The sequence below is a fragment of the Chamaea fasciata genome, unplaced genomic scaffold (genome assembly GCF_029207755.1).
Source record: "Chamaea fasciata isolate MVZ Bird 193981 ecotype frontalis unplaced genomic scaffold, bChaFas1.0.hap1 SCAF_116, whole genome shotgun sequence".
NCBI lineage: Eukaryota > Metazoa > Chordata > Aves > Passeriformes > Sylviidae > Chamaea > Chamaea fasciata.
In genome coordinates this window covers 4,318-70,024 of record NW_027094201.1, presented here as the reverse complement: position 1 = coordinate 70,024, position 65,707 = coordinate 4,318, and the positions used below count along the sequence as shown (strand labels likewise).

Here is a 65,707-nt window from a genome sequence, read left to right as displayed (position 1 = left end):
CCCTGGGGGTCCCTGGCTGTGCCCTAGGTGTCCCTGGGGTGCCCTGGCTGTCCCCTAGGTGTCCCTGGGGGTGCCCTGGCTATCCCTGGGGGTCCCTGGCTGTCCCATAGGTGTCCCTAGGGGTGCCTTGTCTGTCCCTGGGGGGGCCCTGGGTGTACCCTGGTGTCCCTGGGAGGGCCCTGGCTGTCCCCTAAGTGTCCCTGGGGGTGCCCTGGCTGTCCCTGGTGTGCCCTAGCTGTCCCCTACGTGTCCCTGGGGGTGCCCTGGGTGTCCCTGAGGTGCTCTAGGGGTGCCCCGGCTGTCCCTGGGGGGTACCCTGGCTGTCCCCTAGGGGTCCCTGGGGGTACCCTGGCTGTCCCTGGGGTGCCCTGGCTGTCCCCTAGGTGTCCCTGGGGGTGACCTGCCTGTCCCCTAGGTGTCCCTGGAGGTGCCCTGGCTGTCCCCTTGGTGTCCCTGGGGGTGCCCTGGCTGTCCCATAGGTGTTTCTGGAGGTGCCCTGGCTGTCCCCTTGGTGTCCCTGGGGGTGCCCTGGGTGTCCCTGGGGTGCCCTGGCTGTCCCCTAGGTGTCCCCGGGGATGCCCTGGCTATCCCTGGGGGGGCCCTGGCTGTCCCTGGGGTGCCCTGCCTGTCCCCTAGGTGTCCCTGGGGGTGCCCTGCCTGTCCCCTTGGTGTCCCTGGGGTACCCTGGCTGTCCCTTATGTGTCCCTGGGGGTGCCCAGGGTGTCCCTGGGGTGCCTTGCTGTCCCCTAGGTGTCCCTGGGGGTGCCCTGCCTTTCCCCGAGGTGTCCCTGGGGATGCCCTGGAGTCCCTGGGGGTGCCCTGGCTGTCCCTGGGGGTCCCTGGCTGTCCCCTAGGTGTCCCTGGGGTGCCCTGGCTTTCCCTGGGGTGCCCTGGCTGTCCCCTAGGTGTCCTTGGGGTGCCTTGCTGTCCCCAAGGCGTCCCTGGGGTGCCCTGGCTGTCCCCTAGGTGTCCCTGGGGGTGCCCTGGCTGTCCCATAGGTGTCCCTAGGGGTGCCTTGTCTGTCCCTGGGGGGGCCCTGGGTGTACCCTGGTGTCCCTGGGAGGGCCCTGGCTGTCCCCTAAGTGTCCCTGGGGGTGCTCTGGTGTCCCTGGGGATGCCCTAGCTGTCCCCTACGTGTCCCTGGGGGTGCCCTGGGTGTCCCTGGGGTGCCCTGGCTGTCCCCTAGGTGTCCCTGGGGGTGCCCTGGCTGTCCCTGGTGTGCCCTAGCTGTCCCTTACGTGTCCCTGGGGGTGCCCTGGGTGTCCCTGGTGTGCCCTAGCTGTCCCCTACGTGTCCCTGGGGGTGCCCTGGGTGTCCCTGGGGTGCCCTGGCTGTCCCCTAGGTGTCCCTGGGGGTGCCCTGGCTGTCCCTGGTGTGCCCTAGCTGTCCCCTACGTGTCCCTGGGGGTACCCTGGCTGTCCCCTAGGGGTCCCTGGGGGTACCCTGGCTGTCCCTGGGGTGCCCTGGCTGTCCCCTAGGTGTCCCTGGGGGTGACCTGCCTGTCCCCTAGGTGTCCCTGGGGGTGCCCTGGCTGTCCCTGGTGTGCCCTAGCTGTCCCCTACGTGTCCCTGGGGGTACCCTGGCTGTCCCCTAGTTGTCCCTGGGGGAGCCCTGGCTGACCCTAGGGTGCCCTGCCTGTCCCCTAGGTGTCCCTGGGAGTGCCCTGGCTGTCACCTAGGTGTCCCTGGGGGTCCCTGGCTGTCCCCTAGTTGTCCCTGGGGGAGCCCTGGCTGTCCCAAGGGTGCCCTGCCTGTCCCCTAGGTGTCCCTGGGAGTGCCCTGGCTGTCCCCTAGGTGTCCCTGGGGGTGCCCTGGGTGTCCCTCTGGGTGCCCTGGCTGTCGCCTAGGTGTCCCTGGGGTCCCCTGGGTGTCCCCGGGGGTGCCCTGGCTGTTCCTGTGGTGCCCTGGCTGTCTTCTAGGTGTCCCTGGGGCTGCCCTGGCTGTCCCTGGGGTGCCCAGGCTTTCCTATAGGTGTCCCAGGGCTGCCCTGGCTGTTCCTTAGGTGTCCCTGGGGGTGCCCTGGCTATCTGTGGGGTGCCGTGGCTGCCTCTGGGGTGCCCTTGATGTCCCCTAGGTGTCCCTGGGGTGCCCTGAGTGTCCCTGGGGTGCCCTGGCTGTCCCCAAGGCGTCCCTGGGGTGCCCTGGCTGTCCCCTAGGTGTCCCTGGGGGTGCCCTGGCTGTCCCTGGGGGTCCCTGGCTGTCCCATAGGTGTCCCTAGGGGTGCCTTGTCTGTCCCTGGGGGGGCCCTGGGTGTACCCTGGTGTCCCTGGGAGGGCCCTGGCTGTCCCCTAAGTGTCCCTGGGGGTGCTCTGGTGTCCCTGGGGATGCCCTGGCTGTCCCCTAGCTGTCCCTGGGGGTGCCCTGGGTGTCCCTGGGGTGCCCTGGCTGTCCCCTAGGTGTCCCTGGGGGTGCCCTGGCTGTCCCTGGTGTGCCCTAGCTGTCCCCTACGTGTCCCTGGGGGTGCCCTGGGTGTCCCTGAGGTGCTCTAGGGGTGCCCCGGCTGTCCCTGGGGGTGCCCAGGCTGTCCCCTAGGGGTCCCTGGGGGTACCCTGGCTGTCCCTGGGGTGCCCTGGCTGTCCCCTAGGTGTCCCTGGGGTGCCGTGGCTGTCCCCTTGGTGTCCCTGGGGGTGACCTCCCTGTCCCCTAGGTGTCCCTGGAAGTGCCCTGGCTGTCCCCTTGGTGTCCCTGGGGGTGCCCTGGCTGTCCCATAGGTGTCCCTGGAGGTGCCCTGGCTGTCCCCTTGGTGTCCCTGGGGGTGCCCTGGGTGTCCCTCGGGTGCCCTGGCTGTCCCCTAGGTGTCCCCGGGGATACCCTGGCTATCCCTGGGGGGGCCCTGGCTGTCCCTGGGGTGCCCTAGCTGTCCCCTAGGTGTCCCTGGGGGTGCCCTGGCTGTCCCCTTGGTGTCCCTGGGGTACCCTGGCTGTCCCTTATGTGTCCCTGGGGGTGCCCAGGGTGTCCCTGGGGTGCCTTGCTGTCCCCTAGATGTCCCTGGGGGTGCCCTGCCTGTCCCCGAGGTGTCCCTGGGGGTGCCCTGGCTGTCCTTGGGGTGCTCTGGCTGTCCCCTAGGTGTCCCTGGAGTGCCCTGACTGTCCCCTAGGTGTCCCTGGGGGTTCCCTGGCTGTCCACTAGTTGTCCCTGGGGGAGCCCTGGCTGACCCTAGGGTGCCCTGCCTGTCCCCTAGGTGTCCCTGGTAGTGCCCTGGCTGTCCCCTAGGTGTCCCTGGGGGTGCCCTGGGTGTCCCTCTGGGTGCCCTGGCTGTCCCCTAGGTGTCCCTGGGGTCCCCTGGGTGTCCCCGGGGGTGCCCTGGCTGTTCCTGTGGTGCCCTGGCTGTCTTCTAGGTGTCCCTGGGGGGCCCTGGCTGTCTCCTCGGTGTCCCTGGGGGTGCCCTGGGTGTCCCTGGGGGTGCCCTGGGTGTCCCTGGGGTGCCCTGGGGGTGCCCTGGCTGTCCCGTAGGTGTCCCAGGGCTGCCCTGGCTGTCCTATAGGTGTCCCTGGGGGTGCCCTGGCTGTTCCTTAGGTGTCCCTGGGGGTGCCCTGGCTGTCCCTTAGGTGTCCCTGGGGGTTCCCTGGCTATCTGTGGGGTGCCGTGGCTGCCTCTGGGGTGCCCTTGATGTCCCCTAGGTGTCCCTGGGGTGCCCTGGCTGTCCCCTAGGTGTCCCTGGGGTGCCCTGGCTGTCCTTTAGGTGTCCCTGGGGGTGCCCTGGCTGTCCCCTAGGTGTCCCTGCCTCGCTCGTATCCTCGACTCCGCCTCCGGCGCCATGGTGACACCCCTCCCAGTCTGGACCGGTGTGGCCACACCCCCTCCCCTGGGGCCATTAGACCCATCCCAGTACAGACCAGTAAGGCACCGTGTGCCCACCATGGACCCCCACACGCCTGCCAGTTCGTCCCAGTCCACTCCCCGTCCATCCCAGTTCTCTCTGATCACCCTCCCAGTGCTCCCAGTCCATCCCAGTCCCGCAGGTGCTGGTGCTTGTGGCTTGATCAGCTGGTGCCTGTCCGCAACGTGGAGCGGGTCAAATGAGGCCTCAGGGGGAGGGGGGGGGCGGATTTTGGGGGGTCCTGGGGGTCCCGAGTTGTCCTGGAGGGGTTTGGGGGGTCTGCGGGGAGTCTCAAGGGGCTGCTGTGGGTGTTTTTCGGGGATCTTCGGGAGGTTTGGGCGGCCCATTTGAGGCATCAAAGGAACCTGAGGAGGGTTTTGCGGGCTCCTGGAGGTCGGGGGGGCCCTGGGGGTGGTTTGGGGGGCACTGGGGGGTTCCAGCCCGTGACCCCCCCCCCGTTTTTGACCCCCCCCCCCCCCCGAGCTGTTTCGGTCTCATCGACGCCCTCCTGAAGCCCAAGGGGGGGTGGGCGCTGGGCCCCCCCCGCTGCCCCCTCCCCCTGCCACCCCCGCGACGCCCTGCAGGTGAGGGACCCCCAAAAACCCCTCCCCAGACCCCAAATTCACCCCTGGGACCCCAAAAAACCCCCAAAACCTCTCCCCGGACCCCAAATTCACCCCTGAGGCCCCAAAAAACCCCCAAACCCCTCCCCATGAACCCCAAATCCACCCCTGGGACCCCCCAAAACCTCCCCAGGACCCCAGATCCACCCCGGGACCCCCAAATCCATCCCTTGGACCCCCAAAAACCCCCAAATCCATCCCTGGGACCCCCCAAAACCTCCCTTCAAACCCCAAATTCACCCCTCGGACCTCCAGAATCCTTCCACAGGACCCCTCAGGGGTCGTTCCCCACGAAAAAGTGCGGGAAACGTGAGGGGAGAAAAAGGGCGGGATCAAGTGGAGGGGATCAATGGAATTTTGGGGGGGGTCAGCGACGCTGAGGAAGGATCAATGGAATATTGGGGGGGCATCAATGACATTGGGGGGGTCAGTGACACTCGGGTGGGGATCAATGATGCTGTGGGGGGGTCGATATCAGCTCGAGGGGCGGCCATGGGTTTTTGGGGGGCCGCAACGCAGGCATCCGTGCTGGGTTTGGAGCGGGGGGGGCCCCTTCAACCTCTGGGGGGGCCCTGGCTGTCCCCTGGCTGTACCTGGGGGTGCCCTGGCTGTCCCCTAGGTGTCCCTGGGGATGCCCTGGAGTCCCTGGGGGTGCCCTGGCTGTCCCTGCGGGTCCCTGGCTGTCCCCTAGGTGTCCCTGGGGTGCCCTGGCTTTCCCTGGGGTGCCCTGGCTGTCCCCTAGGTGTCCCTGGGGGTGCCCTGGCTGTCCCTGGGGGTCCCTGGCTGTCCCATAGGTGTCCCTAGGGGTGCCTTGTCTGTCCCTGGGGGGGCCCTGGGTGTACCCTGGTGTCCCTGGGAGGGCCCTGGCTGTCCCCTAAGTGTCCCTGGGGGTGCCCTGGCTGTCGCTGGTGTGCCCTAGCTGTCCCCTACGTGTCCCTGGGGGTGCCCTGGGTGTCCCTGGGGTGCCCTGGCTGTCCCCTAGGTGTCCCTGGGGGTGACCTGCCTGTCCCCTAGGTGTCCCTGGAGGTGCCCTGGCTGTCCCCTTGGTGTCCCTGGGGGTGCCCTGGCTGTCCCATAGGTGTCCCTGGAGGTGCCCTGGCTGTCCCCTTGGTGTCCCTGGGGGTGCCCTGGGTGTCCCCGGGGATGCCCTGGCTATCCCTGGGGGGGCCCTGGCTGTCCCTGGGGTGCCCTGCCTGTCCCCTAGGTGTCCCTGGGGGTGCCCTGGCTGTCCCCTTGGTGTCCCTGGGGGTGCCCTGGCTGTCCCTTAGGTGTCCCTGGGGGTTCCCTGGCTATCTGTGGGGTGCCGTGGCTGCCTCTGGGGTGCCCTTGATGTCCCCTAGGTGTCCCTGGGGTGCCCTGAGTGTCCCTGGGGTGCCCTGGCTGTCCCCTAGGTGTCCTTGGGGTGCCTTGCTGTCCCCAAGGCGTCCCTGGGGTGCCCTGGCTGTCCCCTAGGTGTCCCTGGGGGTGCCCTGGCTGTCCCTGGTGTGCCCTAGCTGTCCCCTACGTGTCCCTGGGGGTACCCTGGCTGTCCCCTAGGGGTCCCTGGGGGTACCCTGGCTGTCCCTGGGGTGCCCTGGCTGTCCCCTAGGTGTCCCTGGGGGTGACCTGCCTGTCCCCTAGGTGTCCCTGGGGGTGCCCTGGCTGTCCCTGGTGTGCCCTAGCTGTCCCCTACGTGTCCCTGGGGGTACCCTGGCTGTCCCCTAGTTGTCCCTGGGGGAGCCCTGGCTGACCCTAGGGTGCCCTGCCTGTCCCCTAGGTGTCCCTGGGAGTGCCCTGGCTGTCACCTAGGTGTCCCTGGGGGTCCCTGGCTGTCCCCTAGTTGTCCCTGGGGGAGCCCTGGCTGTCCCCAGGGTGCCCTGCCTGTCCCCTAGGTGTCCCTGGGAGTGCCCTGGCTGTCCCCTAGGTGTCCCTGGGGGTGCCCTGGGTGTCCCTCTGGGTGCCCTGGCTGTCGCCTAGGTGTCCCTGGGGTCCCCTGGGTGTCCCCGGGGGTGCCCTGGCTGTTCCTGTGGTGCCCTGGCTGTCTTCTAGGTGTCCCTGGGGCTGCCCTGGCTGTCCCTGGGGTGCCCAGGCTTTCCTATAGGTGTCCCTGGGGGTGCCCTGGCTGTTCCTTAGGTGTCCCTGGGGGTGCCCTGGCTATCTGTGGGGTGCCGTGGCTGCCTCTGGGGTGCCCTTGATGTCCCCTAGGTGTCCCTGGGGTGCCCTGAGTGTCCCTGGGGTGCCCTGGCTGTCCCCAAGGCGTCCCTGGGGTGCCCTGGCTGTCCCCTAGGTGTCCCTGGGGGTGCCCTGGCTGTCCCTGGGGGTCCCTGGCTGTCCCATAGGTGTCCCTAGGGGTGCCTTGTCTGTCCCTGGGGGGGCCCTGGGTGTACCCTGGTGTCCCTGGGAGGGCCCTGGCTGTCCCCTAAGTGTCCCTGGGGGTGCTCTGGTGTCCCTGGGGATGCCCTGGCTGTCCCCTAGCTGTCCCTGGGGGTGCCCTGGGTGTCCCTGGGGTGCCCTGGCTGTCCCCTAGGTGTCCCTGGGGGTGCCCTGGCTGTCCCTGGTGTGCCCTAGCTGTCCCCTACGTGTCCCTGGGGGTGCCCTGGGTGTCCCTGAGGTGCTCTAGGGGTGCCCCGGCTGTCCCTGGGGGTGCCCAGGCTGTCCCCTAGGGGTCCCTGGGGGTACCCTGGCTGTCCCTGGGGTGCCCTGGCTGTCCCCTAGGTGTCCCTGGGGTGCCGTGGCTGTCCCCTTGGTGTCCCTGGGGGTGACCTCCCTGTCCCCTAGGTGTCCCTGGAAGTGCCCTGGCTGTCCCCTTGGTGTCCCTGGGGGTGCCCTGGCTGTCCCATAGGTGTCCCTGGAGGTGCCCTGGCTGTCCCCTTGGTGTCCCTGGGGGTGCCCTGGGTGTCCCTGGGGTGCCCTGGCTGTCCCCTAGGTGTCCCTGGGGGTGCCCTGGCTGTCCCCTTGGTGTCCCTGGGGTACCCTGGCTGTCCCTTATGTGTCCCTGGGGGTGCCCAGGGTGTCCCTGGGGTGCCTTGCTGTCCCCTAGATGTCCCTGGGGGTGCCCTGCCTGTCCCCGAGGTGTCCCTGGGGGTGCCCTGGCTGTCCTTGGGGTGCTCTGGCTGTCCCCTAGGTGTCCCTGGAGTGCCCTGGCTGTCCCCTAGGTGTCCCTGGGGGTGCCCTGGGTGTCCCTCTGGGTGCCCTGGCTGTCCCCTAGGTGTCCCTGGGGTCCCCTGGGTGTCGCCGGGGGTGCCCTGGCTGTTCCTGTGGTGCCCTGGCTGTCTTCTAGGTGTCCCTGGGGGGCCCTGGCTGTCTCCTCGGTGTCCCTGGGGGTGCCCTGGGTGTCCCTGGGGGTGCCCTGGGTGTCCCTGGGGTGCCCTGGGGGTGACCTGGCTGTCCCGTAGGTGTCCCAGGGCTGCCCTGGCTGTCCTATAGGTGTCCCTGGGGGTGCCCTGGCTGTTCCTTAGGTGTCCCTGGGGGTGCCCTGGCTGTCCCTTAGGTGTCCCTGGGGGTTCCCTGGCTATCTGTGGGGTGCCGTGGCTGCCTCTGGGGTGCCCTTGATGTCCCCTAGGTGTCCCTGGGGTGCCCTGGCTGTCCCCTAGGTGTCCCTGGGGTGCCCTGGCTGTCCTTTAGGTGTCCCTGGGGGTGCCCTGGCTGTCCCCTAGGTGTCCCTGCCTCGCTCGTATCCTCGACTCCGCCTCCGGCGCCATGGTGACACCCCTCCCAGTCTGGACCGGTGTGGCCACACCCCCTCCCCTGGGGCCATTAGACCCATCCCAGTACAGACCAGTAAGGCACCGTGTGCCCACCATGGACCCCCACACGCCTGCCAGTTCGTCCCAGTCCACTCCCCGTCCATCCCAGTTCTCTCTGATCACCCTCCCAGTGCTCCCAGTCCATCCCAGTCCCGCAGGTGCTGGTGCTTGTGGCTTGATCAGCTGGTGCCTGTCCGCAACGTGGAGCGGGTCAAATGAGGCCTCAGGGGGAGGGGGGGGCGGATTTTGGGGGGTCCTGGGGGTCCCGAGTTGTCCTGGAGGGGTTTGGGGGGTCTGCGGGGAGTCTCAAGGGGCTGCTGTGGGTGTTTTTCGGGGATCTTCGGGAGGTTTGGGCGGCCCATTTGAGGCATCAAAGGAACCTGAGGAGGGTTTTGCGGGCTCCTGGAGGTCGGGGGGGCCCTGGGGGTGGTTTGGGGGGCACTGGGGGGTTCCAGCCCGTGACCCCCCCCCGTTTTTGACCCCCCCCCCCCCCCCCCGAGCTGTTTCGGTCTCATCGACGCCCTCCTGAAGCCCAAGGGGGGGTGGGCGCTGGGCCCCCCCCGCTGCCCCCTCCCCCTGCCACCCCCGCGACGCCCTGCAGGTGAGGGACCCCCAAAAACCCCTCCCCAGACCCCAAATTCACCCCTGGGACCCCAAAAAACCCCCCAAACCTCTCCCCGGACCCCAAATTCACCCCTGAGGCCCCAAAAAACCCCCAAACCCCTCCCCATGAACCCCAAATCCACCCCTGGGACCCCCCAAAACCTCCCCAGGACCCCAGATCCACCCCGGGACCCCCAAATCCATCCCTTGGACCCCCAAAAACCCCCAAATCCATCCCTGGGACCCCCCAAAACCTCCCTTCAAACCCCAAATTCACCCCTCGGACCTCCAGAATCCTTCCACAGGACCCCTCAGGGGTCGTTCCCCACGAAAAAGTGCGGGAAACGTGAGGGGAGAAAAAGGGCGGGAAACGTGAGGGGAGAAAAAGGGCGGGATCAAGTGGAGGGGATCAATGGAATTTTGGGGGGGGTCAGCGACGCTGAGGAAGGATCAATGGAATATTGGGGGGGCATCAATGACATTGGGGGGGTCAGTGACACTCGGGTGGGGATCAATGATGCTGTGGGGGGGTCGATATCAGCTCGAGGGGCGGCCATGGGTTTTTGGGGGGCCGCAACGCAGGCATCCGTGCTGGGTTTGGAGCGGGGGGGCCCCTTCAACCTCTGGGGGGGCCCTGGCTGTCCCCTGGCTGTACCTGGGGGTGCCCTGGCTGTCCCCTAGGTGTCCCTGGGGATGCCCTGGAGTCCCTGGGGGTGCCCTGGCTGTCCCTGGGGGTCCCTGGCTGTGCCCTAGGTGTCCCTGGGGTGCCCTGGCTGTCCCCTAGGTGTCCCTGGGGGTGCCCTGGCTATCCCTGGGGGTCCCTGGCTGTCCCATAGGTGTCCCTAGGGGTGCCTTGTCTGTCCCTGGGGGGGCCCTGGGTGTACCCTGGTGTCCCTGGGAGGGCCCTGGCTGTCCCCTAAGTGTCCCTGGGGGTGCCCTGGCTGTCCCTGGTGTGCCCTAGCTGTCCCCTACGTGTCCCTGGGGGTGCCCTGGGTGTCCCTGAGGTGCTCTAGGGGTGCCCCGGCTGTCCCTGGGGGGTACCCTGGCTGTCCCCTAGGGGTCCCTGGGGGTACCCTGGCTGTCCCTGGGGTGCCCTGGCTGTCCCCTAGGTGTCCCTGGGGGTGACCTGCCTGTCCCCTAGGTGTCCCTGGAGGTGCCCTGGCTGTCCCCTTGGTGTCCCTGGGGGTGCCCTGGCTGTCCCATAGGTGTTTCTGGAGGTGCCCTGGCTGTCCCCTTGGTGTCCCTGGGGGTGCCCTGGGTGTCCCTGGGGTGCCCTGGCTGTCCCCTAGGTGTCCCCGGGGATGCCCTGGCTATCCCTGGGGGGGCCCTGGCTGTCCCTGGGGTGCCCTGCCTGTCCCCTAGGTGTCCCTGGGGGTGCCCTGCCTGTCCCCTTGGTGTCCCTGGGGTACCCTGGCTGTCCCTTATGTGTCCCTGGGGGTGCCCAGGGTGTCCCTGGGGTGCCTTGCTGTCCCCTAGGTGTCCCTGGGGGTGCCCTGCCTTTCCCCGAGGTGTCCCTGGGGATGCCCTGGAGTCCCTGGGGGTGCCCTGGCTGTCCCTGGGGGTCCCTGGCTGTCCCCTAGGTGTCCCTGGGGTGCCCTGGCTTTCCCTGGGGTGCCCTGGCTGTCCCCTAGGTGTCCTTGGGGTGCCTTGCTGTCCCCAAGGCGTCCCTGGGGTGCCCTGGCTGTCCCCTAGGTGTCCCTGGGGGTGCCCTGGCTGTCCCATAGGTGTCCCTAGGGGTGCCTTGTCTGTCCCTGGGGGGGCCCTGGGTGTACCCTGGTGTCCCTGGGAGGGCCCTGGCTGTCCCCTAAGTGTCCCTGGGGGTGCTCTGGTGTCCCTGGGGATGCCCTAGCTGTCCCCTACGTGTCCCTGGGGGTGCCCTGGGTGTCCCTGGGGTGCCCTGGCTGTCCCCTAGGTGTCCCTGGGGGTGCCCTGGCTGTCCCTGGTGTGCCCTAGCTGTCCCTTACGTGTCCCTGGGGGTGCCCTGGGTGTCCCTGGTGTGCCCTAGCTGTCCCCTACGTGTCCCTGGGGGTGCCCTGGGTGTCCCTGGGGTGCCCTGGCTGTCCCCTAGGTGTCCCTGGGGGTGCCCTGGCTGTCCCTGGTGTGCCCTAGCTGTCCCCTACGTGTCCCTGGGGGTACCCTGGCTGTCCCCTAGGGGTCCCTGGGGGTACCCTGGCTGTCCCTGGGGTGCCCTGGCTGTCCCCTAGGTGTCCCTGGGGGTGACCTGCCTGTCCCCTAGGTGTCCCTGGGGGTGCCCTGGCTGTCCCTGGTGTGCCCTAGCTGTCCCCTACGTGTCCCTGGGGGTACCCTGGCTGTCCCCTAGTTGTCCCTGGGGGAGCCCTGGCTGACCCTAGGGTGCCCTGCCTGTCCCCTAGGTGTCCCTGGGAGTGCCCTGGCTGTCACCTAGGTGTCCCTGGGGGTCCCTGGCTGTCCCCTAGTTGTCCCTGGGGGAGCCCTGGCTGTCCCAAGGGTGCCCTGCCTGTCCCCTAGGTGTCCCTGGGAGTGCCCTGGCTGTCCCCTAGGTGTCCCTGGGGGTGCCCTGGGTGTCCCTCTGGGTGCCCTGGCTGTCGCCTAGGTGTCCCTGGGGTCCCCTGGGTGTCCCCGGGGGTGCCCTGGCTGTTCCTGTGGTGCCCTGGCTGTCTTCTAGGTGTCCCTGGGGCTGCCCTGGCTGTCCCTGGGGTGCCCAGGCTTTCCTATAGGTGTCCCAGGGCTGCCCTGGCTGTTCCTTAGGTGTCCCTGGGGGTGCCCTGGCTATCTGTGGGGTGCCGTGGCTGCCTCTGGGGTGCCCTTGATGTCCCCTAGGTGTCCCTGGGGTGCCCTGAGTGTCCCTGGGGTGCCCTGGCTGTCCCCAAGGCGTCCCTGGGGTGCCCTGGCTGTCCCCTAGGTGTCCCTGGGGGTGCCCTGGCTGTCCCTGGGGGTCCCTGGCTGTCCCATAGGTGTCCCTAGGGGTGCCTTGTCTGTCCCTGGGGGGGCCCTGGGTGTACCCTGGTGTCCCTGGGAGGGCCCTGGCTGTCCCCTAAGTGTCCCTGGGGGTGCTCTGGTGTCCCTGGGGATGCCCTGGCTGTCCCCTAGCTGTCCCTGGGGGTGCCCTGGGTGTCCCTGGGGTGCCCTGGCTGTCCCCTAGGTGTCCCTGGGGGTGCCCTGGCTGTCCCTGGTGTGCCCTAGCTGTCCCCTACGTGTCCCTGGGGGTGCCCTGGGTGTCCCTGAGGTGCTCTAGGGGTGCCCCGGCTGTCCCTGGGGGTGCCCAGGCTGTCCCCTAGGGGTCCCTGGGGGTACCCTGGCTGTCCCTGGGGTGCCCTGGCTGTCCCCTAGGTGTCCCTGGGGTGCCGTGGCTGTCCCCTTGGTGTCCCTGGGGGTGACCTCCCTGTCCCCTAGGTGTCCCTGGAAGTGCCCTGGCTGTCCCCTTGGTGTCCCTGGGGGTGCCCTGGCTGTCCCATAGGTGTCCCTGGAGGTGCCCTGGCTGTCCCCTTGGTGTCCCTGGGGGTGCCCTGGGTGTCCCTCGGGTGCCCTGGCTGTCCCCTAGGTGTCCCCGGGGATACCCTGGCTATCCCTGGGGGGGCCCTGGCTGTCCCTGGGGTGCCCTAGCTGTCCCCTAGGTGTCCCTGGGGGTGCCCTGGCTGTCCCCTTGGTGTCCCTGGGGTACCCTGGCTGTCCCTTATGTGTCCCTGGGGGTGCCCAGGGTGTCCCTGGGGTGCCTTGCTGTCCCCTAGATGTCCCTGGGGGTGCCCTGCCTGTCCCCGAGGTGTCCCTGGGGGTGCCCTGGCTGTCCTTGGGGTGCTCTGGCTGTCCCCTAGGTGTCCCTGGAGTGCCCTGACTGTCCCCTAGGTGTCCCTGGGGGTTCCCTGGCTGTCCACTAGTTGTCCCTGGGGGAGCCCTGGCTGACCCTAGGGTGCCCTGCCTGTCCCCTAGGTGTCCCTGGTAGTGCCCTGGCTGTCCCCTAGGTGTCCCTGGGGGTGCCCTGGGTGTCCCTCTGGGTGCCCTGGCTGTCCCCTAGGTGTCCCTGGGGTCCCCTGGGTGTCCCCGGGGGTGCCCTGGCTGTTCCTGTGGTGCCCTGGCTGTCTTCTAGGTGTCCCTGGGGGGCCCTGGCTGTCTCCTCGGTGTCCCTGGGGGTGCCCTGGGTGTCCCTGGGGGTGCCCTGGGTGTCCCTGGGGTGCCCTGGGGGTGCCCTGGCTGTCCCGTAGGTGTCCCAGGGCTGCCCTGGCTGTCCTATAGGTGTCCCTGGGGGTGCCCTGGCTGTTCCTTAGGTGTCCCTGGGGGTGCCCTGGCTGTCCCTTAGGTGTCCCTGGGGGTTCCCTGGCTATCTGTGGGGTGCCGTGGCTGCCTCTGGGGTGCCCTTGATGTCCCCTAGGTGTCCCTGGGGTGCCCTGGCTGTCCCCTAGGTGTCCCTGGGGTGCCCTGGCTGTCCTTTAGGTGTCCCTGGGGGTGCCCTGGCTGTCCCCTAGGTGTCCCTGCCTCGCTCGTATCCTCGACTCCGCCTCCGGCGCCATGGTGACACCCCTCCCAGTCTGGACCGGTGTGGCCACACCCCCTCCCCTGGGGCCATTAGACCCATCCCAGTACAGACCAGTAAGGCACCGTGTGCCCACCATGGACCCCCACACGCCTGCCAGTTCGTCCCAGTCCACTCCCCGTCCATCCCAGTTCTCTCTGATCACCCTCCCAGTGCTCCCAGTCCATCCCAGTCCCGCAGGTGCTGGTGCTTGTGGCTTGATCAGCTGGTGCCTGTCCGCAACGTGGAGCGGGTCAAATGAGGCCTCAGGGGGAGGGGGGGGCGGATTTTGGGGGGTCCTGGGGGTCCCGAGTTGTCCTGGAGGGGTTTGGGGGGTCTGCGGGGAGTCTCAAGGGGCTGCTGTGGGTGTTTTTCGGGGATCTTCGGGAGGTTTGGGCGGCCCATTTGAGGCATCAAAGGAACCTGAGGAGGGTTTTGCGGGCTCCTGGAGGTCGGGGGGGCCCTGGGGGTGGTTTGGGGGGCACTGGGGGGTTCCAGCCCGTGACCCCCCCCCGTTTTTGACCCCCCCCCCCCCCCCCGAGCTGTTTCGGTCTCATCGACGCCCTCCTGAAGCCCAAGGGGGGGTGGGCGCTGGGCCCCCCCCGCTGCCCCCTCCCCCTGCCACCCCCGCGACGCCCTGCAGGTGAGGGACCCCCAAAAACCCCTCCCCAGACCCCAAATTCACCCCTGGGACCCCAAAAAACCCCCAAAACCTCTCCCCGGACCCCAAATTCACCCCTGAGGCCCCAAAAAACCCCCAAACCCCTCCCCATGAACCCCAAATCCACCCCTGGGACCCCCCAAAACCTCCCCAGGACCCCAGATCCACCCCGGGACCCCCAAATCCATCCCTTGGACCCCCAAAAACCCCCAAATCCATCCCTGGGACCCCCCAAAACCTCCCTTCAAACCCCAAATTCACCCCTCGGACCTCCAGAATCCTTCCACAGGACCCCTCAGGGGTCGTTCCCCACGAAAAAGTGCGGGAAACGTGAGGGGAGAAAAAGGGCGGGATCAAGTGGAGGGGATCAATGGAATTTTGGGGGGGGTCAGCGACGCTGAGGAAGGATCAATGGAATATTGGGGGGGCATCAATGACATTGGGGGGGTCAGTGACACTCGGGTGGGGATCAATGATGCTGTGGGGGGGTCGATATCAGCTCGAGGGGCGGCCATGGGTTTTTGGGGGGCCGCAACGCAGGCATCCGTGCTGGGTTTGGAGCGGGGGGGCCCCTTCAACCTCTGGGGGGGCCCTGGCTGTCCCCTGGCTGTACCTGGGGGTGCCCTGGCTGTCCCCTAGGTGTCCCTGGGGATGCCCTGGAGTCCCTGGGGGTGCCCTGGCTGTCCCTGCGGGTCCCTGGCTGTCCCCTAGGTGTCCCTGGGGTGCCCTGGCTTTCCCTGGGGTGCCCTGGCTGTCCCCTAGGTGTCCCTGGGGGTGCCCTGGCTGTCCCTGGGGGTCCCTGGCTGTCCCATAGGTGTCCCTAGGGGTGCCTTGTCTGTCCCTGGGGGGGCCCTGGGTGTACCCTGGTGTCCCTGGGAGGGCCCTGGCTGTCCCCTAAGTGTCCCTGGGGGTGCCCTGGCTGTCGCTGGTGTGCCCTAGCTGTCCCCTACGTGTCCCTGGGGGTGCCCTGGGTGTCCCTGGGGTGCCCTGGCTGTCCCCTAGGTGTCCCTGGGGGTGACCTGCCTGTCCCCTAGGTGTCCCTGGAGGTGCCCTGGCTGTCCCCTTGGTGTCCCTGGGGGTGCCCTGGCTGTCCCATAGGTGTCCCTGGAGGTGCCCTGGCTGTCCCCTTGGTGTCCCTGGGGGTGCCCTGGGTGTCCCCGGGGATGCCCTGGCTATCCCTGGGGGGGCCCTGGCTGTCCCTGGGGTGCCCTGCCTGTCCCCTAGGTGTCCCTGGGGGTGCCCTGGCTGTCCCCTTGGTGTCCCTGGGGGTGCCCTGGCTGTCCCTTAGGTGTCCCTGGGGGTTCCCTGGCTATCTGTGGGGTGCCGTGGCTGCCTCTGGGGTGCCCTTGATGTCCCCTAGGTGTCCCTGGGGTGCCCTGAGTGTCCCTGGGGTGCCCTGGCTGTCCCCTAGGTGTCCTTGGGGTGCCTTGCTGTCCCCAAGGCGTCCCTGGGGTGCCCTGGCTGTCCCCTAGGTGTCCCTGGGGGTGCCCTGGCTGTCCCTGGGGGTCCCTGGCTGTCCCATAGGTGTCCCTAGGGGTGCCCAGGGTGTCCCTGGGGTGCCTTGCTGTCCCCTAGGTGTCCCTGGGGGTGCCCTGCCTTTCCCCGAGGTGTCCCTGGGGATGCCCTGGAGTCCCTGGGGGTGCCCTGGCTGTCCCTGGGGGTCCCTGGCTGTCCCCTAGGTGTCCCTGGGGTGCCCTGGCTTTCCCTGGGGTGCCCTGGCTGTCCCCTAGGTGTCCTTGGGGTGCCTTGCTGTCCCCAAGGCTTCCCTGGGGTGCCCTGGTTGTCCCCTAGGTGTCCCTGGGGGTGCCCTGGCTGTCCCTGGGGGTCCCTGGCTGTCCCATAGGTGTCCCTAGGGGTGCCTTGTCTGTCCCTGGGGGGGCCCTGGGTGTACCCTGGTGTCCCTGGGAGGGCCCTGGCTGTCCCTTAAGTGTCCCTGGGGGTGCTCTGGTGTCCCTAGGGATGCCCTAGCTGTCCCCTACGTGTCCCTGGGGGTGCCCTGGGTGTCCCTGGGGTGCCCTGGCTGTCCCCTAGGTGTCCCTGGGGGTGCCCTGGCTGTCCCTGGTGTGCCCTAGCTGTCCCCTACGTGTCCCTGGGGGTGCCCTGGGTGTCCCTGGGGTGCCCTGGCTGTCCCCTAGGTGTCCCTGGGGGTGCCCTGGCTGTCCCTGGTGTGCCCTAGCTGTCCCCTACGTGTCCCTGGGGGTACCCTGGCTGTCCCCTAGGGTCCCTGGGGGTACCCTGGCTGTCCCTGGGGTGCCCTGGCTGTCCCCTAGGTGTCCCTGGGGGTGACCTGCCTGTCCCCTAGGTGTCCCTGGGGGTGCCCTGGCTGTCCCTGGGGGTCCCTGGCTGTCCCATAGGTGTCCCTAGGGGTGCCTTGTCTGTCCCTGGGGGGGCCCTGGGTGTACCCTGGTGTCCCTGGGAGGGCCCTGGCTGTCCCTTAAGTGTCCCTGGGGGTGCTCTGGTGTCCCTAGGGATGCCCTAGCTGTCCCCTACGTGTCCCTGGGGGTGCCCTGGGTGTCCCTGGGGTGCCCTGGCTGTCCCCTAGGTGTCCCTGGGGGTGCCCTGGCTGTCCCTGGTGTGCCCTAGCTGTCCCCTACGTGTCCCTGGGGGTGCCCTGGGTGTCCCTGGGGTGCCCTGGCTGTCCCCTAGGTGTCCCTGGGGGTGCCCTGGCTGTCCCTGGTGTGCCCTAGCTGTCCCCTACGTGTCCCTGGGGGTACCCTGGCTGTCCCCTAGGGTCCCTGGGGGTACCCTGGCTGTCCCTGGGGTGCCCTGGCTGTCCCCTAGGTGTCCCTGGGGGTGACCTGCCTGTCCCCTAGGTGTCCCTTGGGGTGCCCTGGCTGTCCCTGGTGTGCTCTAGCTGTCCCCTACGTGTCCCTGGGGGTACCCTGGCTGTCCCCTAGTTGTCCCTGGGGGAGCCCTGGCTGACCCTAGGGTGCCCTGCCTGTCCCCTAGGTGTCCCTGGGAGTGCCCTGGCTGTCACCTAGGTGTCCCTGGGGGTCCCTGGCTGTCCCCTAGGTGTCCCTGGGGGAGCCCTGGCTGTCCCAAGGGTGCCCTGCCTGTCCCCTACGTGTCCCTGGGGGTGCCCTGGGTGTCCCTGAGGTGCTCTAGGGGTGCCCCGGCTGTCCCTGGGGGTGCCCAGGCTGTCCCCTAGGGGTCCCTGGGGGTACCCTGGCTGTCCCTGGGGTGCCCTGGCTGTCCCCTAGGTGTCCCTGGGGTGCCGTGGCTGTCCCCTTGGTGTCCCTGGGGGTGCCCTGGCTGTCCCATAGGTGTCCCTGGAGGTGCCCTGGCTGTCCCCTTGGTGTCCCTGGGGGTGCCCTGGGTGTCCCTGGGGTGCCCTGGCTGTCCCCTAGGTGTCCCCGGGGATACCCTGGCTATCCCTGGGGGGGCCCTGGCTGTCCCTGGGGTGCCCTAGCTGTCCCCTAGGTGTCCCTGGGGGTGCTCTGGCTGTCCCCTTGGTGTCCCTGGGGGTGCCCAGGGTGTCCCTGGGGTGCCTTGCTGTTCCCTAGATGTCCTTGGGGGTGCCCTGCCTGTCCCCGAGGTGTCCCTGGGGGTGCCCTGGCTGTCCTTGGGGTGCTCTGGCTGTCCCCTAGGTGTCCCTGGAGTGCCCTGACTGTCCCCTAGGTGTCCCTGGGGGTTCCCTGGCTGTCCACTAGTTGTCCCTGGGGGAGCCCTGGCTGACCCTAGGGTGCCCTGCCTGTCCCCTAGGTGTCCCTGGTAGTGCCCTGGCTGTCCCCTAGGTGTCCCTGGGGGTGCCCTGGGTGTCCCTCTGGGTGCCCTGGCTGTTCCCCTAGGTGTCCCTGGGTCCCCTGGGTGTCCCCGGGGGTGCCCTGGCTGTTCCTGTGGTGCCCTGGCTGTCTTCTAGGTGTCCCTGGGGGTCCTGGCTGTCTCCTCGGTGTCCCTGGGGGTGCCCTGGGTGTCCCTGGGGGTGCCCTGGGTGTCCCTGGGGTGCCCTGGGCGTGCCCTGGCTGTCCCGTAGGTGTCCCAGGGCTGCCCTGGCTGTTCCTTAGGTGTCCCTGGGGGTGCCCTGGCTGTCCCTTAGGTGTCCCTGGGGGTTCCCTGGCTATCTGTGGGGTGCCGTGTCTGCCTCTGGGGTGCCCTTGATGTCCCCTAGGTGTCCCTGGGGTGCCCTGAGTGTCCCTGTGGGTGCCCTGGCTGTCCCCTAGGTGTCCCTGGGGTGCCCTGGCTGTCCTTTAGGTGTCCCTGGGGGTGCCCTGGCTGTCCCCTAGGTGTCCCTGCCTCGCTCGTATCCTCGACTCCGCCTCCGGCGCCATGGTGACACCCCTCCCAGTCTGGACCGGTGTGGCCACACCCCCTCCCCTGGGGCCATTAGACCCATCCCAGTACAGACCAGTAAGGCACCGTGTGCCCACCATGGACCCCCACACGCCTGCCAGTTCGTCCCAGTCCACTCCCCGTCCATCCCAGTTCTCTCTGATCACCCTCCCAGTGCTCCCAGTCCATCCCAGTCCCGCAGGTGCTGGTGCTTGTGGCTTGATCAGCTGGTGCCTGTCCGCAACGTGGAGCGGGTCAAATGAGGCCTCAGGGGGAGGGGGGGGCGGATTTTGGGGGGTCCTGGGGGTCCCGAGTTGTCCTGGAGGGGTTTGGGGGGTCTGCGGGGAGTCTCAAGGGGCTGCTGTGGGTGTTTTTCGGGGATCTTCGGGAGGTTTGGGCGGCCCATTTGAGGCATCAAAGGAACCTGAGGAGGGTTTTGCGGGCTCCTGGAGGTCGGGGGGGCCCTGGGGGTGGTTTGGGGGGCACTGGGGGGTTCCAGCCCGTGACCCCCCCCCGTTTTTGACCCCCCCCCCCCCCCCCCCGAGCTGTTTCGGTCTCATCGACGCCCTCCTGAAGCCCAAGGGGGGGTGGGCGCTGGGCCCCCCCCGCTGCCCCCTCCCCCTGCCACCCCCGCGACGCCCTGCAGGTGAGGGACCCCCAAAAACCCCTCCCCAGACCCCAAATTCACCCCTGGGACCCCAAAAAAACCCCCAAAACCTCTCCCCGGACCCCAAATTCACCCCTGAGGCCCCAAAAAACCCCCAAACCCCTCCCCATGAACCCCAAATCCACCCCTGGGACCCCCCAAAACCTCCCCAGGACCCCAGATCCACCCCGGGACCCCCAAATCCATCCCTTGGACCCCCAAAACCCCCCAAATCCATCCCTGGGACCCCCCAAAACCTCCCTTCAAACCCCAAATTCACCCCTCGGACCTCCAGAATCCTTCCACAGGACCCCTCAGGGGTCGTTCCCCACGAAAAAGTGCGGGAAACGTGAGGGGAGAAAAAGGGCGGGAAACGTGAGGGGAGAAAAAGGGCGGGATCAAGTGGAGGGGATCAATGGAATTTTGGGGGGGGTCAGCGACGCTGAGGAAGGATCAATGGAATATTGGGGGGGCATCAATGACATTGGGGGGGTCAGTGACACTCGGGTGGGGATCAATGATGCTGTGGGGGGGTCGATATCAGCTCGAGGGGCGGCCATGGGTTTTTGGGGGGCCGCAACGCAGGCATCCGTGCTGGGTTTGGAGCGGGGGGGCCCCTTCAACCTCTGGGGGGGCCCTGGCTGTCCCCTGGCTGTACCTGGGGGTGCCCTGGCTGTCCCCTAGGTGTCCCTGGGGATGCCCTGGAGTCCCTGGGGGTGCCCTGGCTGTCCCTGCGGGTCCCTGGCTGTCCCCTAGGTGTCCCTGGGGTGCCCTGGCTTTCCCTGGGGTGCCCTGGCTGTCCCCTAGGTGTCCCTGGGGGTGCCCTGGCTGTCCCTGGGGGTCCCTGGCTGTCCCATAGGTGTCCCTAGGGGTGCCTTGTCTGTCCCTGGGGGGGCCCTGGGTGTACCCTGGTGTCCCTGGGAGGGCCCTGGCTGTCCCCTAAGTGTCCCTGGGGGTGCCCTGGCTGTCGCTGGTGTGCCCTAGCTGTCCCCTACGTGTCCCTGGGGGTGCCCTGGGTGTCCCTGGGGTGCCCTGGCTGTCCCCTAGGTGTCCCTGGGGGTGACCTGCCTGTCCCCTAGGTGTCCCTGGAGGTGCCCTGGCTGTCCCCTTGGTGTCCCTGGGGGTGCCCTGGCTGTCCCATAGGTGTCCCTGGAGGTGCCCTGGCTGTCCCCTTGGTGTCCCTGGGGGTGCCCTGGGTGTCCCCGGGGATGCCCTGGCTATCCCTGGGGGGGCCCTGGCTGTCCCTGGGGTGCCCTGCCTGTCCCCTAGGTGTCCCTGGGGGTGCCCTGGCTGTCCCCTTGGTGTCCCTGGGGTACCCTGGCTGTCCCTTATGTGTCCCTGGGGTGCCCTGAGTGTCCCTGGGGTGCCCTGGCTGTCCCCTAGGTGTCCTTGGGGTGCCTTGCTGTCCCCAAGGCGTCCCTGGGGTGCCCTGGCTGTCCCCTAGGTGTCCCTGGGGGTGCCCTGGCTGTCCCTGGGGGTCCCTGGCTGTCCCATAGGTGTCCCTAGGGGTGCCCAGGGTGTCCCTGGGGTGCCTTGCTGTCCCCTAGGTGTCCCTGGGGGTGCCCTGCCTTTCCCCGAGGTGTCCCTGGGGATGCCCTGGAGTCCCTGGGGGTGCCCTGGCTGTCCCTGGGGGTCCCTGGCTGTCCCCTAGGTGTCCCTGGGGTGCCCTGGCTTTCCCTGGGGTGCCCTGGCTGTCCCCTAGGTGTCCCTGGGGGTGCCCTGGCTGTCCCTGGGGGTCCCTGGCTGTCCCATAGGTGTCCCTAGGGGTGCCTTGTCTGTCCCTGGGGGGGCCCTGGGTGTACCCTAAGTGTCCCTGGGGGTGCTCTGGTGTCCCTGGGGATGCCCTGGCTGTCCCTGGTGTGCCCTAGCTGTCCCCTACGTGTCCCTGGGGGTACCCTGGCTGTCCCCTAGGGTCCCTGGGGGTACCCTGGCTGTCCCTGGGGTGCCCTGGCTGTCCCCTAGGTGTCCCTGGGGGTGACCTGCCTGTCCCCTAGGTGTCCCTGGGGGTGCCCTGGCTGTCCCTGGTGTGCTCTAGCTGTCCCCTACGTGTCCCTGGGGGTACCCTGGCTGTCCCCTAGTTGTCCCTGGGGGAGCCCTGGCTGACCCTAGGGTGCCCTGCCTGTCCCCTAGGTGTCCCTGGGAGTGCCCTGGCTGTCACCTAGGTGTCCCTGGGGGTCCCTGGCTGTCCCCTAGTTGTCCCTGGGGGAGCCCTGGCTGTCCCAAGGGTGCCCTGCCTGTCCCCTAGGTGTCCCTGGGAGTGCCCTGGCTGTCCCCTAGGTGTCCCTGGGGGTGCCCTGGGTGTCCCTCTGGGTGCCCTGGCTGTCGCCTAGGTGTCCCTGGGGTCCCCTGGGTGTCCCCGGGGGTGCCCTGGCTGTTCCTGTGGTGCCCTGGCTGTCTTCTAGGTGTCCCTGGGGGGCCCTGGCTGTCCCCTAGGTGTCCCTGGGGTGCCCTGGCTGTCCCTGGGGTGCCCAGGCTTTCCTATAGGTGTCCCTGGGGGTGCCCTGGCTGTCCCGTAGGTGTCCCAGGGCTGCCCTGGCTGTCCCATAGGTGTCCCTGGGGGTGCCCTGGCTGTTCCTTAGGTGTCCCTGGGGGTGCCCTGGCTGTCCCTTAGGTGTCCCTGGGGGTTCCCTGGCTATCTGTGGGGTGCCGTGGCTGCCTCTGGGGTGCCCTTGATGTCCCCTAGGTGTCCCTGGGGTGCCCTGGCTGTCCCCTAGGTGTCCTTGGGGTGCCTTGCTGTCCCCAAGGCGTCCCTGGGGTGCCCTGGCTGTCCCTGGGGGTCCCTGGCTGTTCCCTAGTCGTCCCTGGGGGTGCCCTGGCTGTCCCTGGTGTGCCCTAGCTGTACCCTACGTGTCACTGGGGGTGCCCTGGGTGTCCCTGAGGTGCTCTAGGGGTGCCCCCGCTGTCCCTGGGGTGCCCTGCCTGTCCCCTAGGGGTCCCTGGGGGTACCCTGGCTGTCCCTGGGGTGCCCTGGCTGTCCCCTAGGTGTCCCTGGGGTGCCGTGGCTGTCCCCTTGGTGTCCCTGGGGGTGACCTGCCTGTCCCCTAGGTGTCCCTGGAGGTGCCCTGGCTGTCCCCTTGGTGTCCCTGGGGGTGCCCTGGCTGTTACATAGGTGTCCCTGGATGTCCCCTGGCTATCCCCTTGGTGTCCCTGGGGGTGCCCTGGCTTTCCCCTAGGTGTCCCTAGGGTGCCCAGGCTGTCCCCTAGCTGTCCCTGGGGGTGCCCTGGGTGTCCCTTGGGTGCCCTGGCCGTTCCCTAGGTGTCCCTGGGGGTGCCCTGGCTGTCCCTGGTGTGCCCTGGCTGTCCCCTACGTGTCCCTGGGGGTGCCCTGGGTTTCCCGGGGTGCCCTGGCTGTCCCCTAGGTGTCCCTGGGGTGCCCTGGCTGTCCCCTATGTGTCCCTGGATGTGCCCTAGCTATCCGCTTGGTGTCCCTGGGGGTGCCCTGGCTTTCCCCTAGGTGTCTCTAGGGTGCCCAGGCTGTCTCCTAGCTGTCCCTGGGCGTGCCCTGGGTGTCCCTGGGGTGCCCTGGCTGTCCCCTAGGTGTCCCTGGGGGTGCCCTGGCTGTCCCTGGTGTGCCCTGGCTGTCCCCTACGTGTCCCTGGGGGTGCCCTGGGTGTCCCTGGGGTGCCCTAGGGGTGCCCAGGCTGTCCCCTAGGTGCCCCTTGGGGTACCCTGGCTGTCCCCTATGTGTCCCTGGGGTGCACTGGCTGTCCCTGGGGTGCCCTGGCTGTCCCCTAGGTGTCCCTGGGGTGCCCTGGCTGTCCCCTATGTGTCCCTGGTGGTGCCCTGGCTGTCCCCTAGGTGTCCCTGGAGGTGCCCTGGGTGTCCCCTTGGTGTCCCTGGGGGTGCCCTGGCATTCCCTGGGGTGCCCTGGCTGTCCCCTAGGTGTCCCTGGGGGTGCCCTGGCTGTCCCTGGGGTGCCCTGGCTGTCCCCTAGGTGTCCCTGGGGGTGCCCTGGCTGTCCCCTAGGTGTCCCTGGGGGTGCCCTGGCTTTCCCCTAGGTGTCCCTAGGGTGCCCAGGCTGTCCCCTAGCTGTCCCTGGGGGTGCCCTGGGTGTCCCTGGGGTGCCCTGGCTGTCCCCTAGGTGTCCCTGGGGGTGCCCTGGAGGTCCCCTAGGTGTCCCTGGGGGTGCCCTGGGTGTCCCTCTGGGTGCCCTGGCTGTCCCCTAGGTGTCCCTGTCTCGCTCGTATCCTCGACTCCGCCTCCGGCGCCATGGTGACACCCCTCCCAGTCTGGACCAGTGTGGCCACACCCCCTCCCCTGGGGCCATTGGACCCATCCCAGTATAGACCAGTAAGGCACCGTGTGCCCACCATCGACCCCCACACACGCCTGCCAGTTCATCCCAGTCCACTCCCCGTCCATCCCAGTTCTCTCTGATCACCCTCCCAGTGCTCCCAGTCCATCCCAGTCCCGCAGGTGCTGGTGCTTGTGGCTTGATCAGCTGGTGCCTGTCCGCAACGTGGAGCGGGTCAAACGAGGCCTCAGGGGGAGGGGGGGGGCGGATTTTGGGGGGTCCTGGGGGTCCCGAGTTGTCCTGGAGGGGTTTGGGGGGTTTTGGCGGGTCTGGGGGGAGTCCTGGGGGCTGCTTTGGGTGTTTTTGGGGGATCTTCGGGAGGTTTGGGCAGCCCATTTGAGGCATCACAGGAACCTGAGGTGGGTTTTGCGGGCTCCTGGAGGTCGGGGGGGCCCTGGGGGTGGTTTGGGGGGCACTGGGGGGTTCCAGCCCGTGACCCCCCCCCGTTTTTGTCCACCCCCCCCCCCGAGCTGTTTCGGTCTCATCGACGCCCTCCTGAAGCCCAAGGGGGGGTGGGCGCTGGGCCCCCCCTGCTGCCCCCTCCCCTGCCACCCCCCGCGACGCCCTGCAGGTGAGGGACCCCCAAAAACCCCTCCCCAGACCCCAAATTCACCCCCTGGGACCCCGAAAAACCCCCCAAACCTCTCCCCGGACCCCAAATTCACCCCTGAGGCCCCAAAAAAACCCCCGAACCCCTCCCCATGAAACCCAAATCCACCCCTGGGACCCCCCAAAACCTCCCCAGGACCCCAGATCCACACCGGGACCCCCAAATCCATCCCTTGGACCCCCAAAAACCCCCAAATCCATCCCTGGGACCCCCCCAAAACCTCCCTCCAAACCCCAAATTCACCCCTCGGACCTCCAGAATCCTTCCACAGGACCCCTCAGGGGTCGTTCCCCACGAAAAAGTGCGGGAAACGTGAGGGGAGAAAAAGGGCGGGAAACGTGAGGGGAGAAAAAAGGCGGGAAACGTGAGGGGAGAAAAAGGGCGGGATCAAGTGGGGAGATCAGTGGAATATTGGGGGGGGTCAGTGACGGTGAGGGAAGATCAATGGAATATTGGGGGGGCATCAATGACATTGGGGGGGTCAGTGACACTCGGGTGGGGATCAATGATGCTGTGGGGGGGTCGATATCAGAGGTTATCAGAGGAAATCGCCGCCGCCGTCCTCCCGTGCCCAGAGCCCCGGCAGGACCCCAGCGCAGCTCCGGCTGCAGGCGGAGCAGGAGCGGCTCCTGCCGCCCGCAGCGATCCCGGTCCCGATCCCGACCGCAACGCCAGCTTGGGCCTCAGGCCCCGAGACCCACAACCCGCCCGCCGGGGGGGGCCGCACCTCTCGGGAGCCGCAGCCGACACTGACAGGACCCGAACCAGAACGCCCGCTCCCATTCCCGGCCCCGCCTGGCTCCGCGCAGGGCCGCGAGCAACCTCGGCTCGGCTCGGCTCGGCTCGGCTCAGCTGCGAGGGGCGGGGCGGGGTCGCGGGCGATGGTCCCGCCCCCCAAGCCGGGGCGTGCTCGGGGCGGAGCCGGGGCGGGCTCGGAGCGGAGCCGGGGCGGGCTCGGGGCGGATCCGGGGCGGGCTCGGGGCGGATCCGGGGCGGATCCGGGGCGGGCTCGGGGCGGAGCCGAGGCGGGCTCGGGGCGGAGCCGAGGCGGGCTCGGGGCGGAGCCGAGGCGGGCTCGGGGCGGAGCCGAGGCGGGCTCGGGGCGGGCTCTGGGCGGAGCCGGGGCGGGCTCGGGGCGGAGCCGGGGCGGGCTCGGGGTGGGCTCGGGGCGGAGCAGGGGCAGAGCCGGGGCGGGCTCGGGGCGGGGCCGGGGCGGAGCCGGGGCTCTGTGAGGCGGGGCCGGAGGCAGCCGGGGCCGGGCAGTACCGGGGGCGCGGCTTCAGGGGCGCGGGGCGGGTCCCAAGTGCACGGCGCCGGGACCCCACCGGGGCGTTCCTCACCGAGCCCATAGAGCAGCAGCTACTTCCGCCACCCTTTTGAATCCCCGCGATTGGCGGGCTCGCTGAGGCATCGGCAGTGCTGATTGGACAGCGGGCCCCGGGAACCGCCCCCGCCCCCCGGCCCGCGCTGAGGGCCCGGGGCCTCCGCCCTCAGACCGGCTCCGGCTCCAACCCGGCCCGGGCTCTGCTCCGGTCCCCCCGGCCCGCCCTGAGGGCCCGGGGGCTCTGCGCCGAGACCGGCCTTGCCCCTCCCCGCCTCGCCCTGTAGTAGATTTCTGTTTGGTTTGTGGGAAGAAACAGGTGTGAGAAGTGAGATTTGTGCTGGAGAGGTGCTGCTGGGAAGAAAGGATGGAGTAAATCTGCTCCGAGGATGTGCGATGAAGAATTCAGGGTCAGAGGTGGGCAGTATTTATAAACTGTCTCCATATTTCCCTGTATCTCTGGGTGTTTGGATTGAGCCTGGGATTGTCAGCTATGTTATAAACAAGCCAACCCGGCTACTGAACTCTCAATGAACGTTTGGAAACCCTTGCACAGAAAGACAAGGTAGTAATGATTCCAAAGGAGAAAATGTAAATGAAGGGTAACGATTGCTGGGAAATTTCCTTAGGAATTGTGAACCTCACACAAACGGAATTTAGGAGGTGGAATCCCAGTTTCAGCCTTGGGCACGTGCAGGAGAAGAGGGATCCTTATTCACAGCAAGGAAAGCCCGGTGCCCCAGCGTGTCAGTGCACACAGTGCAATGTCCAGGAAATGAGCGGCAGGGACTGGCAGCAGCTGCAGGTGAGAGCTGTCACAGGCTGATTGAGGGGACAGAGCAGCCCCAGGTGAGAGCTGTCACACTGATGAGGGGACAGAGCAGCCCCAGGTGAGAGCTGTCACACTGATGAGGGGACAGGTGGAAGCTGTAAAGGATAACGAGGGGGCGGGTCCTGCCAGCACTGCTTTAAGAGGGGAGCCCGAGCTCAGTTTGGCACGGAGCTGCGGGAGGAGAGGGGTTTATGCTGGGCTCCCAGGTGAGGCTCATGGAAGGATGGTGAGTTCATCTCACAGGGGCTGGGGGAGGCCTTGGGCGTGGAACATTACTTCAGGAGGTGCTGAGGGACAAACCTTTGTGCCGAGCAGCAGCAGCACAAAAGGTTGAAATAAGTTTTGGTTTGGCATGTAGTGATGGGATTGGCGTCTATGGTGTGCTAGTGTTATCTAAAGGTTTAAACTTTAATGTTTATTTTTAAAGCTTTAAGTTAATGAATTAATATAGGTTGCAAGACATGGGCTTTTTCCTTTTTATTTGGCTAGCGGGAGGTCTTTAACTTTGGGGGCGCTCTGGGTATATGTTCTGGAGTATTATTGAGGGGATTGGACGTGGGGTTGTTTTTATTATATTCAGTAGTTTGACTGGGGGTGATAAGAGTTGGCTTTTTTTGCTGGAATTTTTTTGGGGTTGTCTGTTTGAAAATTTATGTATTTATGCAGTTAAGTGTAGTGGTGTTTCCGGTGTAACTCTTCAGCTTATGTTATTGTTTGTGTGTTTGAGGTGGTCCACTTGTCTTACGCCCTGACCGATTGGCCAACAGATCTGCTGAGATCATACATCGATGTTTGTTTTATTTCTTGTAGCCGAATAAGAGACAGCAGCCCGGTGACAGCAGGAAATTCCCAGAGGGCGAGGCGGCCTTCTGTGGCACCCGACATGGATTCTCATCCCCAGACGTCCAAGAGATAAGTGGAGGGTTCAGAGCCACAGAGGGGATGAAAGTGGAGTGCTGGGTCAGGACTTGTCAGGAGGGGTTTTTGAGTCAGGTTTGGAGATAGGGATGTCCAAGATGTGCCAATTGAGAGTACAGGTGTACCAGCCCGACCCAAACCCGAAGGAGTAGCCCTAAAGACATGCCCGTTTCCCTGAGTGCGGGTACAGGCAGGAGCCCTTATGCAGGACAATGCCAGAAGGCCTGGCTGCGAGGTGTAGGGCTCTAAAGAAGTTGGGTTTAGAAGGGGGGAGGTGTAGCCACACACACAGAGGCTGAGGTAAAGGACTCAAGGACTAGAGGACACACGGTGAAAACCAGGGGAACAGGCTAGGATACAAGTCAGAGTACAGGTGTAGCGGCCCTCACAGCACTGCTACCAGCACACTTCCCCTGAGAGCAGGTGCAGGCAGCAGCCCTAGTGCAGGAACACACCAGAAGCTCTGACCTGTGCAGACACTGTCAGGCTAGGGCCAGGCAGGAAGCGATAGTGGGGAGCAGGATCCAGCAGGGCTGGGGATAACGGGGGTTTCCCGCCCCACCCACCCTGGGATTCCCTGTCTCTCCGCAGCCGGTGGAAGTGCTCCTGATTTCCCTCTCGAGGCGGCGGTTGGTAAGGCTTCGTGCCTTTTGCCACCGCAAAGAGTTCGGCTCTGTCAGCCTCTGCCCTGTCTCAGGGCCACGTTTAGGGTAGGCAGGGAACAACTGTGGATGTACCTGTCCTGCGTGCGGGACAGCTCTTGGGACCCTAACGGTGCAGAGCGTCCCCGGCTGCAAGGTCTAGGGCTCTGAAGAAGCAGGGTTCAGAAGGGGGGAGGTTACAGTGATGCACACAGAGGCTGAGGTAAAGGACTGAAGGACTAGAGAACACACAGTGAAAATCAGGGGTACAGCCTAGGATACAAGTCAGAGTACAGGTATCCCGGTCCTCACAGTGCTGCTTCCAACACTGTTTCCCTGAGAGCAGGTGCAGGCAGCAATCCTAATGGCAAGGCAATGCCAGAAGTCCTGAGAGGTGCAGGCAGTAACCCTAAGCTAGGGCCAGGCAGGAAGTGACAGTGGTGGGGCCGAGTCCACAGGGTTGAGGTTCACCGGGGATGTCCACCCTGCGTTCCTGTCCTGCTCTGACCGGGGATGCTCACAGCCCTAATGGAGGCCACGGTGGGTGGGCTCAGTGCCAGTAATGCCTCTAAGGCTTTGGCGCTGCGAGCGTCGGCCTCCGAGCTCAGCTGAAGCACACACGGGGCCCGAGGACCCGGTCCTGCTTAAGAGACGGTGAGTAGCAGAGCTGCTGGTTTTTGGCTGATGTGCAGCTAAGATTATGCTTTGATGTTTGGTTTTCTTTATTGTAGCTGACTAGGAGACAGCAGGCAAGTGACAGGAGGAATTTCCCAGAGGCATAGGCGGCCTTCTTTGGGACCCAGCGTGGATTCACCTCCCCAGACATCTGAGAGATAAGTGGAGGGCTCGGAACTAGGGAGAGGATGAAAGCGGGGTGCCAGGGCAGGGGTCAGCGGGAGGGATTTTTTGAGTCGGGTTTGGAGATGGGGATGTCCCAGATGTGACCCCTTAGGCTACAATAAGGGAAAGTCTCATTCTGGATCACAGTGCTGAGGTGTGCAGGGCAGAGCAGTCCCAGGGTGTGTTGTGTCTGTTGTGCACTTTGTGTCTTTTGGGTGTCTTGTCTTTTCCTTTAGTCTTTTCAGGCGCCTGTCAAAACCTCTGGCATCAGTCTTAGCATTTCTGATCTCTGTGCTCCTCAGCCAGGTGCCTTTGTCTCAGCTGCTCGGACACTCATCAGAATCCATCTCTCTTCACAAGCATCCAGTCCGATGCCTTTTCAGGTCTTGTTCTGAGCTGTACTGACAGCCGTGCACCGCCCTGATCCATTCCGGCGGGTTAGGTCTTGTGAGAATGCAAAGACAGGTCGAGGATTCTGACCGTAGGGTTCTCGGGCATCCATCTCTGCATTTCTTGGGATAAGTCATCCCGATGGCATCTTGTTCCTGCAGGGTTCTCTGAGCCTGGCCAGCTCACCTTCCTTCTCACCTCGGTCATCTCATTCCGAGTTCTCTGGACCCTCAGGGTCATTCTTCTTGCCCAGAGTTTTCTGTCCCTGTTGCGTCCCCTCGTTTGTCCTGTGCTGTGTCACGGGTGTTGGTGTGTGTTTGGCCGGGAGCTGCTCTGCCTTGCTGCTCAGTCTGGGTGTAGGGGTACGAGGGTAATAGTGCCGGGGGCTTGAAATTTGTGATGTGGGGTGTAGTTAGACTGTAGAGGGTATTCCTAGATTGCCACAAGATGTGTGGAGCTGTCAAGGTATCCTGCAGCACTCTGACTTTTGTCCGAACTTTCTTTCAGATGCAGAGGGATGAAATCTGTGGCAGAGCCCCCCAGTCTGGGTGAGGGGCTCCCCTGAGAAGGTCAGTCACTGTTTTGATTTGCAGGGGAGGTGTAAATGATGGCTGTGTTACATCTCTGTTCTTTGTCTTTATTTTTAGGTGGTAAAGCCGGATCTCAGCAGTCAAGCTGACGTGGGCGAGGTGAGCAGCGATGGGTGGACAGAAGCAGTTGCTATTGTTCAAGCCTCACTCGCTGGTGCAACTCTAAGCCTCCGTTATCGTGTGTTTTAGGGAGTCCACTCGCAGGAGGCCGAGCTCCCCTCTCACCAACCGGACGACAGACCCGGGTCACCTCACCCGTGAGCCCTCCGGGAGCATTCCAGGAGTCTGTGATGGAGCCTTGATCTTCTCCTTGTGAAGGCCCCATCCAGGTAGTCTTGGATAACGGCCGAGGAGTTGAGGTGAGTCAGGGAGGAGAAGGAGGGATGGTCCCCTCAAGTTCCAGCGCTGCCACGTCACCTTGTCTGCTCTTTACCCAGGCAGACCCTGCGACGCCGGCGTTGGCCTCTGAGCGCAGCTGAAGCACGGGGCCGAGGACACGGGCAAGCTTAGGAGACAGTGAGTAGCAGAATTGTCGGGTTTTGGGTGATGGGCTGCCAAGATTATGCTTTGATGTTTGGTTTTCTTTATTGTAGCTGTGTAGGAGACAACAGCCCAGCAACAGCAGGAATTTCCCTGAGGGAGAGGCGGCCTTCTTTGCCACCCAGCGTGGATTCACCTCCCTAGACGTCCAAGAGATAAGTGGAGGGCTCGGAGCCAGGGAGGGCTTGAAAGCGGGGTGTGGGATCAGGGGCCACCGGGAGGGATTTTTTGAGTCATTTTTGGTGACAGGGATGTCCAAGAAGTGACCGCTTAGGCTACAGAAAGTCTCATTCTGGATCAGAGTGCCGAGGTGTGCCGGGCAGAGCAGTCCTGGTGTGTGTTGTGTCTGTTGTGCACTCTGTGTCTTGGGTGTCTTGTGTGTGCTGTCTTTTCCCTTAGCCCTTCAGGGGCCTGTCAAAACCCCTGGCATCAGTCTTAGCATTTCTGATCTCTGTGCTCCTCAGCCAGGTGCCTTTGTCTCAGCTGCTCGGACACTCATCAGAATCCATCTCTCTTCACAAGCATCCAGTCCGATGCCTTTTCAGGTCTTGTTCTGAGCTGTACTGACAGCCGTGCACCGCCCTGATCCATTCCGGCGGGTTAGGTCTTGTGAGAATGCAAAGGCAGGTAGAGGATTCTGACCGTAGGATTCTCGGGCATCCATCTCTGCATTTCTTGGGATAAGTCATCCCGATGGCATCTTGTTCCTGCAGGGTTCTCTGAGCCTGGCCAGCTCACCTTCAGTCTCACCTCGGTCATCTCATTCCGAGTTCTCTGGACCCTCAGGGTCATTCTTCTTGCCCAGAGTTTTCTGTCCCTGTTGTGTCCCCTCGTTTGTCCTGTGCTGTGTCACGGGTGTTGGTGTGTGTTTGGCCGGGAGCTGCTCTGCCTTGATGCTCAGTCTGGGTGTAGGGGTAATAGGATAATAGTGCTGGGGGCCTGAAATTTGTGATGTGGAGTGTAGCAGGGCTGTCGAGGGTATTCCTAGATTTCCACAAGATATGTGGAGCTGTCAAGGTATCCTGCCGCACTCTGACTGTTGTTCTGACTTTCTTTCAGATGCAGGTGGATGAAATCTGTGGCAGAGCCCCCCATCCTGGGTGAGGGGGCTCCCCTGAGAAGGTCGGTCACTGTTTTGATTTGCAGGGGAGGTGTAAATGGTGGCCGTGTTACAGCTCTGTTCTTTGTCTTTATTTTTAGACCAGACCCTGCGACGCCGGCGTTGGCCTCTGAGCGCAGCTGAAGCACAGGGCCGAGGACACAGGCAAGCTTAGGAGACTGTGAGTAGCAGAATTGCTGGTTTCTGGCTGATGTGCTGCTAAGAGCACAGGGTCACGTTTAGTTCTCTTTATTGTAGCTGACGAGGAGACACCAGCCTGGTCACAGCAGGAATTTCCCCGAGGGAGAGGCAGCCTTCTTTGGGACCCGGCGTGGATGCACCTCCCCAGACATCTGAGAGATAAGTGGAGAGCTCAGAGCCGTAGAGGGCATGAAAGAAGAGTGTGGGGTCACTAGCAAGGTTTTTTGAGTCAGGTTTGAAGACAGGGATGTCTAAGCTGTGACCCCTTAGGTTTCATCCAGGGAGAGTCTCATTCTGGATCACAGTGCCGAGGTGTGCAGGGCAGAGCAGTCCTGGTGTGTGTTGTGTCTGTTGTGCACTCTGTGTCTTGGGTGTCTTGTGTGTGCTGTCTTTTCCCTTAGCCCTTCAGGGGCCTGTCAAAACCTCTGGCACCAGTCTTAGCATTTCTGATCTCTGTGCTCCTCAGCCAGGTGCCTTTGTCTCAGCTGCTCGGACACTCATCAGAATCCATCTCTCTTCACAAGCATCCAGTCCGATGCCTTTTCAGGTCTTGTTCTGAGCTGTACTGACAGCCGTGCACCGCCCTGATCCATTCGGCGGGTTAGGTCTTGTGAGAATGCAAAGACAGGTCGAGGATTCTGACCGTAGGGTTCTCGGGCATCCATCTCTGCATTTCTTGGGATAAGTCATCCCGATGGCATCTTGTTCCTGCAGGGTTCTCTGAGCCTGGCCAGCTCACCTTCCATCTTACCTCGGTCATCTCATTCCGAGTTCTCTGGACCCTCAGGGTCATTCTTCTTGCCAGAGTTTTCTATCCCTGTTGTGTCCCCTCGTTTGTCCTGTGCTGTGTCACGGGTGTTGGTGTGTGTTTGGCCTGGAGCTGCTCTGCCTTGATGCTCAGTCTGGGTGTGGGGGTAATAGGATAATAGTGCTGGGGGCTTGAAATTTGTGATGTGGGGTGTAGTTAGACTGTAGAGGGTATTCCTAGATTGCCACAAGATGTGTGGAGCTGTCAAGGTATCCTGCAGCACTCTGACTTTTGTCCCAACTTTCTTTCAGATGCAGAGGGATGAAATCCGTGGCAGAGCCCCCCATCCTGGGTGAGGGGCTCCCCTGAGAAGATCGATCGCTATTCAAGGTGAGAGTCACATATTTCACATTTTTTGGCACTCCAGTGCAGGCCACCTGCATTTACAGCTTGAAACAGGTGAGTCCCTTGGTAACCCCTGGGCAGCAGCTGGAGCCTGCTCCGGGCTGGGCTGAGGGAGCAAACACTTGTGGCTGACACAGCTCCACACTGGGGGTACTTGGGAAAACACCTGCCTTGTCCTGGATTGTTTTTTTTTTTGAGCTTTTGACAAGGTTTTAGTCATCACCTTGGTAAAAATAAATGGTAAGGACTGAAAACATGAGAGGCTGGCAGGTTATATGCACGAAAGACAACTTTTTTTTTCTTAAATATTTGTGCAACCTATATCTTAATTTTGAGACTCTTTTTTGGTCAACTTTATTGTAAAACCCCCTTATTTTCAAGTTAGCTGCTTCAATAATGAATTTGTTTTACAAATACCCGCTAATGTCCGAAGGTTAAAGCACTAACACCAACATCCCACCTCTTTTATTTTTGCAGCAAAATTTTATCTTTACTAAACTTGAAACTTGATGTTTTTGCAGGTAGTAAGTTAAAGAAGGTGTTTATCTGCCCATCACTGATAGTCAGGGTCATGAAGAAATTGCTCTAGTGTTCTAAAATAAATGCAGATTTTTAGGCCTCTCCCATTCTCTCTGACTAGCAGCATGTGAATTGATTTTTGATCTCCTTTCTGTTGGTGTCTGTGGGTTTTAAGCTGCATGGAGAAGGTGTCTGTGGACATGGCACCCAGGGAATGGTGCTGGGAAGGGCAGGATGGAAAGGAGCTGCTCAGGAATCCAGAGCAGCAGTGGAGTGGGAGCTGGTGCTGCTGCCTCAGTCACACCCTCCTGGACAGTCTGTGCAGTGATAATATTCCTACTTTCCTTCCTGAACCTGGGGTTGGAGGAGAACATGAGTCTTGGCATTGTTGGAAAGGGGAACTCCAGGGAAAAACTGCTGTTTGTGTCCTCAGAGAGCAGTGGGAAGAGCCTGGGAGAAATCCTGGCTGGCTGAGGGATCCTTGTGTCCCCTCAGGAATAAATCCCTGCGTCTCCTCAGACCTGCTGGTTTGCAGTAGAGTTTGGGCACCTTTCGCTGCAGCTGTGGTTCTTAATAACTGGAAGTCCATGGATTGCTGGGCGATTCCCATAAGTTCTCCTGTTTTGTAGGAGCTGCACGGTGAGGTCAGCATTCTGAGGGAGGCCCTGGCACAGCTGCCAAGGGCAAGGAACGTGGAGCATCCCGGGGCTTCTCCCGCCCGAGTTTCTCCCGGAGCGTGCTGCGTGTCGTGCCGGATGTTTAACCCGGGTTTGGGGTGTTCTCCTGCAGTCCCAGCTCTGACTGCTGCCCCCGAGCCCCGGCCTTGCTCGGTCCCAGCACTGAACCTGGCAGGTGGGTGTGCTTTTCCAGCCCTTTAATCCCACGGGCAATCCCAGATTCCCGGAGCTCCCCGAGGCACAGCCTGGCCTCCCTCCCTGGGAGCTGCATTTCAGTCTGCCTGGACCAAGGACATCCTGTTTGAGACTTTATTCCTGTTGCTTTTCCTCTTCCAGGTTGTGGGCAAAAAGGAGAGAGCCAGTAGGAAGTGAAGCCACTGGAAGGCCTTATCCCAGTCCAAGGTTGGATAGGAGTAACTGGACCTGTTGAATTCCCACTTCCCTTTAAATTAGAGCAGAGGAAGCAGATTTTAAATCATCATTCCATGAACTTTCACCAACTTCATGACTCTTGCAAAAGTTTTCAATGTTAGAAATTCCTGAGCTTGTTTTCCAGGCAAGCTTGGATTTAGATGTTATTCCTTCCTTTTATTTGAAGGAATAACTCTGATTTCCTCTCTGATTTTAGTAAGGGAATATTTATTTATTCCAATTTTCCATCCTAATTGGAATTTTTGCACCTTGTAGAGCACATTTCCAAGGAAATTTACCCAATTAATGTTGGTAAATCAGGAATTGTCCAGCACCATCTCCACAAAATTCTGTGAATTCCCAAGAAAACGTTGAAGTATTTATTTGCCATGATTCATCTCTTTGTAAAGTTCAATTTACTGCATTTTTAATTACATAAATGCCATTAAAACCTGAATCCAGGCCTAGCTGCTGTTCCTTGGACACAGGGGGCTGGTTCTTTCCTACCTTGGCACATTTGGGTGTTTGTCCAAAATGAGCTTCCCACTAAAATAGAATTTGTTTCCAAGCAAAAGTGGGAATTGTCTAGAAAACCTTCTGTTCTGGGGGGCACTGGGTTTGTTTCCCTTATTGCTGCATAATTGAGGAAAGCCATGGTGCTTTTTTAGGCAGTGGCAGGAGGTGAAAGCTGCATTTATTTAATTTTGTATTTTATTTCTTGTTATTTTTGTATTTTTATGCTCTTTTGTTGTGGTTTCTCATGTTGCGTTTTGTGGTTTTTCAAAGACTTTTTCTTCCGTTTTTTAATTTTTATATTTTTTTCTTTAGCTATTTATTTACTTGTTAAAACTACTTTTAGTTTTTTATTTTAATTTTTTGTTTAAATTTTTTTTCCACTTTTTTGTTACTTTGAAATTTTTTTCTTTTGGTATTTTAATTTTATTTATTATTTTCTATAGTTTTGGTTTATTTTTTCATGTTTTCTTTGTTCCTTTTTTTTTTTCCCCATACTCTTTCTTCCCCCGGGCGCCTGGGGGTTTGGCTGTTGGCAAGAAAGATGAGAAATGACCTCCGTGCCCGCTGGACGTCGGGATGTCATAGAGAGCGCAGTTGGCAAAAGCTCTGTATTTTCTGCTCCATAAAACTCCTGAAGGGAGAAAGCTGTGACCACCGTGGTGCCGTTTTTTCCTTCCCAGCCCCGACCAGGTCTCCTCCTACCCGTGCACAGTGTTACCAGCAGCAGCCTGCTGTCCAGGCTGTCGAGGCGTATTTCAGAGGGGGCAATAAAAACAAAGTAGACGTTTTATTTTGAACTCTCCGACCCTGCTTGTTTATTAGCAAAGAACTCCAAAACAAAGCGAACAAAAAAAGAAAACCCACAAACTAAACTCCCCCGCAACCCACCAAAAAAAAACCATAGAGAAAGAGAAAACATGCCCATATTATTTGAATAAAGATTAAAACTTTACCCCTTAGAAAACCAGGCTCATTTAATTCAAATTAATTGTGTTTCTGATGTGTTAGGTTAATGAATTCATCTAGTGTAAAATATCGTTTAAAATATAAACAAACGAATTAAAAAATAATGAAAAAGAAAAATAACAAAAAGTATAGGATATGAAAAATAATATAAATAATAAATACACAATATATTATTACATACTACACGTTTTATAAATATATATAATATACATAATATAAACATCTATAATGTACATAATCATGATATTTCAATGAAATGTATTATTATTTATAACATTACATAATAAATAATAAATTATTTTATATATAACTTTCTATACTTAATATATATAATAAATATAATAGTATAATAAACATAATACATGATGTATAATGTACATAATATAAAAGCTGAATTGTAATGATTAATGTAAATATCAGAATCACAAAGATAAAAAATATTGAAATAGAGCCTGAACGAAAGGCTTTTTTGGTTCGGTCTGGTTGCTGGCAGGGCTCTCGCAGGTGTGCTCGGGGGTCTTTTGGGCCATTTATTCCGGAGGCTGTTCGGAAGGGCATTTCTGGGCACGTTCGTTTATGGCTCCGCTCCGCGCCGCCGCGCGGCAGTGCTGCCACCCTGTGGGCAGAGAGCGGTAGTGCAGCTGTCCCTCCCGCCCGGCCCGCCCGATCTGTGCGGCAATGCTGCCACCGTGTGGGCAAAGAGCGGTAGTGCAGCTGTCCCTCCCGCCCGTCCCGCCTGATCTGTGCGGCAATGCTGCCATCGTGTGGGCAAAGAGCGGTAGTGCAGCTGTCCCTCCCGCCCGTCCCGCCTGATCTGTGCGGCAATGCTGCCACCCTGTGGGCAAAGAGCGGTAGTGCAGCTGTCCCCCATGACCGTCCCGCCGGAGCCGTGCGGCAGTGCTGCCACCCTGTGGGCAAAGAGCGGTAGTGCAGCTGTCCCCCCCCGCCCGTCCCCGACGCGCGTGGCAGCCCCGCATTGTGAGCTCGGGGGCGGCGCTGCCGCCCGCCCGCCCGCAGCTCGGGGCCGAAAGGGAGGGAAAAAGGCAAGGAGCCCGGGCGCGTGGCAGCCGGCTGCCTGCGCGCGCCACCCGGACCCCGGAGCCGTCCGGGCGCGCTTTTCCGCGGCGTCTGCGGGTGTGCGGACACGGGATGGGGGCGCAGCGGCGCCGCGGGCGGCAGTCCATTGAGTCAGGCGCTTGTGTGAGCGGCCGAGGGGGCATTTTAGTGGGTTCCACTACCAAGATGGCGGCGAGACGCGAGGCGCCTGACCTTCTAAAAAGGGCGGCCAAAAGGGCGGGAAAAATAAGGACCCTATAGGTGTTTATGCAGCTGCCTGCACAAAACCCCGACTACGGCGCCGCCCGGGGGCAATTTTCCGCGGCGTTTCCAGGTGTGAGGACACGGGCCGTGTGCTCAGTCGCGCCGCGTCCGCGTTCAGATTCGTTGATTTAGTCAGGCGTCTGCGTAAACACCTGGCGGAGGCCTATGCCGAGCCACAAAGAACATGGCGGCCGGGACGGAAGTGGCCTCAGGAGCAACCAAGATGGCGGCAAGGGAAAGCGGAAGTCACACGTCGCCCCTCACAAAATGGCGCCGAAGCGCGAGGCGCCCGACCTTCCAAAAAAGGCGGCCAAAAGGGCGGGAAAAAATAAGGACCCTATAGGCATTTAGCCAGACGCCTGCACAAAAACCCCGACTACGGCGCTGCCCGGGCGCAATTTTCCGCGGCGTTTCCAGGTGTGCCGACACGGGCCGTGTGCTCAGTCGCGACGCGCTTGCGTTCGGATTCGTGGATTTAGTCAGGCGTCTGTGTAAATACCTGGTGGAGGCCTATGCCGAGCCACAAAGAACATGGCGGCCGGGACGGAAGTGGCCTCAGGAGCAACCAAGATGGCGGCAAGGAAAAGCGGAAGTCACGCGTCGCCCCTCACAAAATGGCGCCGAGGCGCGAGGCGCCCGACCTTCCAAAAAGGGCGGCCAAAAGGGCGGGAAAAAATAAGGACCCTGTAGGCGTTTACGCAGATGCCTGCACAAAAACCCCGACTACAGCGCCGCCCGGGCGCAATTTTCCGCGGCGTTTCCAGGTGTGCAGACACCGGCCATGTGCTCATCCGCGCCGCCTCCGGGTTCGGATTCGTGGATTTAGTCAGGCGTCTGTGTAAACACCTGCCGGGGGCCTTAGCGGTGCCGCAAAAAAGATGCCGGCGGGACCGGAAGTGGCCTCAGACGCAACCAAGATGGCGGCAAGGAAGGGCGGAATGCTCGTGGGGCTCATCGCGGCCGAAAATCACCGAGTGCAGCTCACACCCTGCAATGGCAAAAGCTGTTTTATTAAAACTCAGCCGAGAATTTTCCTCTTATTTCCAGGTCACAGGATATACTGAGCCTGAGAGGGATCCTAAAATCTGGCTCTCAAGCAGACGGACCGTTTGAGAATCGAACTCAGCACCTTGGCATTACCCGGACTCTGCTCCAAGCAGCTGAACCAATCTCTGCATTATGGGGATGGACCTCCATAGGATGGCAACGCTTGGCCCCACTAAGGTAAGTGCAGTGCCGCCTTCTCTGCCAAAGCTGCTTCACACAGCAGCCCCTGGAATGGCTCGAGGGCAGAACTGGCTGGCAGCTCACGACAGCACAAAGCTCTTCCAGTGACGCTGATTTCCTGTCCTTTCCAGGATTTACTCAACAGCTGCCGTAAAAGTACTTACACAAAGTCTCTTTCTGGGCGGAAAGGAGCAGGACAAGTCCTGAGGCTTCCCTTCTTCCACGGCCAAAGTTCTGGAGAGAGGCAGGGCCGGTCCCACCCGCACAGGGGCGTTTCCTGCAGGTGAGTGTTGCCGGGCCAAACTGATGGCAGCTGCTGAGGCCGGGGCTGCTTTTCTGGCCGGAGGCCTCGGTGGCCCCCCGTGCCGCCTGCAGTGTCCCTCGGGGTTTCCTGCAGGTGTCCCGGGTGCCCGGAGGCGCAGGGAGGAAGGAGGCCGGCAGCCCCAGCGGGGCCAGCAGCCCTGGGATGATGTGCAGGGGAGGAGCTGTGCCTGCGGGGCCCCGCCCGTGGCAGCGGCGGCCAAACGCAGGGCCCGGGGCCGGGCTCGGGGCTGGCACGGACACGGCCCTGGGGCTGCCGCGGCTCCTCGGCCAGGGGCTGCTCCCACCGGGCACGGGGAGATGCTGCAGCCCGGACAGAGGCACCCACAGCCCAAGAGCTCCCCAGGGAACAGCTGGCATTGCCCGGGAACGGCGGCTCGGGCTGTCTGCAGAGGGGCTCAGACAGCAATTCCCACCTCCCGGAGCTCCCACACAGTTGCCAGGGATGTCCTGGCCACCCCAAATCCCCTCCCTTTCAGCCTGAGGACATCACCCATCGGCAGCATTAAAGCCAAGGTGCTCCTCCCTCACAGAAATTAAATCCGGAGCAACGGCCCTCGGAGATGCCTCAAAATCAAAGGTTTGAGTGGGATGGAGTTTCGTTTGGATGAAGTCTGGACTTTTCCAGGGAGCCAGCCGGAGTGCAGAAGTGATGGAAAGCTTTTGCAGGTGGGTCCCACTGGAGGTGTGCTGAAGGCAGGGATGGGCATCCCTTGCCTGAGGGAAAGGCACTTGCAGAGGCCACTGCTGGGGCTCGGAAAGGAGCTGAGCTCCTGCAGGGAGCTGTGTCCTCCCGAGGGCACAGGGGCTGCCTCAGCACAGGCCGGCCAGTGCCTTCTCCTGCTCTGAAACATCACCTGGAGCCCGAGCTCAGGGGGGTGGCTGAATTCCAGGGAAATCTGACAGGTGACCCCCAGGGGATGAGGGTTAGAATTAACCAAATCTATGGAATAGAAACCTATCCTGTCCCTATCCTGCTGAGCTTCCTTGGAAGCTCTGCTAGTTCCTGACACATCTGGCATTCAAGCAGCAGCTCTGCGTGGGAATATCCATGCTCTGTGAGGCACTGTGAGGTTATTGCAGCAGGAACTGAGCAGGGAATTCGGGGCCGTGGGTATAATTCATCTAAACTAGCAAAGGTGACAGTGAACCCCAAATCTGGGCACCACACAGAGAACAATCTTTGTGCTGCCCTGTCAGCTCAAGCCCCTGGGCTGGGAAGTTTTGGGAGTCAAACATATGGAATGATAAAAGTCACAGCAACTGGTGTCACCCCGAGGGACAGTCCAAGTCCCAGACAATTCCTCTGCAGTCCCCTGGGGGGGAAAACACCCTCTGTCTGCCAGGAGCCCTGACTCTGTTTCTCCTATCAGCTGTGTTGGGCTTTAAGAACTTGAAATAACTTTGAAGCCAAAGAAATCACCTTTTCCTTCTGGTTTGATTGTGTTTTTTTGTTGTTTTTTTTTTTTTTTTTTCTTTCAGGTGCTGGACTTGCTTCTGTGGATGTGTGCTGAGCTCTGGCTGCAGGGGACTGTCAGGCCTGAATGGCTGTGAGTTTGTGTTCTTCTCGCTGGGGAAGCAGAAATAATTATTAATTAGACTGCAGAAATGTTTTCAGAAACCTTTCCCCTTTCCTGCCCTTTGCTGGTGGATCTTCTCTTTCTGCCTTTGACTTTACAAAGCTGTTCCCTGATGTCAATTCCCCTGCCTGAATTCCTTGCAGCTCCTAGCTGGGAAAAACTGGGATGATGTCCTAGGGATGTTCTTAGGGGAGGACAGAGGTGAGATTTTTGCCTGTATTTTTCTAATATTTTCTAAAATTTCAGGGAGCTGCTCCTGCTCCTGCCCCTAATCCTGCTGCTGCTGCACAAGTGGAGCCTTGTCAGCGAAGACCTACATCTGCAGGAGGCCCCACAGGCCCTGGCTGGGAAGTGCCAAAACAAAGAAGTGATCAGTAAGTGCTGAACTGCTTCCAGGAGGGCATATTTTGTTGCAGCCGTTACAGACCAACCGTGTGGTGCTGGTGACTTTGTGTGAGTTGCTTTATTAAAGCCAATCGTTGGTAAGGGTTTTGAGCCTGCCTTGGAGAGCACTTGGAGCTCTGGGTGCCCTGGCTTTCCCCTAGGTGGGCCTGGGGGCGCCCCGGCTGTCCCCTAGGTGTCCCTGGAGTGCCCTGGCTGTCCCCTAGGTGTCCCTTGGGGTCCACGGGCTGTCCACTAGGTGTCCCTTGGGGGGACCTGACTGTCCCTGGGATGCCCTGGCTGTCCCCTAGGTGTCCCTTGGGGTCCACGGGCTGTCCACTAGGTGTCCCTTGGGGGGACCTGGCTGTCCCCTAGTTGTCCCTGGGGTGCCCTGGCTGTCTCTTAGGTGTCCCTGGGGGTGCCCTGGCTGTCTTTTAGGTGTCCCTGGGGGTGCCCTAACTGTCCCCTAGGGGTACCTTGTCTGTCCCTGGGGGGGCCCTGGCTGTCTTCCTAGGTGTCCCTGGGGGGCCCTGGCTGTCCCCTAGGTGTCCTTGGGGTGCCTTGCTGTCCCCAAGGCGTCCCTGGGGTGCCCTGGCTGTCCCTGGGGGTCCCTGGGGTTGCCTTCCCTGTCCCCGAGGTGTCCCTGGGGGTGCCCTGGCTGTCCTTGGGGTGCTCTGGCTGTCCCCTAGGTGTCCCTGGAGTGCCCTGACTGTCCCCTAGGTGTCCCTGGGGGTTCCCTGGCTGTCCCCTAGTTGTCCCTGGGGGAGCCCTGGCTGACCCTAGGGTGCCCTGCCTGTCCCCTAGGTGTCCCTGGGAGTGCCCTGGCTGTCACCTAGGTGTCCCTGGGGGTCCCTGGCTGTCCCCTAGTTGTCCCTGGGGGAGCCCTGGCTGTCCCAAGGGTGCCCTGCCTGTCCCCTAGGTGTCCCTGGGAGTGCCCTGGCTGTCCCCTAGGTGTCCCTGGGGGTGCCCTGGGTGTCCCTCTGGGTGCCCTGGCTGTCCCCTAGGTGTCCCTGGGGTCCCCTGGGTGTCCCCGGGGGTGCCCTGGCTGTTCCTGTGGTGCCCTGGCTGTCTTCTAGGTGTCCCTGGGGGGCCCTGGCTGTCCCCTAGGTGTCCCTGGGGTTCCCTGGCTGTCCCTGGGGTGCCCAGGCTTTCCTATAGGTGTCCCTGGGGGTGCCCTGGCTGTCCCATAGGTGTCCCTGGGGGTGCCCTGGCTGTTCCTTAGGTGTCCCTGGGGGTTCCCTGGCTATCTGTGGGGTGCCGTGGCTGCCTCTGGGGTGCCCTTGATGTCCCCTAGGTGTCCCTGGGGTGCCCTGAGTGTCCCTGTGGGTGCCCTGGCTGTCCCCTAGGTGTCCCTGGGGTTCCCTGGCTGTCCCTGGGGTGCCCAGGCTTTCCTATAGGTGTCCCTGGGGGTGCCCTGGCTGTCCCATAGGTGTCCCTGGGGGTGCCCTGGCTGTCCCTGGGGGTCCCTGGCTGTCCCATAGGTGTCCCTAGGGGTGCCTTGTCTGTCCCTGGGGGGGCCCTGGGTGTACCCTGGTGTCCCTGGGAGGGCCCTGGCTGTCCCCTAAGTGTCCCTGGGGGTGCTCTGGTGTCCCTGGGGATGCCCTGGCTGTCCCCTAGCTGTCCCTGGGGGTGCCCTGGGTGTCCCTGGGGTGCCCTGGCTGTCCCCTAGGTGTCCCTGGGGGTGCCCTGGCTGTCCCTGGTGTGCCCTAGCTGTCCCCTACGTGTCCCTGGGGGTGCCCTGGGTGTCCCTGAGGTGCTCTAGGGGTGCCCCGGCTGTCCCTGGGGGTGCCCTGGGTGTCCCTGGGGTGCCCTGGCTGTCCCCTAGGTGTCCCTGGGGGTGCCCTGGCTGTCCCTGGTGTGCCCTAGCTGTCCCCTACGTGTCCCTGGGGGTGCCCTGGGTGTCCCTGAGGTGCTCTAGGGGTGCCCCAGCTGTCCCTGGGGGTGCCCTGGCTGTCCCCTTGGTGTCCCTGGGGTACCCTGGCTGTCCCTTATGTGTCCCTGGGGGTGCCCAGGGTGTCCCTGGGGTGCCTTGCTGTCCCCTAGGTGTCCCTGGGGGTGCCCTGCCTTTCCCCGAGGTGTCCCTGGGGATGCCCTGGAGTCCCTGGGGGTGCCCTGGCTGTCCCTGGGGGTCCCTGGCTGTCCCCTAGGTGTCCCTGGGGTGCCCTGGCTTTCCCTGGGGTGCCCTGGCTGTCCCCTAGGTGTCCTTGGGGTGCCTTGCTGTCCCCAAGGCGTCCCTGGGGTGCCCTGGCTGTCCCCTAGGTGTCCCTGGGGGTGCCCTGGCTGTCCCTGGGGGTCCCTGGCTGTCCCATAGGTGTCCCTAGGGGTGCCTTGTCTGTCCCTGGGGGGGCCCTGGGTGTACCCTGGTGTCCCTGGGAGAGCCCTGGCTGTCCCCTAAGTGTCCCTGGGGGTGCTCTGGTGTCCCTGGGGATGCCCTAGCTGTCCCTGGTGTGCCCTAGCTGTCCCCTACGTGTCCCTGGGGGTGCCCTGGGTGTCCCTGGGGTGCCCTGGCTGTCCCCTAGGTGTCCCTGGGGGTGCCCTGGCTGTCCCTGGTGTGCCCTAGCTGTCCCCTACGTGTCCCTGGGGGTGCCCTGGGTGTCCCTGGGGTGCCCTGGCTGTCCCCTAGGTGTCCCTGGGGGTGCCCTGGCTGTCCCTGGTGTGCCCTAGCTGTCCCCTACGTGTCCCTGGGGGTACCCTGGCTGTCCCCTAGGGGTCCCTGGGGGTACCCTGGCTGTCCCTGGGGTGCCCTGGCTGTCCCCTAGGTGTCCCTGGGGGTGACCTGCCTGTCCCCTAGGTGTCCCTGGGGGTGCCCTGGCTGTCCCTGGTGTGCCCTAGCTGTCCCCTACGTGTCCCTGGGGGTACCCTGGCTGTCCCCTAGGGGTCCCTGGGGGAGCCCTGGCTGACCCTAGGGTGCCCTGCCTGTCCCCTAGGTGTCCCTGGGAGTGCCCTGGCTGTCACCTAGGTGTCCCTGGGGGTCCCTGGCTGTCCCCTAGTTGTCCCTGGGGGAGCCCTGGCTGTCCCAAGGGTGCCCTGCCTGTCCCCTAGGTGTCCCTGGGAGTGCCCTGGCTGTCCCCTAGGTGTCCCTGGGGGTGCCCTGGGTGTCCCTCTGGGTGCCCTGGCTGTCGCCTAGGTGTCCCTGGGGTCCCCTGGGTGTCCCCGGGGGTGCCCTGGCTGTTCCTGTGGTGCCCTGGCTGTCTTCTAGGTGTCCCTGGGGGTCCCTGGCTGTCCCCTAGGTGTCCCTGGGGTGCCCTGGCTGTCCCTGGGGTGCCCAGGCTTTCCTATAGGTGTCCCAGGGCTGCCCTGGCTGTCCCATAGGTGTCCCTGGGGGTGCCCTGGCTGTTCCTTAGGTGTCCCTGGGGGTGCCCTGGCTGTCCCTGGGGGTCCCTGGCTGTCCCCTAGGTGTCCCTGGGGTGCCCTGGCTTTCCCTGGGGTGCCCTGGCTGTCCCCTAGGTGTCCTTGGGGTGCCTTGCTGTCCCCAAGGCGTCCCTGGGGTGCCCTGGCTGTCCCCTAGGTGTCCCTGGGGGTGCCCTGGCTGTCCCTGGGGGTCCCTGGCTGTCCCATAGGTATCCCTAGGGGTGCCTTGTCTGTCCCTGGGGGGGCCCTGGGTGTACCCTGGTGTCCCTGGGAGGGCCCTGGCTGTCCCCTAAGTGTCCCTGGGGGTGCTCTGGTGTCCCTGGGGATGCCCTGGCTGTCCCCTAGCTGTCCCTGGGGGTGCCCTGGGTGTCCCTGGGGTGCCCTGGCTGTCCCCTAGGTGTCCCTGGGGGTGCCCTGGCTGTCCCTGGTGTGCCCTAGCTGTCCCCTACGTGTCCCTGGGGGTGCCCTGGGTGTCCCTGGGGTGCTCTAGGGGTGCCCCGGCTGTCCCTGGGGGTGCCCAGGCTGTCCCCTAGGGGTCCCTGGGGGTACCCTGGGTGTCCCTGGGGTGCCCTGGCTTTCCCTGGGATGCCCTGGCTGTCCCCTAGGTGTCCTTGGGGTGCCTTGCTGTCCCCAAGGCGTCCCTGGGGTGCCCTGGCTGTCCCCTAGGTGTCCCTGGGGGTGCCCTGGCTGTCCCTGGGGGTCCCTGGCTGTCCCATAGGTGTCCCTAGGGGTGCCTTGTCTGTCCCTGGGGGGGCCCTGGGTGTACCCTGGTGTCCCTGGGAGGGCCCTGGCTGTCCCCTAAGTGTCCCTGGGGGTGCTCTGGTGTCCCTGGGGATGCCCTAGCTGTCCCCTACGTGTCCCTGGGGGTCCCCTGGGTGTCCCTGGGGTGCCCTGGCTGTCCCCTAGGTGTCCCTGGGGGTGCCCTGGCTGTCCCTGGTGTGCCCTAGCTGTCCCCTACGTGTCCCTGGGGGTGCCCTGGGTGTCCCTGGGGTTCCCTGGCTGTCCCCTAGGTGTCCCTGGGGGTGCCCTGGCTGTCCCTGGTGTGCCCTAGCTGTCCCCTACGTGTCCCTGGGGGTACCCTGGCTGTCCCCTAGGGGTCCCTGGGGTTACCCTGGCTGTCCCTGGGGTGCCCTGGCTGTCCCCTAGGTGTCCCTGGGGGTGACCTGCCTGTCCCCTAGGTGTCCCTGGGGGTGCCCTGGCTGTCCCTGGTGTGCCCTAGCTGTCCCCTACGTGTCCCTGGGGGTACCCTGGCTGTCCCCTAGTTGTCCCTGGGGGAGCCCTGGCTGACCCTAGGGTGCCCTGCCTGTCCCCTAGGTGTCCCTGGGAGTGCCCTGGCTGTCACCTAGGTGTCCCTGGGGGTCCCTGGCTGTCCCCTAGTTGTCCCTGGGGGAGCCCTGGCTGACCCTAGGGTGCCCTGCCTGTCCCCTAGGTGTCCCTTGGAGTGCCCTGGCTGTCACCTAGGTGTCCCTGGGGGTCCCTGGCTGTCCCCTAGTTGTCCCTGGGGGAGCCCTGGCTGTCCCAAGGGTGCCCTGCCTGTCCCCTAGGTGTCCCTGGGAGTGCCCTGGCTGTCCCCTAGGTGTCCCTGGGGGTGCCCTGGGTGTCCCTCTGGGTGCCCTGGCTGTCCCCTAGGTGTCCCTGGGGTCCCCTGGGTGTCCCCGGGGGTGCCCTGGCTGTTCCTGTGGTGCCCTGGCTGTCTTCTAGGTGTCCCTGGGGGGCCCTGGCTGTCCCCTAGGTGTCCCTGGGGTTCCCTGGCTGTCCCTGGGGTGCCCAGGCTTTCCTATAGGTGTCCCTGGGGGTGCCCTGGCTGTCCCCTAGGTGTCCCAGGGCTGCCCTGGCTGTCCCATAGGTGTCCCTGGGGGTGCCCTGGCTGTTCCTTAGGTGTCCCTGGGGGTGCCCTGGCTGTCCCTTAGGTGTCCCTGGGGGTTCCCTGGCTATCTGTGGGGTGCCGTGGCTGCCTCTGGGGTGCCCTTGATGTCCCCTAGGTGTCCCTGGGGTGCCCTGAGTGTCCCTGTGGGTGCCCTGGCTGTCCCCTAGGTGTCCCTGGGGTTCCCTGGCTGTCCCTGGGGTGCCCAGGCTTTCCTATAGGTGTCCCTGGGGGTGCCCTGGCTGTCCCCTAGGTGTCCCTGGGGGTGCCCTGGCTGTCCCTGGGGGTCCCTGGCTGTCCCATAGGTGTCCCTAGGGGTGCCTTGTCTGTCCCTGGGGGGGCCCTGGGTGTACCCTGGTGTCCCTGGGAGGGCCCTGGCTGTCCCCTAAGTGTCCCTGGGGGTGCTCTGGTGTCCCTGGGGATGCCCTGGCTGTCCCCTAGCTGTCCCTGGGGGTGCCCTGGGTGTCCCTGGGGGTTCCCTGGCTGTCCCCTAGGTGTCCCTGGGGGTGCCCTGGCTGTCCCTGGTGTGCCCTAGCTGTCCCCTACGTGTCCCTGGGGGTGCCCTGGGTGTCCCTGAGGTGCTCTAGGGGTGCCCCGGCTGTCCCTGGGGGTGCCCTGCCTGTCCCCTAGGTGTCCCTGGGGGTGCCCTGGCTGTCCCCTTGGTGTCCCTGGGGTACCCTGGCTGTCCCTTATGTGTCCCTGGGGGTGCCCAGGGTGTCCCTGGGGTGCCTTGCTGTCCCCTAGGTGTCCCTGGGGGTGCCCTGCCTTTCCCCGAGGTGTCCCTGGGGATGCCCTGGAGTCCCTGGGGGTGCCCTGGCTGTCCCTGGGGGTCCCTGGCTGTCCCCTAGGTGTCCCTGGGGTGCCCTGGCTTTCCCTGGGGTGCCCTGGCTGTCCCCTAGGTGTCCTTGGGGTGCCTTGCTGTCCCCAAGGCGTCCCTGGGGTGCCCTGGCTGTCCCCTAGGTGTCCCTGGGGGTGCCCTGGCTGTCCCTGGGGGTCCCTGGCTGTCCCATAGGTGTCCCTAGGGGTGCCTTGTCTGTCCCTGGGGGGGCCCTGGGTGTACCCTGGTGTCCCTGGGAGAGCCCTGGCTGTCCCCTAAGTGTCCCTGGGGGTGCTCTGGTGTCCCTGGGGATGCCCTAGCTGTCCCTGGTGTGCCCTAGCTGTCCCCTACGTGTCCCTGGGGGTGCCCTGGGTGTCCCTGGGGTGCCCTGGCTGTCCCCTAGGTGTCCCTGGGGGTGCCCTGGCTGTCCCTGGTGTGCCCTAGCTGTCCCCTACGTGTCCCTGGGGGTGCCCTGGGTGTCCCTGGGGTGCCCTGGCTGTCCCCTAGGTGTCCCTGGGGGTGCCCTGGCTGTCCCTGGTGTGCCCTAGCTGTCCCCTACGTGTCCCTGGGGGTACCCTGGCTGTCCCCTAGGGGTCCCTGGGGGTACCCTGGCTGTCCCTGGGGTGCCCTGGCTGTCCCCTAGGTGTCCCTGGGGGTGACCTGGCTGTCCCCTAGGTGTCCCTGGGGGTGCCCTGGGTGTCCCTCTGGGTGCCCTGGCTGTCGCCTAGGTGTCCCTGGGGTCCCCTGGGTGTCCCCGGGGGTGCCCTGGCTGTTCCTGTGGTGCCCTGGCTGTCTTCTAGGTGTCCCTGGGGTGCCCTGGCTGTCCCTGGGGTGCCCAGGCTTTCCTATAGGTGTCCCAGGGCTGCCCTGGCTGTCCCATAGGTGTCCCTGGGGGTGCCCTGGCTGTTCCTTAGGTGTCCCTGGGGGTGCCCTGGCTGTCCCTGGGGGTCCCTGGCTGTCCCCTAGGTGTCCCTGGGGTGCCCTGGCTTTCCCTGGGGTGCCCTGGCTGTCCCCTAGGTGTCCTTGGGGTGCCTTGCTGTCCCCAAGGCGTCCCTGGGGTGCCCTGGCTGTCCCCTAGGTGTCCCTGGGGGTGCCCTGGCTGTCCCTGGGGGTCCCTGGCTGTCCCATAGGTATCCCTAGGGGTGCCTTGTCTGTCCCTGGGGGGGCCCTGGGTGTACCCTGGTGTCCCTGGGAGGGCCCTGGCTGTCCCCTAAGTGTCCCTGGGGGTGCTCTGGTGTCCCTGGGGATGCCCTGGCTGTCCCCTAGCTGTCCCTGGGGGTGCCCTGGGTGTCCCTGGGGTGCCCTGGCTGTCCCCTAGGTGTCCCTGGGGGTGCCCTGGCTGTCCCTGGTGTGCCCTAGCTGTCCCCTACGTGTCCCTGGGGGTGCCCTGGGTGTCCCTGAGGTGCTCTAGGGGTGCCCCGGCTGTCCCTGGGGGTGCCCAGGCTGTCCCCTAGGGGTCCCTGGGGGTACCCTGGCTGTCCCTGGGGTGCCCTGGCTTTCCCTGGGGTGCCCTGGCTGTCCCCTAGGTGTCCTTGGGGTGCCTTGCTGTCCCCAAGGCGTCCCTGGGGTGCCCTGGCTGTCCCCTAGGTGTCCCTGGGGGTGCCCTGGCTGTCCCTGGGGGTCCCTGGCTGTCCCATAGGTGTCCCTAGGGGTGCCTTGTCTGTCCCTGGGGGGGCCCTGGGTGTACCCTGGTGTCCCTGGGAGGGCCCTGGCTGTCCCCTAAGTGTCCCTGGGGGTGCTCTGGTGTCCCTGGGGATGCCCTAGCTGTCCCCTACGTGTCCCTGGGGGTCCCCTGGGTGTCCCTGGGGTGCCCTGGCTGTCCCCTAGGTGTCCCTGGGGGTGCCCTGGCTGTCCCTGGTGTGCCCTAGCTGTCCCCTACGTGTCCCTGGGGGTGCCCTGGGTGTCCCTGGGGTTCCCTGGCTGTCCCCTAGGTGTCCCTGGGGGTGCCCTGGCTGTCCCTGGTGTGCCCTAGCTGTCCCCTACGTGTCCCTGGGGGTACCCTGGCTGTCCCCTAGGGGTCCCTGGGGGTACCCTGGCTGTCCCTGGGGTGCCCTGGCTGTCCCCTAGGTGTCCCTGGGGGTGACCTGCCTGTCCCCTAGGTGTCCCTGGGGGTGCCCTGGCTGTCCCTGGTGTGCCCTAGCTGTCCCCTACGTGTCCCTGGGGGTACCCTGGCTGTCCCCTAGTTGTCCCTGGGGGAGCCCTGGCTGACCCTAGGGTGCCCTGCCTGTCCCCTAGGTGTCCCTGGGAGTGCCCTGGCTGTCACCTAGGTGTCCCTGGGGGTCCCTGGCTGTCCCCTAGTTGTCCCTGGGGGAGCCCTGGCTGTCCCAAGGGTGCCCTGCCTGTCCCCTAGGTGTCCCTGGGAGTGCCCTGGCTGTCCCCTAGGTGTCCCTGGGGGTGCCCTGGGTGTCCCTCTGGGTGCCCTGGCTGTCGCCTAGGTGTCCCTGGGGTCCCCTGGGTGTCCCCGGGGGTGCCCTGGCTGTTCCTGTGGTGCCTTGGCTGTCTTCTAGGTGTCCCTGGGGGGCCCTGGCTGTCCCCTAGGTGTCCCTGGGGTGCCCTGGCTGTCCCTGGGGTGCCCAGGCTTTCCTATAGGTGTCCCTGGGGTGCCCTGGCTGTCCCCTAGGTGTCCCAGGGCTGCCCTGGCTGTCCCATAGGTGTCCCTGGGGGTGCCCTGGCTGTTCCTTAGGTGTCCCTGGGGGTGCCCTGGCTGTCCCTTAGGTGTCCCTGGGGGTTCCCTGGCTATCTGTGGGGTGCCGTGGCTGCCTCTGGGGTGCCCTTGATGTCCCCTAGGTGTCCCTGGGGTGCCCTGAGTGTCCCTGGGGTGCCCTGGCTGTCCCCAAGGCGTCCCTGGGGTGCCCTGGCTGTCCCCTAGGTGTCCCTGGGGGTGCCCTGGCTGTCCCTGGGGGTCCCTGGCTGTCCCATAGGTGTCCCTAGGGGTGCCTTGTCTGTCCCTGGGGGGGCCCTGGGTGTACCCTGGTGTCCCTGGGAGGGCCCTGGCTGTCCCCTAAGTGTCCCTGGGGGTGCTCTGGTGTCCCTGGGGATGCCCTAGCTGTCCCCTACGTGTCCCTGCGGGTACCCTGGCTGTCCCCTAGGGGTCCCTGGGGGTACCCTGGCTGTCCCTGGGGTGCCCTGGCTGTCCCCTAGGTGTCCCTGGGGGTGACCTGCCTGTCCCCTAGGTGTCCCTGGGGGTGCCCTGGCTGTCCCTGGTGTGCCCTAGCTGTCCCCTACGTGTCCCTGGGGATACCCTGGCTGTCCCTTAGTTGTCCCTGGGGGAGCCCTGGCTGACCCTAGGGTGCCCTGCCTGTCCCCTAGGTGTCCCTGGGGGTGCCCTGGCTGTCCCTGGTGTGCCCTAGCTGTCCCCTACGTGTCCCTGGGGATACCCTGGCTGTCCCTTAGTTGTCCCTGGGGGAGCCCTGGCTGACCCTAGGGTGCCCTGCCTGTCCCCTAGGTGTCCCTGGGAGTGCCCTGCCTGTCCCCTAGGTGTCCCTGGGGGTGCCCTGGGTGTCCCTCTGGGTGCCCTGGCTGTCGCCTAGGTGTCCCTGGGGTCCCCTGGGTGTCCCCGGGGGTGCCCTGGCTGTTCCTGTGGTGCCCTGGCTGTCTTCTAGGTGTCCCTGGGGGGCCCTGGCTGTCCCCTAGGTGTCCCTGGGGTGCCCTGGCTGTCCCTGGGGTGCCCAGGCTTTCCTATAGGTGTCCCTGGGGGTGCCCTGGCTGTCCCCTAGGTGTCCCAGGGCAGCCCTGGCTGTCCCATAGGTGTCCCTGGGGGTGCCCTGGCTGTTCCTTAGGTGTCCCTGGGGGTGCCCTGGCTGTCCCTTAGGTGTCCCTGGGGGTTCCCTGGCTATCTGTGGGGTGCCGTGGCTTCCTCTGGGGTGCCCTTGATGTCCCCTAGGTGTCCCTGGGGTGCCCTGGCTGTCCCTTAGGTGTCCCTGGGGGTTCCCTGGCTATCTGTGGGGTGCCGTGTCTTCCTCTGGGGTGCCCTTGATGTCCCCTAGGTGTCCCTGGGGTGCCCTGAGTGTCCCTGGGGTGCCCTGGCTGTCCCCTAGGTGTCCTTGGGGTGCCTTGCTGTCCCCAAGGCGTCCCTGGGGTGCCCTGGCTGTCCCCTAGGTGTCCCTGGGGGTGCCCTGGCTGTCCCTGGGGGTCCCTGGCTGTCCCATAGGTGTCCCTAGGTGTGCCTTGTCTGTCCCTGGGGGGGCCCTGGGTGTACCCTGGTGTCCCTGGGAGGGCCCTGGCTGTCCCCTAAGTGTCCCTGGGGGTGCTCTGGTGTCCCTGGGGATGCCCTGGCTGTCCCCTAGCTGTCCCTGGGGGTGCCCTGGGTGTCCCTGGGGTGCCCTGGCTGTCCCCTAGGTGTCCCTGGGGGTGCCCTGGCTGTCCCTGGTGTGCCCTAGCTGTCCCCTACGTGTCCCTGGGGGTGCCCTGGGTGTCCCTGAGGTGCTCTAGGGGTGCCCCGGCTGTCCCTGGGGGTGCCCAGGCTGTCCCCTAGGGGTCCCTGGGGGTACCCTGGCTGTCCCTGGGGTGCCCTGGCTGTCCCCTAGGTGTCCCTCGGGTGCCGTGGCTGTCCCCTTGGTGTCCCTGGGGGTGACCTCCCTGTCCCCTAGGTGTCCCTGGAAGTGCCCTGGCTGTCCCCTTGGTGTCCCTGGGGGTGCCCTGGCTGTCCCATAGGTGTCCCTGGGGGTGCCCTGGCTGTCCCCTTGGTGTCCCTGGGGTACCCTGGCTGTCCCTTATGTGTCCCTGGGGGTGCCCAGGGTGTCCCTGGGGTGCCTTGCTGTCCCCTAGATGTCCCTGGGGGTGCCCTGCCTGTCCCCGAGGTGTCCCTGGGGGTGCCCTGGCTGTCCTTGGGGTGCTCTGGCTGTCCCCTAGGTGTCCCTGGAGTGCCCTGACTGTCCCCTAGGTGTCCCTGGGGGTTCCCTGGCTGTCCACTAGTTGTCCCTGGGGGAGCCCTGGCTGACCCTAGGGTGCCCTGCCTGTCCCCTAGGTGTCCCTGGTAGTGCCCTGGCTGTCCCCTAGGTGTCCCTGGGGGTGCCCTGGGTGTCCCTCTGGGTGCCCTGGCTGTCCCCTAGGTGTCCCTGGGGTCCCCTGGGTGTCCCTGGGGGGCCCTGGCTGTCTCCTCGGTGTTCCTGGGGGTGCCCTGGGTGTCCCTGGGGGTGCCCTGGGTGTCCCTGGGGTGCCCTGGGGGTGCCCTGGCTGTCCCGTAGGTGTCCCAGGGCTGCCCTGGCTGTCCCATAGGTGTCCCTGGGGGTGCCCTGGCTGTCCCTTAGGTGTCCCTGGGGGTTCCCTGGCTATCTGTGGGGTGCCGTGGCTGCCTCTGGGGTGCCCTTGATGTCCCCTAGGTGTCCCTGGGGTGCCCTGAGTGTCCCTGTGGGTGCCCTGGCTGTCCCCTAGGTGTCCCTGGGGTGCCCTGGCTGTCCTTTAGGTGTCCCTGGGGGTGCCCTGGCTGTCCCCTAGGTGTCCCTGCCTCGCTCGTATCCTCGACTCCGCCTCCGGCGCCATGGTGACACCCCTCCCAGTCTGGACCGGTGTGGCCACACCCCCTCCCCTGGGGCCATTAGACCCATCCCAGTACAGACCAGTAAGGCACCGTGTGCCCACCATGGACCCCCACACGCCTGCCAGTTCGTCCCAGTCCACTCCCCGTCCATCCCAGTTCTCTCTGATCACCCTCCCAGTGCTCCCAGTCCATCCCAGTCCCGCAGGTGCTGGTGCTTGTGGCTTGATCAGCTGGTGCCTGTCCGCAACGTGGAGCGGGTCAAATGAGGCCTCAGGGGGAGGGGGGGGCGGATTTTGGGGGGTCCTGGGGGTCCCGAGTTGTCCTGGAGGGGTTTGGGGGGTCTGCGGGGAGTCTCAAGGGGCTGCTGTGGGTGTTTTTCGGGGATCTTCGGGAGGTTTGGGCGGCCCATTTGAGGCATCAAAGGAACCTGAGGAGGGTTTTGCGGGCTCCTGGAGGTCGGGGGGGCCCTGGGGGTGGTTTGGGGGGCACTGGGGGGTTCCAGCCCGTGACCCCCCCCCGTTTTTGACCCCCCCCCCCCCCGAGCTGTTTCGGTCTCATCGACGCCCTCCTGAAGCCCAAGGGGGGGTGGGCGCTGGGCCCCCCCCGCTGCCCCCTCCCCCTGCCACCCCCGCGACGCCCTGCAGGTGAGGGACCCCCAAAAACCCCTCCCCAGACCCCAAATTCACCCCTGGGACCCCAAAAAACCCCCAAAACCTCTCCCCGGACCCCAAATTCACCCCTGAGGCCCCAAAAAACCCCCAAACCCCTCCCCATGAACCCCAAATCCACCCCTGGGACCCCCCAAAACCTCCCCAGGACCCCAGATCCACCCCGGGACCCCCAAATCCATCCCTTGGACCCCCAAAAACCCCCAAATCCATCCCTGGGACCCCCCAAAACCTCCCTTCAAACCCCAAATTCACCCCTCGGACCTCCAGAATCCTTCCACAGGACCCCTCAGGGGTCGTTCCCCACGAAAAAGTGCGGCAAACGTGAGGGGAGAAAAAGGGCGGGAAACGTGAGGGGAGAAAAAGGGCGGGATCAAGTGGAGGGGATCAATGGAATTTTGGGGGGGGTCAGCGACGCTGAGGAAGGATCAATGGAATATTGGGGGGGCATCAATGACATTGGGGGGGTCAGTGACACTCGGGTGGGGATCAATGATGCTGTGGGGGGGTCGATATCAGCTCGAGGGGCGGCCATGGGTTTTTGGGGGGCCGCAACGCAGGCATCCGTGCTGGGTTTGGAGCGGGGGGGCCCCTTCAACCTCTGGGGGGGCCCTGGCTGTCCCCTGGCTGTACCTGGGGGTGCCCTGGCTGTCCCCTAGGTGTCCCTGGGGTGCCCTGGCTTTCCCTGGGGTGCCCTGGCTGTCCCCTAGGTGTCCCTGGGGGTGCCCTGGCTGTCCCTGGGGGTCCCTGGCTGTCCCATAGGTGTCCCTAGGGGTGCCTTGTCTGTCCCTGGGGGGGCCCTGGGTGTCCCCTGGTGTCCCTGGGAGGGCCCTGGCTGTCCCCTAAGTGTCCCTGGGGGTGCCCTGGCTGTCCCATAGGTGTCCCTGGAGGTGCCCTGGCTGTCCCCTTGGTGTCCCTGGGGGTGCCCTGGGTGTCCCTGGGGTGCCCTGGCTGTCCCCTAGGTGTCCCCGGGGATGCCCTGGCTATCCCTGGGGGGGCCCTGGCTGTCCCTGGGGTGCCCTGCCTGTCCCCTAGGTGTCCCTGGGGGTGCCCTGGCTGTCCCCTTGGTGTCCCTGGGGTACCCTGGCTGTCCCTTATGTGTCCCTGGGGGTGCCCAGGGTGTCCCTGGGGTGCCTTGCTGTCCCCTAGGTGTCCCTGGGGGTGCCCTGCCTTTCCCCGAGGTGTCCCTGGGGATGCCCTGGAGTCCCTGGGGGTGCCCTGGCTGTCCCTGGGGGTCCCTGGCTGTCCCCTAGGTGTCCCTGGGGTGCCCTGGCTTTCCCTGGGGTGCCCTGGCTGTCCCCTAGGTGTCCTTGGGGTGCCTTGCTGTCCCCAAGGCGTCCCTGGGGTGCCCTGGCTGTCCCCTAGGTGTCCCTGGGGGTGCCCTGGCTGTCCCTGGGGGTCCCTGGCTGTCCCATAGGTGTCCCTAGGGGTGCCTTGTCTGTCCCTGGGGGGGCCCTGGGTGTACCCTGGTGTCCCTGGGAGAGCCCTGGCTGTCCCCTAAGTGTCCCTGGGGGTGCTCTGGTGTCCCTGGGGATGCCCTAGCTGTCCCTGGTGTGCCCTAGCTGTCCCCTACGTGTCCCTGGGGGTGCCCTGGGTGTCCCTGGGGTGCCCTGGCTGTCCCCTAGGTGTCCCTGGGGGTGCCCTGGCTGTCCCTGGTGTGCCCTAGCTGTCCCCTACGTGTCCCTGGGGGTGCCCTGGGTGTCCCTGGGGTGCCCTGGCTGTCCCCTAGGTGTCCCTGGGGGTGCCCTGGCTGTCCCTGGTGTGCCCTAGCTGTCCCCTACGTGTCCCTGGGGGTACCCTGGCTGTCCCCTAGTTGTCCCTGGGGGAGCCCTGGCTGACCCTAGGGTGCCCTGCCTGTCCCCTAGGTGTCCCTGGGAGTGCCCTGGCTGTCACCTAGGTGTCCCTGGGGGTCCCTGGCTGTCCCCTAGTTGTCCCTGGGGGAGCCCTGGCTGTCCCAAGGGTGCCCTGCCTGTCCCCTAGGTGTCCCTGGGAGTGCCCTGGCTGTCCCCTAGGTGTCCCTGGGGGTGCCCTGGGTGTCCCTCTGGGTGCCCTGGCTGTCGCCTAGGTGTCCCTGGGGTCCCCTGGGTGTCCCCGGGGGTGCCCTGGCTGTTCCTGTGGTGCCCTGGCTGTCTTCTAGGTGTCCCTGGGGGGCCCTGGCTGTCCCCTAGGTGTCCCTGGGGTTCCCTGGCTGTCCCTGGGGTGCCCAGGCTTTCCTATAGGTGTCCCTGGGGGTGCCCTGGCTGTCCCCTAGGTGTCCCAGGGCTGCCCTGGCTGTCCCATAGGTGTCCCTGGGGGTGCCCTGGCTGTTCCTTAGGTGTCCCTGGGGGTGCCCTGGCTGTCCCTTAGGTGTCCCTGGGGGTTCCCTGGCTATCTGTGGGGTGCCGTGGCTGCCTCTGGGGTGCCCTTGATGTCCCCTAGGTGTCCCTGGGGTGCCCTGAGTGTCCCTGTGGGTGCCCTGGCTGTCCCCTAGGTGTCCCTGGGGTTCCCTGGCTGTCCCTGGGGTGCCCAGGCTTTCCTATAGGTGTCCCTGGGGGTGCCCTGGCTGTCCCCTAGGTGTCCCTGGGGGTGCCCTGGCTGTCCCTGGGGGTCCCTGGCTGTCCCATAGGTGTCCCTAGGGGTGCCTTGTCTGTCCCTGGGGGGGCCCTGGGTGTACCCTGGTGTCCCTGGGAGGGCCCTGGCTGTCCCATAAGTGTCCCTGGGGGTGCTCTGGTGTCCCTGGGGATGCCCTGGCTGTCCCCTAGCTGTCCCTGGGGGTGCCCTGGGGTGCCCTGGCTGTCCCCTAGGTGTCCCTGGGGGTGCCCTGGCTGTCCCTGGTGTGCCCTAGCTGTCCCCTACGTGTCCCTGGGGGTGCCCTGGGTGTCCCTGAGGTGCTCTAGGGGTGCCCCGGCTGTCCCTGGGGGTGCCCTGCCTGTCCCCTAGGTGTCCCTGGGGGTGCCCTGGCTGTCCCCTTGGTGTCCCTGGGGTACCCTGGCTGTCCCTTATGTGTCCCTGGGGGTGCCCAGGGTGTCCCTGGGGTGCCTTGCTGTCCCCTAGGTGTCCCTGGGGGTGCCCTGCCTTTCCCCGAGGTGTCCCTGGGGATGCCCTGGAGTCCCTGGGGGTGCCCTGGCTGTCCCTGGGGGTCCCTGGCTGTCCCCTAGATGTCCCTGGGGTGCCCTGGCTTTCCCTGGGGTGCCCTGGCTGTCCCCTAGGTGTCCTTGGGGTGCCTTGCTGTCCCCAAGGCGTCCCTGGGGTGCCCTGGCTGTCCCCTAGGTGTCCCTGGGGGTGCCCTGGCTGTCCCTGGGGGTCCCTGGCTGTCCATAGGTGTCCCTAGGGGTGCCTTGTCTGTCCCTGGGGGGCCCTGGGTGTACCCTGGTGTCCCTGGAGAGCCCTGGCTGTCCCCTAAGTGTCCCTGGGGGTGCTCTGGTGTCCCTGGGGATGCCCTAGCTGTCCCTGGTGTGCCCTAGCTGTCCCCTACGTGTCCCTGGGGGTGCCCTGGGTGTCCCTGGGGTGCCCTGGCTGTCCCCTAGGTGTCCCTGGGGGTGCCCTGGCTGTCCCTGGTGTGCCCTAGCTGTCCCCTACGTGTCCCTGGGGGTGCCCTGGGTGTCCCTGAGGTGCTCTAGGGGTGCCCCGGCTGTCCCTGGGGGTGCCCAGGCTGTCCCCTAGGGGTCCCTGGGGGTACCCTGGGTGTCCCTGGGGTGCCCTGGCTTTCACTGGGGTGCCCTGGCTGTCCCCTAGGTGTCCTTGGGGTGCCTTGCTGTCCCCAAGGCGTCCCTGGGGTGCCCTGGCTGTCCCCTAGGTGTCCCTGGGGGTGCCCTGGCTGTCCCTGGCTGTCCCATAGGTGTCCCTAGGGGTGCCTTGTCTGTCCCTGGGGGGGCCCTGGGTGTACCCTGGTGTCCCTGGGAGGGCCCTGGCTGTCCCTTAAGTGTCCCTGGGGGTGCTCTGGTGTCCCTGGGGATGCCCTAGCTGTCCCCTACGTGTCCCTGGGGGTCCCCTGGGTGTCCCTGGGGTGCCCTGGCTGTCCCCTAGGTGTCCCTGGGGGTGCCCTGGCTGTCCCTGGTGTGCCCTTAGCTGTCCCCTACGTGTCCCTGGGGGTGCCCTGGGTGTCCCTGGGGTGCCCTGGCTGTCCCCTAGGTGTCCCTGGGGGTGCCCTGGCTGTCCCTGGTGTGCCCTCGCTGTCCCTTACGTGTCCCTGGGGGTACCCTGGCTGTCCCCTAGGGGTCCCTGGGGGTACCCTGGCTGTCCCTGGGGTGCCCTGGCTGTCCCCTAGGTGTCCCTGGGGGTGACCTGCCTGTCCACTAGGTGTCCCTGGGGGTGCCCTGGCTGTCCCTGGTGTGCCTGGCTGTCCCCTACGTGTCCCTGGGGGTACCCTGGCTGTCCCCTAGTTGTCCCTGGGGGAGCCCTGGCTGACCCTATGGTGCCCTGCCTGTCCCCTAGGTGTCCCTGGGAGTGCCCTGGCTGTCACCTAGGTGTCCCTGGGGGTCCCTGGCTGTCCCCTAGTTGTCCCTGGGGGAGCCCTGGCTGTCCCAAGGGTGCCCTGCCTGTCCCCTAGGTGTCCCTGGGAGTGCCCTGGCTGTCACCTAGGTGTCCCTGGGGTGCCCTGGGTGTCCCTCTGGGTGCCCTGGCTGTCGCCTAGGTGTCCCTGGGGTCCTCTGGGTGTCCCCGGGGGTGCCCTGGCTGTTCCTGTGGTGCCCTGGCTGTCTTCTAGGTGTCCCTGGGGGGCCCTGGCTGTCCCCTAGGTGTCCCTGGGGTGCCCTGGCTGTCCCTGGGGTGCCCAGGCTTTCCTATAGGTGTCCCTGGGGGTGCCCTGGCTGTCCCGTAGGTGTCCCAGGGCTGCCCTGGCTGTCCCATAGGTGTCCCTGGGGGTGCCCTGGCTGTTCCTTAGGTGTCCCTGGGGGTGCCCTGGCTGTCCCTTAGGTGTCCCTGGGGGTTCCCTGGCTATCTGTGGGGTGCCGTGGCTGCCTCTGGGGTGCCCTTGATGTCCCCTAGGTGTCCCTGGAGTGCCCTGAGTGTCCCTGGGGTGCCCTGGCTGTCCCCAAGGCGTCCCTGGGGTGCCCTGGCTGTCCCCTAGGTGTCCCTGGGGTTCCCTGGCTGTCCCTGGGGTGCCCAGGCTTTCCTATAGGTGTCCCTGGGGGTGCCCTGGCTGTCCCCTAGGTGTCCCTGGGGGTGCCCTGGCTGTCCCTGGGGGTCCTGGCTGTCCCATAGGTGTCCCTAGGGGTGCCTTGTCTGTCCCTGGGGGGGCCCTGGGTGTACCCTGGTGTCCCTGGGAGGGCCCTGGCTGTCCCCTAAGTGTCCCTGGGGGTGCTCTGGTGTCCCTGGGGATGCCCTGGCTGTCCCCTAGCTGTCCCTGGGGGTGCCCTGGGTGTCCCTGGGGTGCCCTGGCTGTCCCCTAGGTGTCCCTGGGGGTGCCCTGGCTGTCCCTGGTGTGCCCTAGCTGTCCCCTACGTGTCCCTGGGGGTGCCCTGGGTGTCCCTGAGGTGCTCTAGGGGTGCCCCGGCTGTCCCTGGGGGTGCCCTGCCTGTCCCCTAGGTGTCCCTGGTGTGCCCTGGCTGTCCCCTTGGTGTCCCTGGGGTACCCTGGCTGTCCCTTATGTGTCCCTGGGGGTGCCCAGGGTGTCCCTGGGGTGCCTTGCTGTCCCTAGGTGTCCCTGGGGGTGCCCTGCCTTTCCCCGAGGTGTCCCTGGGGATGCCCTGGAGTCCCTGGGGGTGCCCTGGCTGTCCCTGGGGGTCCCTGGCTGTCCCCTAGGTGTCCCTGGGGTGCCCTGGCTTTCCCTGGGGTGCCCTGGCTGTCCCCTAGGTGTCCTTGGGGTGCCTTGCTGTCCCCAAGGCGTCCCTGGGGTGCCCTGGCTGTCCCCTAGGTGTCCCTGGGGGTGCCCTGGCTGTCCCTGGGGGTCCCTGGCTGTCCCATAGGTGTCCCTAGGGGTGCCTTGTCTGTCCCTGGGGGGGCCCTGGGTGTACCCTGGTGTCCCTGGGAGAGCCCTGGCTGTCCCCTAGTTGTCCCTGGGGAGCCCTGGCTGACCCTAGGGTGCCCTGCCTGTCCCCTAGGTGTCCCTGGGGGTGCCCTGGCTGTCCCTGGGGGTCCCTGGCTGTCCCATAGGTGTCCCTAGGGTGCCTTGTCTGTCCCTGGGGGGGCCCTGGGTGTACCCTGGTGTCCCCTGGGAGGGCCCTGGCTGTCCCCTAAGTGTCCCTGGGGGTGCTCTGGTGTCCCTGGGGATGCCCTGGCTGTCCCCTAGCTGTCCCTGGGGGTGCCCTGGGTGTCCCTGGGGGTGCCCTGGCTGTCCCTAGTGTGCCCTAGCTGTCCCCTACGTGTCCCTGGGGGTGCCCTGGGTGTCCCTGAGGTGCTCTAGGGGTGCCCCGGCTGTCCCTGGGGGTGCCCTGCCTGTCCCCTAGGTGTCCCTGGGGGTGCCCTGGCTGTCCCCTTGGTGTCCCTGGGGTACCCTGGCTGTCCCTTATGTGTCCCTGGGGGTGCCCAGGGTGTCCCTGGGGTGCCTTGCTGTCCCCTAGGTGTCCCTGGGGGTGCCCTGCCTTTCCCCGAGGTGTCCCTGGGAATGCCCTGGAGTCCCTGGGGGTGCCCTGGCTGTCCCTGGGGGTCCCTGGCTGTCCCCTAGGTGTCCCTGGGGTGCCCTGGCTTTCCCTGGGGTGCCCTGGCTGTCCCCTAGGTGTCCTTGGGGTGCCTTGCTGTCCCCAAGGCGTCCCTGGGGTGCCCTGGCTGTCCCCTAGGTGTCCCTGGGGGTGCCCTGGCTGTCCCTGGGGGTCCCTGGCTGTCCCATAGGTGTCCCTAGGGGTGCCTTGTCTGTCCCTGGGGGGGCCCTGGGTGTACCCTGGTGTCCCTGGGAGAGCCCTGGCTGTCCCCTAGTTGTCCCTGGGGGAGCCCTGGCTGACCCTAGGGTGCCCTGCCTGTCCCCTAGGTGTCCCTGGGGTGCCCTGGCTGTCCCTGGGGGTCCCTGGCTGTCCCATAGGTGTCCCTAGGGGTGCCTTGTCTGTCCCTGGAGTGCCCTGACTGTCCCCTAGGTGTCCCTGGGGGTTCCCTGGCTGTCCCCTAGTTGTCCCTGGGGGAGCCCTGGCTGACCCTAGGGTGCCCTGCCTGTCCCCTAGGTGTCCCTTGGAGTGCCCTGGCTGTCACCTAGGTGTCCCTGGGGGTCCCTGGCTGTCCCCTAGTTGTCCCTGGGGGAGCCCTGGCTGTCCCAAGGGTGCCCTGCCTGTCCCCTAGGTGTCCCTGGGAGTGCCCTGGCTGTCCCCTAGGTGTCCCTGGGGGTGCCCTGGGTGTCCCTCTGGGTGCCCTGGCTGTCCCCTAGGTGTCCCTGGGGTCCCCTGGGTGTCCCCGGGGGTGCCCTGGCTGTTCCTGTGGTGCCCTGGCTGTCTTCTAGGTGTCCCTGGGGGGCCCTGGCTGTCCCCTAGGTGTCCCTGGGGTTCCCTGGCTGTCCCTGGGGTGCCCAGGCTTTCCTATAGGTGTCCCTGGGGGTGCCCTGGCTGTCCCCTAGGTGTCCCAGGGCTGCCCTGGCTGTCCCATAGGTGTCCCTGGGGGTGCCCTGGCTGTTCCTTAGGTGTCCCTGGGGGTGCCCTGGCTGTCCCTTAGGTGTCCCTGGGGGTTCCCTGGCTATCTGTGGGGTGCCGTGGCTGCCTCTGGGGTGCCCTTGATGTCCCCTAGGTGTCCCTGGGGTGCCCTGAGTGTCCCTGTGGGTGCCCTGGCTGTCCCCTAGGTGTCCCTGGGGTTCCCTGGCTGTCCCTGGGGTGCCCAGGCTTTCCTATAGGTGTCCCTGGGGGTGCCCTGGCTGTCCCCTAGGTGTCCCTGGGGGTGCCCTGGCTGTCCCTGGGGGTCCCTGGCTGTCCCATAGGTGTCCCTAGGGGTGCCTTGTCTGTCCCTGGGGTGCCCTGGGTGTACCCTGGTGTCCCTGGGAGGGCCCTGGCTGTCCCCTAAGTGTCCCTGGGGGTGCTCTGGTGTCCCTGGGGATGCCCTGGCTGTCCCCTAGCTGTCCCTGGGGGTGCCCTGGGTGTCCCTGGGGGTGCCCTGGCTGTCCCTAGGTGTCCCTGGGGGTGCCCTGGCTGTCCCTGGTGTGCCCTAGCTGTCCCCTACGTGTCCCTGGGGGTGCCCTGGGTGTCCCTGAGGTGCTCTAGGGGTGCCCCGGCTGTCCCTGGGGGTGCCCTGCCTGTCCCCTAGGTGTCCCTGGGGGTGCCCTGGCTGTCCCCTTGGTGTCCCTGGGGTACCCTGGCTGTCCCTTATGTGTCCCTGGGGGTGCCAGGGTGTCCCTGGGGTTGCCTTGCTGTCCCCTAGGTGTCCCTGGGGGTGCCCTGCCTTTCCCCGAGGTGTCCCTGGGGATGCCCTGGAGTCCCTGGGGGTGCCCTGGCTGTCCCTGGGGGTCCCTGCTGTCCCCTAGATGTCCCTGGGGTGCCCTGGCTTTCCCTGGGGTGCCCTGGCTGTCCCCTAGGTGTCCTTGGGGTGCCTTGCTGTCCCCAAGGCGTCCCTGGGGTGCCCTGGCTGTCCCCTAGGTGTCCCTGGGGGTGCCCTGGCTGTCCCTGGGGGTCCCTGGCTGTCCCATAGGTGTCCCTAGGGGTGCCTTGTCTGTCCCTGGGGGGGCCCTGGGTGTACCCTGGTGTCCCTGGGAGAGCCCTGGCTGTCCCCTAAGTGTCCCTGGGGGTGCTCTGGTGTCCCTGGGATGCCCTAGCTGTCCCTGGTGTGCCCTAGCTGTCCCCTACGTGTCCCTGGGGGTGCCCTGGGTGTCCCTGGGGTGCCCTGGCTGTCCCCTAGGTGTCCCTGGGGGTGCCCTGGCTGTCCCTGGTGTGCCCTAGCTGTCCCCTACGTGTTCCTGGGGGTGCCCTGGGTGTCCCTGGGGTGCCCTGGCTGTCCCCTAGGTGTCCCTGGGGTGCCCTGGCTGTCCCTGGTGTGCCCTAGCTGTCCCCTACGTGTCCCTGCGGGTACCCTGGCTGTCCCCTAGGGGTCCCTGGGGGTACCCTGGCTGTCCCTGGGGTGCCCTGGCTGTCCCCTAGGTGTCCCTGGGGGTGACCTGCCTGTCCCCTAGGTGTCCCTGGGGGTGCCCTGGCTGTCCCTGGTGTGCCCTAGCTGTCCCCTACGTGTCCCTGGGGGTACCCTGGCTGTCCCCTAGGGGTCCCTGGGGGAGCCCTGGCTGACCCTAGGGTGCCCTGCCTGTCCCCTAGGTGTCCCTGGGAGTGCCCTGGCTGTCACCTAGGTGTCCCTGGGGGTCCTTGGCTGTCCCCTAGTTGTCCCTGGGGGAGCCCTGGCTGTCCCAAGGGTGCCCTGCCTGTCCCCTAGGTGTCCCTGGGAGTGCCCTGGCTGTCCCCTAGGTGTCCCTGGGGGTGCCCTGGGTGTCCCTCTGGGTGCCCTGGCTGTCGCCTAGGTGTCCCTGGGGTCCTCTGGGTGTCCCCGGGGGTGCCCTGGCTGTTCCTGTGGTGCCCTGGCTGTCTTCTAGGTGTCCCTGGGGGGCCCTGGCTGTCCCCTAGGTGTCCCTGGGGTGCCCTGGCTGTCCCTGGGGTGCCCAGGCTTTCCTATAGGTGTCCCAGGGCTGCCCTGGCTGTCCCATAGGTGTCCCTGGGGGTGCCCTGGCTGTTCCTTAGGTGTCCCTGGGGTGCCCTGGCTGTCCCTGGGGGTCCCTGGCTGTCCCCTAGGTGTCCCTGGGGTGCCCTGGCTTTCCCTGGGTGCCCTGGCTGTCCCCTAGGTGTCCTTGGGGTGCCTTGCTGTCCCAAGGCGTCCCTGGGGTGCCCTGGCTGTCCCCTAGGTGTCCCTGGGGGTGCCCTGGCTGTCCCTGGGGGTCCCTGGCTGTCCCATAGGTGTCCCTAGGGGTGCCTTGTCTGTCCCTGGGGGGGCCCTGGGTGTACCCTGGTGTCCCTGGGAGGGCCCTGGCTGTCCCCTAAGTGTCCCTGGGGGTGCTCTGGTGTCCCTGGGGATGCCCTGGCTGTCCCCTAGCTGTCCCTGGGGGTGCCCTGGGTGTCCCTGGGGTGCCCTGGCTGTCCCCTAGGTGTCTCTGGGGGTGCCCTGGCTGTCCCTGGTGTGCCCTAGCTGTCCCCTACGTGTCCCTGGGGGTGCCCTGGGTGTCCCTGAGGTGCTCTAGGGGTGCCCCGGCTGTCCCTGGGGGTGCCCAGGCTGTCCCCTAGGGGTCCCTGGGGGTACCCTGGGTGTCCCTGGGGTGCCCTGGCTTTCACTGGGGTGCCCTGGCTGTCCCCTAGGTGTCCTTGGGGTGCCTTGCTGTCCCCAAGGCGTCCCTGGGGTGCCCTGGCTGTCCCCTAGGTGTCCCTGGGGGTGCCCTGGCTGTCCCTGGCTGTCCCATAGGTGTCCCTAGGGGTGCCTTGTCTGTCCCTGGGGGGGCCCTGGGTGTACCCTGGTGTCCCTGGGAGGGCCCTGGCTGTCCCTTAAGTGTCCCTGGGGGTGCTCTGGTGTCCCTGGGGATGCCCTAGCTGTCCCTACGTGTCCCTGGGGGTCCCCTGGGTGTCCCTGGGGTGCCCTGGCTGTCCCCTAGGTGTCCCTGGGGGTGCCCTGGCTGTCCTGGTGTGCCCTAGCTGTCCCCTACGTGTCCCTGGGGGTGCCCTGGGTGTCCCTGGGGTGCCCTGGCTGTCCCCTAGGTGTCCCTGGGGGTGCCCTGGCTGTCCTGGTGTGCCCTCGCTGTCCCTTACGTGTCCCTGGGGGTACCCTGGCTGTCCCCAAGGGGTCCCTGGGGGTACCCTGGCTGTCCCTGGGGTGCCCTGGCTGTCCCCTAGGTGTCCCTGGGGGTGACCTGCCTGTCCCCTAGGTGTCCCTGGGGGTGCCCTGGCTGTCCCTGTGTGCCCTGGCTGTCCCCTACGTGTCCCTGGGGGTACCCTGGCTGTCCCCTAGTTGTCCCTGGGGGAGCCCTGGCTGACCCTATGGTGCCCTGCCTGTCCCCTAGGTGTCCCTGGGAGTGCCCTGGCTGTCACCTAGGTGTCCCTGGGGGTCCCTGGCTGTCCCCTAGTTGTCCCTGGGGGAGCCCTGGCTGTCCCAAGGGTGCCCTGCCTGTCCCCTAGGTGTCCCTGGGAGTGCCCTGGCTGTCCCCTAGGTGTCCCTGGGGGTGCCCTGGGTGTCCCTCTGGTTGCCCTGGCTGTCGCCTAGGTGTCCCTGGGGTCCCCTGGGTGTCCCCGGGGGTGCCCTGGCTGTTCCTGTGGTGCCCTGGCTGTCTTCTAGGTGTCCCTGGGGGGCCCTGGCTGTCCCCTAGGTGTCCCTGGGGTGCCCTGGCTGTCCCTGGGGTGCCCAGGCTTTCCTATAGGTGTCCCTGGGGGTGCCCTGGCTGTCCCCTAGGTGTCCCAGGGCTGCCCTGGCTGTCCCATAGGTGTCCCTGGGGGTGCCCTGGCTGTTCCTTAGGTGTCCCTGGGGGTGCCCTGGCTGTCCCTTAGGTGTCCTGGGGTTCCCTGGCTATCTGTGGGGTGCCGTGGCTGCCTCTGGGGTGCCCTTGATGTCCCCTAGGTGTCCCTGGAGTGCCCTGAGTGTCCCTGGGGTGCCCTGGCTGTCCCCAAGGCGTCCCTGGGGTGCCCTGGCTGTCCCTTAGGTGTCCCTGGGGGTGCCCTGGCTGTCCCTGGGGGTCCCTGGCTGTCCCATAGGTGTCCCTAGGGGTGCCTTGTCTTTCCCTGGGGGGGCCCTGGGTGTACCCTGGTGTCCCTGGGAGGGCCCTGGCTGTCCCCTAAGTGTCCCTGGGGGTGCTCTGGTGTCCCTGGGGATGCCCTGGCTGTCCCCTAGCTGTCCCTGGGGGTGCCCTGGGTGTCCCTGGGGTGCCCTGGCTGTCCCCTAGGTGTCCCTGGGGGTGCCCTGGCTGTCCCTGGTGTGCCTAGCTGTCCCCTACGTGTCCCTGGGGGGGCCCTGGGTGTCCCTGAGGTGCTCTAGGGGTGCCCCGGCTGTCCCTGGGGGTGCCCAGGCTGTCCCCTAGGGGTCCCTGGGGGTACCCTGGCTGTCCCTGGGGTGCCCTGGCTTTCCCTGGGGTGCCCTGGCTGTCCCCTAGGTGTCCTTGGGGTGCCTTGCTGTCCCCAAGGCGTCCCTGGGGTGCCCTGGCTGTCCCCTAGGTGTCCCTGGGGGTGCCCTGGCTGTCCCTGGGGGTCCCTGGCTGTCCCATAGGTGTCCCTAGGGGTGCCTTGTCTGTCCCTGGGGGGGCCCTGGGTGTACCCTGGTGTCCCTGGGAGGGCCCTGGCTGTCCCCTAAGTGTCCCTGGGGGTGCTCTGGTGTCCCTGGGGATGCCCTAGCTGTCCCCTACGTGTCCCTGGGGGTCCCCTGGGTGTCCCTGGGGTGCCCTGGCTGTCCCCTAGGTGTCCCTGGGGGTGCCCTGGCTGTCCCTGGTGTGCCCTAGCTGTCCCCTACGTGTCCCTGGGGGTGCCCTGGGTGTCCCTGGGTTCCCTGGCTGTCCCCTAGGTGTCCCTGGGGGTGCCCTGGCTGTCCCTGGTGTGCCCTAGCTGTCCCCTACGTGTCCCTGGGGGTACCCTGGCTGTCCCCTAGGGGTCCCTGGGGGAGCCCTGGCTGTCCCTGGGGTGCCCTGGCTGTCCCCTAGGTGTCCCTGGGGGTGACCTGCCTGTCCCCTAGGTGTCCCTGGGGGTGCCCTGGCTGTCCCTGGTGTGCCCTAGCTGTCCCCTACGTGTCCCTGGGGGTACCCTGGCTGTCCCCTAGTTGTCCCTGGGGGAGCCCTGGCTGTCCCAAGGGTGCCCTGCCTGTCCCCTAGGTGTCCCTGGGAGTGCCCTGGCTGTCCCCTAGGTGTCCCTGGGGGTGCCCTGGGTGTCCCTCTGGGTGCCCTGGCTGTCGCCTAGGTGTCCCTGGGGTCCCCTGGGTGTCCCCGGGGGTGCCCTGGCTGTTCCTGTGGTGCCCTGGCTGTCTTCTAGGTGTCCCTGGGGGGCCCTGGCTGTCCCCTAGGTGTCCCTGGGGTGCCCTGGCTGTCCCTGGGGTGCCCAGGCTTTCCTATAGGTGTCCCTGGGGTGCCCTGGCTGTCCCTAGGTGTCCCAGGGCTGCCCTGGCTGTCCCATAGGTGTCCCTGGGGGTGCCCTGGCTGTTCCTTAGGTGTCCCTGGGGGTGCCCTGGCTGTCCCTTAGGTGTCCCTGGGGGTTCCCTGGCTATCTGTGGGGTGCCGTGGCTGCCTCTGGGGTGCCCTTGATGTCCCCTAGGTGTCCCTGGGGTGCCCTGAGTGTCCCTGGGGTGCCCTGGCTGTCCCCAAGGCGTCCCTGGGGTGCCCTGGCTGTCCCCTAGGTGTCCCTGGGGGTGCCCTGGCTGTCCCTGGGGGTCCCTGGCTGTCCCATAGGTGTCCCTAGGGGTGCCTTGTCTGTCCCTGGGGGGGCCCTGAGTGTACCCTGGTGTCCCTGGGAGGGCCCTGGCTGTCCCCTAAGTGTCCCTGGGGGTGCTCTGGTGTCCCTGGGATGCCCTAGCTGTCCCCTACGTGTCCC

The 65,707-nt window shown here is 65.2% G+C and overlaps 4 long non-coding RNA genes across 4 annotated transcripts; all 4 read left to right on the top strand.

Moving 5' to 3' along the window:
- The first annotated feature begins 25,249 nt into the window (after positions 1-25,249).
- LOC136304535 (uncharacterized) lies at positions 25,250-28,547 on the top strand. Its single transcript, XR_010724639.1, has 3 exons — positions 25,250-25,474; positions 25,687-25,862; positions 26,700-28,547. It is a non-coding gene; the product is annotated as an uncharacterized lncRNA (long non-coding RNA).
- Positions 28,548-29,461: 914 nt separating this feature from the next.
- Positions 29,462-30,546, top strand: LOC136304539 (uncharacterized). Its single transcript, XR_010724643.1, has 3 exons — positions 29,462-29,627; positions 29,706-29,784; positions 29,862-30,546. It is a non-coding gene; the product is annotated as an uncharacterized lncRNA (long non-coding RNA).
- A 7,223-nt stretch (positions 30,547-37,769) lies between these two features.
- On the top strand, positions 37,770-38,447 carry LOC136304537 (uncharacterized). Its single transcript, XR_010724641.1, has 3 exons — positions 37,770-37,894; positions 38,029-38,180; positions 38,295-38,447. It is a non-coding gene; the product is annotated as an uncharacterized lncRNA (long non-coding RNA).
- A 32-nt stretch (positions 38,448-38,479) lies between these two features.
- On the top strand, positions 38,480-40,112 carry LOC136304536 (uncharacterized). Its single transcript, XR_010724640.1, has 3 exons — positions 38,480-38,887; positions 39,701-39,768; positions 40,045-40,112. It is a non-coding gene; the product is annotated as an uncharacterized lncRNA (long non-coding RNA).
- Positions 40,113-65,707: the final 25,595 nt, after the last annotated feature.